Below are 59,679 nucleotides of genomic sequence, written 5' to 3'. Positions count from 1 at the left end.
CAGGGCAATATTCAGTTAATACAAGCTTTCTTGACTCTCTTAAATATTAAAATCATATCATTAACTGAACCTTCACATAAGAAATATTGGATTTAATGCCACTCTGATTAATTGGACTTGGATGATTTTATCAAGTTTTATCCTTACAATATACATGATTTATTTTGTTACTATGCTTCTTATAACAGGATATTTTGCATTTTCAGATTATTTTCAAGAATAAAAAAAATTAAAAAAAACACTTCCCAGACACATGAGAAAACCTGAATTTAGTTTATAAATCCCTTCCAAGATTATATCATACACTTCAGAAACAATGGTAAATCTCAGTGATGAACCAAAAAACACAAGCATGTCTTTAAGAATAATGTGAACTGTTTTATTCCTCATTCAAAACACACCAATAAAAAAACAAAAAACAAAAAAAAACAGTTCTACTGTCTCCTTTTTTCTGAATATCCATATAGTTATTGAGCATCTAAGGTGCTTGTATAAAATGGTTTCAGGGTTAAAACATTAAAAATATCACACTGACTGCAGAATCAGAGTGAAAAGTCACAGATAAAGTGGAAGACAATGTGGTTTTGAATTTTTGGTTTAAAGCAAGTTGACAGTCGCGTGCTTCACATTTTGACTGCATATTAAATGTGACATAAAAAAGCCTTAGAACCTGCATTTGAGATTCAACGCCAGTAACCGTGTGCCTTCTCAATCACAGTTGTGTGTTTTTCAAATGACTGAGATAGATTACATTCAGATATGCATAAATAACCAAAGTTACAGTAAATGCTAAAATCAGCAAAACAAGCATGATCAAGTCATTTGAGCAACAGACGAAAATGACCATTGTGCATTTCGTTGCTTGAGAAATTGGCTCTACCAGGAACCTAGGATTAGTTTGCTGAAAATACTGACTTATTTAACCGCATCTATGTCATTTGCACTATTCATGCTGCACAAGAACCTGAACCCTTAAAGCTGAAGTTACATTGTCTTGTATCACAGTGATGGTTGATTTTAAGTCAATAAAACAAATAAAAAGGTTATATTTCCTCACATTAACATATTCAAAATATGATCACATTGCATAAACTTAATTATTTCAGGGCAAGTTCATGGTGATTTGTATGGAAAACGACATTAATTCGCTGAAGCTGCTACAGAGCAGGCATTCAGCCCCCGACTGAAATTATATGGCTTAAGAAAAATATGTTCTTCAATCAAAATAGAACGTATTTAATGTTTGATTTCATTTGAAAATCATAACTTCTGAAATGAATTACAGTTTTGTGAGATTATCCCTTAAATGCACTAAAAGAAAACAAAAGTATTTATCTGACAAAAATTTAAATGTTGTCAAAAGGTCAATGCATAATTGAAATGGAGATTTAAAAACATAGGTGAAAAATATATATCTTTGATCACAAAAAAATTGCACAAAAGAAGTATTAATATATGTGACGTGTAGTGTCTAATGTAAAAGAGGTAGAGCTACAAACATATCTAGATTTCCCTAAATTGGGGAAGAGATAGCCGACCAGAGGGAAGAGGTCCTTATATTTGCATGGTAAAGTCATACTTAATATTTTGCAAAAAAGGAAAGACAAGAAATAGAGGGGAAAGTATTAGGTAACAAAAAACAGAAATAAGTATTGTTCCAGTTTACATGGCATTAAATAATTTCCTTCATACTAAGATATATTCTTACCACACCTTCTGGATTTGTTGAATGAGCGCGTCTTGATATCTTTACTCCACAATAACACATGCCCACTGATCCAAAACGCTTCTAGTTGAAAATGTATGTTCACAATCTTCTGTAGCCCTTTTGTTCGTGCCAGGCGTTGTGCACCTGCATTTGAAATTTAGACTACAAAATCAGCACTGACAGAATTGTTTCGATGTACTGAACTCCTGGAAGAACAACAACCATAATGGTGGTGAAATCCAGGCGTGTTTGAAGCCTTACATTAATTGGTTTGGACGGTCTGAATTCTCTACAGACCTGCAGGGCATGACTTGACATCCAACACAGGATGCTTCATAACATAAATAAATCAGCTTATATATTAATAAGATATCAATAGGCTATAAAAAATGCATTCCAATGACCTTTAGCAGACATGGTTAAGGACACTCCGCCACAGACCTATCGCAATTAAGATTCGGTGTTTCAAATATAATAAAAACATTTCCAACCATTATGATTGAAATCCTCACAAAAAAGGAATATTTAAAAGAGTGGTAACAAACAGTAGTAGAATATTAATCTATGTCACGTTGAGCTGGCTCTGTTGCATCTTTGGGTTATTCAGAGGTCGGTTTCAGAACCCTTCTTGGAGACAACACCATTGTCCTCAGAGTCACGCTTGATTCGAATCTGAGGCAAACCTTTTGTGTATGAACCTTTTTCAAGTCTGAAAGAAAAAGCAGAGACAAAAATGGGAAGAGCCAATGGATGTGAAGTCAACGTAAATAACCGGTGTATTCTTTTTGAATAAACAGAATTCGTGACGCCAGGTGGTACTCACTTACTCGGCCACAGTGGGAGAGTGAAAATAGTGCTCAGCACGGCGAATGTGGGTTAGGGAAAGTCGGGGATTGATGTCCTGGAGGGAAAGGGGGCAGATTAAGTACTTGGCAAAAATAGCAAAGTGAAGAAAACAGAGAAAGATGAACAAAAACTTTTTCATAGCTCAGAAAAGAAAAAAAATAATTTCATTTTTGGTGATTTCACTGCAGTTTGTCTTGGCGAATGTGCCTAAGCAAATACTAAGTGGGGGAAAGCCTAGCAAAATAAATAAATAATAAACTAGTGCTCAAGAGCACAATATATCAAAATTCAAAGATATGATGATTGATTGTGACGCTGATCGCAATAAACTGCAGGCCCGGGACATGGGGGGGGGGGCCAATAAACCTTTCAGTTTGGCTGTTGTTGACCCGAGTGGACCGCTGGTTTGCATTAGGGTGAGACTAATTTTGAATTTTGCTCTTTGAGCTAATCTGGAGTCTAAGAGTTAATCTGTGACCTGCCTTGTGAAGAACATGGGCTGTCGTTTGGCAGGAAAAAAAATGAAATAAAAGGAAATAGAAGAAAATGCAGAAAAATGTGCTTAAGTACAAAATGTCAAGCTCTATTCAAATGCCAACAGGACGGATTTATGCAAAGGACGAGACTGCAACTCTAAGATAGGTATTAAAAATAAGCCTGCAAGAGACAAAGCAAGAGGCAGGGGGTTAGCATGGAAGCCATGAAATAGAGCTATTTAAATTATTCTTAAAATTACTGTCAGGGTTAAAAGGTGGAAGAACCGGGAAACATACCCTTTACTGTTAATTTTGATAAAGGTCATGCAAAAGTGACTAGCGGGGCAGAGGAAAATGTCAGCATGGAGCCTGTAGAAGCAAAGTTTGAGCAGCCAACGTGTTGCCATTGGCGCAACTGCAAATCAAACCCTGTACTCACTATCCACAGATTTATCCCCCAACATTGGCTCCTTCTCCATCATATCCATGGAGATTTTAATATTCGGAACATTTTCATGGTAGGGACAGTCAGACTGTGGGAGGGAGGAGGGGAAAACATTTATACTTTAAATAAAATAAGTAACATCTAGAGGAGGACGATACAACCATAAAATAGAAAAAGGAAACAATTACACTTTTAAACGTACATATTCAATTTCACTGTCAATGCTGCCTTTTTTCTTGTTTTTCTTTTTCTTCTCATCCTCCTTTTTCTTCTTGTCCTTCTCTGGGATGACATCGTCCAGGTATCTGAGGTCATGTTGAGAGAACACGTAATCCATGGCCTTGCGGACGGCAACCAGCGCCAAAATCTAGAGACCAAGACATACTTTGTTTCACTTTCAATACAAGTTGATAATTTTGCACTCCTTTTAGTCATCGAAAGGGTCCTCACCATGACGGGGAAGATGATGGCGGCCACAGTGGACTTTAGGATCCAGAGGAGGGCCAGACACAGCCCCTGGATGAAGGTGAAGAGGTGGATACGCCTCTGGGGGACATGACGCAGGTAGATCAGGTCAGGCTGGTGCTTGGCCGGCATTAGGAGGAGCTGCAGACGATCCATGAACTGATGGTAACGGAGATAAACAAAATGGTGTTGGATGAGAAAGAAGATTCTGTGGACAGTGAGAGACAATTTTCATCTGGGTTCTTTATGTGAGAAGTGTCACATGCAATCTATCAGTGTGAGTTGTCTGTCACCACATTTGTTCAATCATGTCATGCTGAAAAAGTCCTGAAAAGCAGGACTATATATATATATATATATATATATATATATATATATATGAAATGTGATGTAAAGGTCATGGATAGATCTCTTAGAAGTATCATTTATGGCTGGGTCATTTTTGAAAGCAAATAAAAATACAGGAATAAGAGGATGGGTGAAGAGATATAGGAATGAGCTGCAAACGCTCAGCAAGTCATTTCTACTTGTAGAGCAGAGGCTTGTCAACACTTTGATTTTTAGTCAATTTTTCAGATTTCATACCAATGTGTGAACTAAATGTGTAAAAACCTTGCTTGTGCTCAAGGGCACAAGACCGTGTCTTCCTTTCCTCCTATAACTGCTGGACAGGCAGCGTCACTCACCTGAACACCATTGAGAGACGCGACCCCCATGTAGAGGAACACACCGTAAAGCACAGGCATGGGAATGAACTGTGGAGAACAAAGACATACAAAAGGACTTTAAAAAATGTGCTGAATTAACTGGAAAAGGGCAACATTATGATCTGTTTTATTTTATCATTTATCATTTGTTTTAGGTAATTTGATTATAATATAGCTCCCAAGCTACTTTTTTCACTGGACTGTTGTGTGGAATAGTTAATCATGATCATGTAGTCTGGCAGTAATCCAAAGTAAGCAAAGTAAATCCCCTCCAAACCTGGAAACCATGAGCAAAAAAAAAAAACAAGTCATATCGGCCATTAATTAAATGGTAATGAAAAGGCTTTAACAGAACCTCCCTTAGGAACTTTTTGCACAATAACTTGGCCTGAAGCAAGTTACGGGACAAGATTTTCTTGCAATTAATCTGGTGTTTGTCTTGGTGGGGGCACCTTTCCCTGAGCACTTAAACATCAGTTTAAGTGCTCAGTGCTCAGTTTAAACATCAGTCAATATAAAATGTGCAAACAAAACCATCTGCACAATGTCCACAAGAGGGAGTACCAGCTCTAGTAATCTCCACTCAATTACTTCACATATTTGTTGGCCAATTTAATGAGGGAATGGAAACTTGAGAAGGCCCTCAGCAGAAATCTGAGCTCAGGCTCTGATGAGCCTGCTTATTTCACATCAAATTACTTCAGCGATGGGAACTCCAAATCAGCTGAAGATGGGGGGAAAAAGGGGGATTCTTAATCATTTTTAAATTAGGAGGAGAGGTGACAGAGGTTTGTCCTAAAAGAAGGAGACAGTAATCCACAGTTCCGCGGAAGAATTAACCAAAGTAAATTTGGATTCTACCTTGAGGATGGGGGCCATGAACACAGAGAGCCCGGTCAGGATGAACACAAAGGTGCCTGTGACTCTTTGCTCCCTGGATTAAGGAGGGAAAAAAAAGAACATTAAGTCACTATATCAAACAGGGTAAGTAGAGTTTGTAGATTGAAGGTCACGCAATTCGTTTAACTTATCAACCTATAGCAATTTAAGTTTACAAGCAGATTTCTAATCACAAAGCTGCCATACTGGTATTTTACGTCGACCTTCTGATGTTGTTTCTGATGAACTTGCTTTGGATTAATTTTGTTCCCTTCTGCTGACAGGTGTGTAGGTACAGTTGTGTTCAAAATAATAGCAATCTCTCTTGAAATGTAAGCTCAAAATGCTTATTTTTTATTTTCATTCATTGGGAACACTGCACATTATATTTTACATCAAAACATGAATAAAAAGGTATGAATATTACAATTACTTGACAGAAAATGAAGGGAAAATTATTTTGGGCTTTTCAAAAAAAAGCTGTGTCTGCATTTTTTATTAAAAACTCAAATATTTACTCAAACTGAAAAACAATTTAGCATTCTTGAGCATCTAAGGTGACACGAACTAATATTTTGTTGTAAACCCTCTGTTTGAGAACTGCTTCACATCTGTACTACAAGGAGAGTTGACCAACTTTTGGCGACTGTAAACAGGTATTCCCGCCCAAGATGATTTGAAAACCTTCTACAATTCCTCTGTATTTCTTGGTCTTTCACAATTCCTCTGTATTTCTTGGTTTTACCACAGAAACAGCATTTTTTATGTCATCCCATAAGTTTTCTACTGGATTAAGGTCCGGGGTTGGCCACTATAACCTTTATTTTGTTGGTCTAGAACCAAGATGCTGCTCGCTTACTGGTGTGTTTGGGGCCCATTTCAAGGGAATTTCCTCTCTTGCATAAGGCAGCATGACCTCCTCAAGTATTTTGATATCAGCAAATGGATCCATGATCCCTGGTATGCGACAAATAGGCCTGAAACCATAGTAAGAGAAGCAGCCCCATATCATGATGCTTGCACCACCACGCTTCACGGTCTTCAGAGTGTACTGTGGCCTGAATTCAGTGTTTGGGGGTCATCTGACAAGCTGTCAGCGGCCCTTGGACCCAAAAAGAATAATCTTACTTTCATCAGTCCACAAAATGTTTCTCCAATTGCCTTTAGGCCAGTCGATATGTTCTTTAGCAAACTGTATCCTCTTCAGCACATGCCTTGTTTTTTTAACAGTGGGACTTTGCGACTGCTTCTTGCCAATAGATTAGCCTCACACAAGCCACAGCACTCATAGGTAACTTCAGACCATCTCTGATCTCCCTGGAGCTGATCATTGGCTAAGTCTTTGCCATTCGGGCTTTTGTTCAATCCGTTTGAATGGTAGTCTCCCGTTTTCTTCCACGTGTCTCTGGTTTGGCTTTCCGTTGGAGATCATTTTAGCTGAGCAGCCTATCATTTTCTACACTTCTTTATGTGTTTTCCCCTCTCCAATCAACGTTTTAATTAAAGCACACTGTTCTTCTGAACAATGTCTGGCATGACTCATCTTTCTCAGGTTTTCAGATAGAACTGCACGAACAAGATGTGCTGGCTTCATCCTCCAATAAAGGCCACCTGAATGACACCTATTTCTTCACATGATGAATGACCTCGCTGATTGAACTCCACACTATTATTTTGAACGCGCCCCTTTCACTTTATTATTCAATTACACACACTCAGGAGCATGCACATCATGAATGTTGGGTCTGGATGTCTTGACACACAACTGTATGTCTTGATCGGTTTCAGTTATTGATGTGGCAAGATTTACATGATTAAAAAAAAAAAAAGAGTGTGCAAATATTTAAGTAAAAAGTGGGAATAAAACTTGTTGAAAGACAAGCCATGGTATTAAGTTATGTAGGGGTCACAAGTGCGCACAACTATCTGCAAGTGTTTGTAAAGAGGTAGAATCAGAACTATGAAGGATTTTCAGTGCATTTTTCCAGGATATAAACATTTCAATCAAGTATATGGCAAAGTTTATTGACATAGTATACTAGACATGGGAGTTTTCTTTGTTGCACAATGGAATCTGAGTCAGGAAAGAATAAAGTTTCCAAACTTTGTTTGCGTTCATGTTTCCTTTCCTTTCATGTTTCTGTCATAATGAAAGTGGGATTGCGACTCGAGGTGGTGAATAAAGCTGGGGCTGGACGTTGCTAAAATAACTGTCTTGAATTTATCGTCATGCGACAGATTGAATGGGGGTCAGCATCACTGACATTAAGACCTACATGGTTAATCTCTAAATGTTTAATTTAGTTAAAAAAAGGGACTTTATAACAAGCAACACGGTATGGCTTATATAATAATATTTACCCCAGTGAGTGCAAGATAAAACCGTCTGATGTATAGCTACCTATTCAGAAAATCATTTTTGATTTGAAAAAGACTAGGTGGCCCCATTAGAAGTAGAGAACAAATTAGCACATTGGAACATTTTAACAGTCCAATTCCTTCAGATGGCAGACAACATGTAGCAGCCTTACTGACTCACCTGACACCCAGAAATTTGGGCTGCTCCCCAGGGGCTGATGTCTCAGTCTCCATTTTCAGAGAGTCAATATGGGCAATAGAGATGACTGTGGCAGCCACGTACCAAGGCAGGCCCATGAAAGAGCAGACCATCATGAGGATGGCCACCCAGAACAGGTCCAAGTGGTACCCGGCCCCTTTCTGAGGAAAAATAGCAGGGGAATGAGCGTATGAGGCTGTAACATGAGAAGTATCTCACACCGAACAAAAGTGTGATTAGTTATTTAACAGAAAGAGGCAGTTCTAAATTTAGGAGTTTTTAAGGTGGCCAAAACTGCACTGTAGTGATGCCAAGCATGCACACAGGGAGGTTTCAATTTCAGTAGTGTTTTCACACTTCAAAATCCTGCCATATCCCAAAATACACAAGCTTTAGAAAACTGTAATGCAGTAGAGTAGTATCAACATATCCACTTGTATGTACACAATAGGCTCCCATAGTAAAAAGACAGTGAATTATTCCAGATGAACTAAATACGTGAGGTTCTTGCGAGGAACAACAGCAAAACCGCATGCCATTTTTTTTTATTTTTCCAAGTAGAACAGTTAAGTCTGATCTCGGAATGATAATCCAAGGAACCAGCGTTTTGGAAAGATTCCACCATGCAGTGTGGACACAGGTTATCTGGTCCCAGTCATCAAACGAACGTCATAGCCGCATGGCTCAGGTAACATTTGGGACTGGCAAACACTTCTCTGCCCACAAGGCTACCAAGCCTCCAGGCTGGTACAAATCCAAGATTTGCCCTAATTTCATGCCGTTCTAGTACTCTCTCTTTGAAATTCTCCACACACACAACTAAACACTGATAAAGCAACAGGAGAATTTTTTTTTTTTAACAAACATGGTTGACGAATAAAGCAAATACCCAACAGATAAAGCAATACTTCTGGTTTTTCGGGTTTTTCGATTTTCTCCCGGAGCAGTTCATTGCTAGGAGCCCATTTATTGTATCTGGAAAATTTGCATGGTTGTGAAACAGTAATTTGCGTCACATAGTTCGAGCAAAAACTTTTAGTTCAAGAAACACAATCTAGTGGAATATCAAAAGGTAAAGTATGTTGCCGACAACGACACAGCTGTAACAGTCAGAGATAATGCAGTCTCTGTGTAAACAAGGTTAACTGCAAAAGCCGCTAAAGGCACACATCAGGACACAGATGCAGGTTACATGTACAAAGGAGTATGTGGAGAGATGATTAAGGAGGCATTAGACTGCTTCACAAAAATAAACCAAAAACCTTTTGCACCCTTTTAAGTTGATTTTCAAGCAAAGTTGTTATTCATACTGAATATTCAACTTGTTAAAGTCACTGAGGATTTACCCTTTAAACTCTGCAACATGCAGGAAACAGACAATGTGTTGCAAAACTTAGGTCAGGCCAGGTTCTTATTTACTATCAGCACATTTAACATTATAGTAACACCAATGTGTGTTTGTTTTAACAGCAAAACAATTCCTTTAACAGATGCACCAGATTCATTTGCAGAAATTGTTTTTTATTGATGATTGATAAAAGGAATAGGAGTCACACCCACCTTCAGTTTGTGCTCTTTTCGGTTTACAATCACAGCTGTGATCTGCTGATCCATGAAGATCAAGATGGTGACTAGCAGGGCAGGGAGCGCAGCTGCAAGATACACCCACCACGGATTACCTCCAAAGGGAGGAATAAACCATCCCCTCGCTGAATTTGTGGGCTACAGAACGGAAACACAAAAAGTGTGTGTCAAAAGAACCACCATAGGTGTGCAGACAAATGGCTTATCTCTGCCCACTCTCATATCCCTGAAACCATTGTGAAACCAAACAGGCTTTCAGTTGATGCCAAATTGGATCTTAAATAACAGCATTTTTGAGACAAATCTGAATTACAACATTAGCCTTTGTAGCAAAACAAAGCTTGTTCTGTGATTGTAATTATAAGAAGGCTGGTCTCCTTAGATCACCTCTCATGAAGAGGTTATTTGATGCAGCTCTTCTAGGCCATCACTCCCCTGAGAAACCTTTGAGGTTTCCCCATCTCAGAAAGCAACGCCGTCTTAATTTCAGGAAATATGGATGGTCTATTTGGTTAGCTACAAAGAAACCCTTATAGTGGGATTCTGAAGTATTACAAAGGGCTTTTAGCAAAGACATGGATCGTTGTCAGAGTAATCTGAGGGAATCTACACCTGGCATTCTACTGCCCATCGACCTCTGCTGAAATTCGAGGCACAGACCAAATTTGTACAAGACAGCCAAGACTTCTTCTGAGAGCGGCCTACCTTAAATTCACTTGGCACAATGAGCTTTGGAGTGTTCACACCAACGAAGGCATCCACACCACAGAAGAGAAGAATGGTCAAGATGATCGCAAAGTCACTGATGAGCTTCCGCACCTGGAGCAAGTTATTAACAGACATTCTAAGACTTTTTAGGGCAACAAGTATCTGTATGTGTTTGACAAAGAACTACACTGTCTTGCAGGAATTGTACTTGAAATTTTTTTTTTTTTCCTCTGCACTAATCATCAATCCATCCATCTTATCCTGCGCTCAGGGTCACAGGGCATTCTGGAGCCTATACCAGCTGTCATCAGGTGAGAGGCAGGGTACACCCTGGACTGGTCGCCAGTCAATCGCAGGGCCACATACAAAAACAGACTTACTCACTTGGGGTAATTTTCCCATTTTTTTCCAATTAACCTGTTTCATGTTTTTGGATTGTGGGAGGAAACCCACACAGACACAGGGAGAACATGCAAAATCAACAAAGAAAGGTTCCCTTGTTGGAACTGAACTAGGGTCCTTCCTGCTGTGAGACAGAAGCACTAACTACCATGCCGAAATTAAAAATAAATAAATGCTTTTTTTTTTCTTCTGTATTAATCAGTTGTTTCGAAAATAATCATCATTATCATCTTTAATGATGCCCACTTTTATCTAAAAATAGGTTTGGGACACAGAAGAAAATGTGCACTAGGCAGTGAGTGCTTAAAAAGTAGCAAAATAATGTCCTCATTTATTACTATATTAAATAATATTAGGTGCGAACTGTGAGTTTTATGGGACTCCGCGAGCGTCTTCGCCTGCACATGAGTTATTAATATTGTCAGATAGAGCAATGTGTCTTTTCAATGATGGGTGACTTATCTACAGACTCCATTTTTTTTTTTTTTTAACATTTCCAAGTTCCAAAACATAACCTGAAAATGCCCATGAAAACAAGGGACGTATTCTTGAGTAACGCCACTCACTCTAGTAGGAAAAAAGCGGCTGGTCTTGAACTTCTTCAGAGCCATGGAGCAGGTGTAGGTCCCAAAGAATAAGATGAAGGACATCAGGGTGATGTCAGGCACGTATCTACAAGCTTCCCCTACCAAATGTCCTCCATATTCCAGACACTGCTTCTTACTCAGGGTTGCCCAGGTGGTGTTTTCTGGCTGTGGTGACAAGGACAAAAATATTTTTTCTAGTGACCAAAATCTATTTGTGGTATAGAAGGCTGCCCAAAAGTCAGACATTTGAGAATACTACCTACCAGAACGGAACGGTTTGTCCAGTCAGAGCTGTCAAGGGGTTCAGATGAGTTGCCTTGTGAGAAAGAAAAAAAAAAAAAACACTATCTAAATCTGAAAAACTGTTTTTTTGGTTTTGGTATCACACGTGTCACTTTGGACCTATGTCAACTTCTCCCCAAACACTCCTGACAAATCACTTGCAACACAGAAACTGATACGGCTGTTGGGAAAGTAAACAAAAGATACTGGTATACTTGGGCCTGTAGATACCATAGTTATCACCACTGTAAACACACCATAATGGATTGAAATTTGTGTTTATTATGCAAGACAAAGATCAGTGGCCAGCATGACCAATCACTTTTCACAATGTAGAATATCTCTAACAGAGAATCATTATGTCGTAATAAAATGTGTTGATTTCAGGGAAAATTGCATATTTTCATCATTATCAGCGGTTTCGCTTGTAAACTACATACCTGGCATGCAGCGGCAGTCATAGAGAGTGATCCGGTCAGGGTCATAGTTAGAGTTAATGGGGTTCTTATGCTCCAGGTGTATCATCTTTTTGAAGGCGTCATAAATGAAGATGAAGCTGATGAGTGCAGAGAAGCCTTCCTCGGTGAAACGTGTGAAGTATTGCACCAAGAAGCTTGCATCTGTGGCAACCAGCAACAGACAGAATATACCTGACCACAGGCCGATCCAAAGCCGGAACTCCAGGTAGTCAAATTGATGTTCTCTGAGGAAGATTTATGCAGAGGAACTTGTTCATTGTATTCATGCACTTCAATGTACTACATATAGGATTTCAATTCCCCTTAATTCCCTTTTAGCCTGAAAAAGGTTACATTAAAACTCAAGTATCTGCCCATCATTAGATAAAAGCATTATAGAACATAATAGACCAAATGCTAGGGCAAATGCTGTTTCCCAGGCATTTTGGAGATGGTGGCAGTGGTTATTAGATGTATCCAGTCACAGGAGGCAGGCTCGCATTGCCACTGTATCAGCAACCAGTAGCTTAAAGCATGGAAACATTTGCAGAATACAAAGCCTTAACATTCTTTGTTCACTGCATAAAATCAAATGACTGTAAATTATTAATAATGGAATAGTGCTTGGTAATGCTAGACAGAGGAGAGGAGGGGCATAGAGAAGATGAAGTCAACACCCATCAACTATCAAGATGTTAATAACCCTGAGGGCGAACCATATGTGTAGGCAAGTCCGATAGATTGTGTGTCTCTTCCTGTCTCCCTTATATTCTATCATAAGGTTTGATCATGCACAGAGGGTGACCGGTGTATTTGTCAAATGACTATCAGCTAGTCATGGTCTTCAAAAGATTTTTTCTGCGAATACGCTGGCCAACATGCAGAAATATAAAAATGTACAGAATTTTCAAGGCATGAAATACTAAAGTTATCATTTGATACAGGAGTACTGTCCTATAGCTGCATTTCCAGCAGGCACTCAGCTCCACATCAGTGTTCTTAGACATTAATATTAGGTTAAACAGCAGGTGATAAAAATTCAATTTGATTAGGAATTAATACCAAAACAAATGTCTTGCAAATGTTAAACACACAAATATATGGGATGGCTCATCCCAAGGATAATCTAAGGAAGGAAGTTGTTGGGGAAGAAAAACAAACTAAAACAACCGGAAGTTCGAATCCATCCATCCATCCATCCATCTTCCCCCGCTTATCCGGAGTTGGGTCACAGGGGCAGCAGCCGGAGCAGCGAGGGCCCAGACCTTCCTCCCCCATCACATGGTCCAACTCCTCTGGGGGGACCCCAAAGCGTTCCCAGGCCAGCCCAGAGAAAATAGTCTCTCCAGCGTGCCCTGGTTCTTCCCCATGGTCTCCTCCCAGATGGATATGCTGGTAATACTTCCCTCGGGGGGCATCAAGGAGGCATCCTGACCAGATGCCCGAGCCACCTCACCTTACTCCTCTCCATGCGGAGGAGCGGTGGCTCTACTCAGAGCTCCTCCCAGATGACCTAACTTCTCACCCTATCTCTAAGGGAGAGTCTGGCCACCCTGCGGAGGAAACTCATTTCCGCTGCTTGTATCCGCACTCTCTTTCTTTTAGTTGCTACCCACAGCTCGTGACCATCGGTGAGGGTGGGAAATTGAAAATGTCGCCTTTTGGCTCATTTTCCTCTTAACCACAACAGGTCGGTACAGAGACTGCATTGCTGTAGACACCACACAGATCCCCCTGTCGATCTCCCGCTCCATCCTTCCCTCACTCGTGAAAAAGACCAGAGATACTTGAACTCCTTCACTTGGGGCACGACCTCTACCCTGAGTGGGCATTCCACCATGGTCTCGGCTTTGAGGTTGCTAATCCTCACCCCGGCCGCTTCACACTCCGCTGCAAACCGCTCCAGTGAGAGCTGGAGATCATGGCCTGATGAAGCCAACAGAACCACATCATCTGCAACAAGCAGAGACTCGATCCTGCAGCCACCAAACCGGATCACTTCGATGGCCTGGCTGCACTGAGAAATTCTGTCCATAAAAGTTATGAACAGAATCAGTGACAAAGGGCAGCCATGGCAGAGTCCAACTCTCACCGGAAATGGGTGCAACTTACAAAAGGCAATGCGGACGACACTGATCATAAAACTTGCTTAATGTGAATTATCAGTCTGGTCTTGTTGTCTGGGGTTTCTTAACTCTGCTTTTATTCCATACAAATAATTACTGTTGTTACAGTGGCTCTAACAGACCATTCATAATGATACATTAGAAATGCAATTTGTATGCAGGAGCCGAAGTGCTGCACATTAACCTAGATTACTGCCTTGCTCTGGCCCCCAAAGGCCATCACAGAGTTGGGTTTAAAAAGAAAAGACAAAAAAAATTACTCACTTGCTGAAGTTAAACAGGAGCCTTTCAAAGACGAGCACCGGGCCTGTGCTGCTAAGAATAGTCAAGGGCTGACCAGCCAGCATACAGAACACTGCACCAGTCAACGCTGTACCCAGGAAACTTTCCAACACTCCCTGAAACAGAGTACACACAAAGACATTATACACGACGCACAGAGCATGTTGTATACACAAAAATACGCCTCTCTATCAGAGCACAGACAATTACGTTCCAAAACCAGTCACGCAAAAGAGGAAGTGGTGTGCCACATACCCCCGAGGTTGCTCAGAAGTGACTCCGAAGCTGAAAAATTCAATGGAGCTAGTGATTTGGACTGAGATCGAGAGTTTGGTAAACTGGTTATGCTATGTTGTTCATGCTATAGTTATCTCGATAGGTGTTAATATGTTACATACTAGACACCTGTTAATCCTGTTGGTCTCTATTCTATTGTTATTCCTATTGTAATGACACGGTATTGATTCAAGGAACACACACACACCTTTGTGTGTGCATATATCTTGAAATGAAAGGGTGATCAGGTATTTTGCTGGTTTCACTGGGAGTTTTTCTTTTTTTGTATGTTTTCCTTTGTTTTGTGTACCCTAAGTCCAGCTGTAGAGGTGGTCCTTCAGGGTAGACCAGTTACAGTTCCAGGCAAGTAGGATGTTGTTGCAGAGAGTTTTTTGTATGAGTGCTGTTCTATTCAAATACAGCACTTTCAAAAGCGTCACACACAGATGAGTGAGTATGGGCAAACAGCCACTGCTGTCAATAAAGGTCTGATGAGGGCAGGGATTCCCACTGCAGGGTGGAAAGGGGAGGTATGAAGGATTGGTGAGCTGTGGAGGTAGGAGCGAGTGAAAACACAGCCATGACGAGGCTACAGTAGATGAGTAATCTGGATCTGTGGTTATTTACAGCCAGGGTAAATCCCCAAGTCTGCTTCTCTGCAGGTCGAGGAGGCAGCTCTTTGCCGAGACAGACGCCAAAAGAAGTCACAAGGGACCTTCAGTATTCTGCTGTCTGGGCCAACAGCGTGGATAAAGCAATATATGCCTGTACATCAATGTGTGTGTGTGAGTGATTCCTTGGTATGTAATCATACCAAGAGCAGGCCCAGCAGATGGATCTGTGGTATTCTTTTGTTCAGCAGAAAAGAAGCTGGGTGCATTGAGTGTCATGATATTTTCACAGCCATTTCAGTGGGACTTATCAGCACCAAATCAAAAAGGTTTCACTCAGTGTGACTAAAAACAACAAGAACGTTAGACCGGTGTACGGACCTGAGACTGGTGAAATGTGTCAGTTGTACCTCAACTTCATCTTTTAATTCAAAAGGAATTGCCAAAGAAAATATTGTTTGCAGCTCTTAATTCATTGAGTTGAAGAAAGGTCAAGTCTGGGAGAAAATAAACTGCTGGTGTCCCACAATCCACCGGTGCTGGTGGATGAGGGGAGTCGAGCTAAAAAGACACTCTGGTTGCTATGATGTGGTATTTGTTCAGAACTGACAAGGGCAGGAAAAACATTTGTGGCACGGCCCTGTTGATTTGCCTGTGTGCGAATTCTATAGCTTTGGTTGTTGCTGTGTATGTTTTTTGTTTCTCTTATCCATATAGGATGTGGAGGATAGTCTCTTTGGTATTTGTCACTGCTCTCTTACATTCATCGATATCTAGAGTATTTTAATCAGTTTAGTTTTAATTAATGCTGACCAGAAAAAAATAAAAAGAATGATTTGGCACAATAAAGGTCTCGTTCTAAGTTTTGTGCACAAATAGTTGCAAACTTACCACAATGTACTTTGTGAATAAGCATATAACTCTTCTGAAAAATTGTACTTTGATCAAAGGATTTAAAAAAAAAAAAGAAAGAAAAAGAAAAAATACCTGCATGTTTTCTGTGGCATCCCCAAGCAAGCCTCCAAATGTGATGGCATTGGTGACAGTGCCAAGATAGATGAACAAGATGGTCGACAAAGACTGGATATGTAGCGCATCATAAAAATCACTGCCAAAAAATGGCAGCTTCCTCTTGATGTCAAGAACAAGACCTCCACAGAATCTGCAAAAGCAAACTCTTCAGATTAGTTCATGCAACATACACAGGGTTGATATATGGCTTCTCTCCAGCTTGGTGAGAATTGCATGATGTATTTTTTGACACAAAAAGTGCAGTACCATAAAAACCAAAGCAATAATAAACAGGGGAGCATAATTCATAGATATTTTGAAATCATCATTCACATAAACAAATCAGTACCTCAAATTATGGCAGAGAGATCAGCTAAGTCATCTCAAAAATGTCTGTCTAGTACTATAGGTAACAAGTAGCAAGTTAGAAGCACTCATTTTATGCCATACCATGTAGCACTGCAGCCCTAACCTCCAGTGGCAGATAAAGACTAAATGGATAAATGGATAAATGGCAAATGGATAAGTAAACAAATAATTTTAAAAGTAAAAAAAAAAAAAATTACTGAATAAAAATTACTTTCTGGTTCGCTGGAGCTCCTCTCCAACCTGGTGTCCTCCACCTCCTCCGTGCCCAGGATCATGAGGGGTGTCACCATTCATCTGCAGTGGCTCCGATCCAGTATACATGTTCTTTCTTTGGAAAGAAGATAAATTGTACAAAAAGACTTTAGGCTTAAGCTCAAAGACATTAATTCTGTGTGAACAGAATTTCAACATCATGCATTTTATTTTCATTTGGGAAAAAGGAGCGGGAATATAGAAACAGAGGAAGTTTGTCTTCTGAGTAGTTTCATAACTTGAGTAACAAACATTTGTACAATAAGATATATTTTTTGCACGCTATACAAAGATTTTGATATGCTTTTTAGTTTCTTTTTTCCTCTAACTTTCCCTTTTTCACACTTCCAATGTTACTGAAAATTGAGTATATAGTTTAAAAAAAAAACAAAAAGACAAAGGTTGGAACATTTGCCTTGATTGTGCTGGACAAATAAACATTATTTTGGGATCTAGTATGACCAGCTCAGCAAGGGGATATCCTGGGGGTTTCATTCAAAATATGGAATGTGGATTTTGTAACCATAACGGTGACTATGAATGAATAATGAAAGTTGACATTAAATGAAAATTTTAAAAAGAGGGCACGCCGCATTGTTTAGCATCAATGAAATAGCACATATACCCCCAAAATTTAGCATTCTTCAAAAAAAAAAAAAAAACTTCATAGTTTAAGGAGATCGTTGACAGACCTCTTGTCTGAGGAGGGCAAAGACTTAGGAGGCTCTATCCTGATGTCAGGGTCCCACTCGCCAGGTGGCAAGACAATGACCTCATCAAGAAACTCCTCAATACCAGCAAGCAGGTCCTGCCCGTCCTTCGCTTTATAGGCAATTTCATGGAAAACCTGTCAGTAAACACACATGCGCACACACACACACACAACAACCCCATAGGTGATAAACAAGTCAATAATGTAAGATGGTCTTGAATTATTCACGTAGGGCTTGTAAGAAAAAAATAAAAAACTAAACAGAGGGGAGATCATTTCTCAATATTTTAATAGATTGTTAGCTCAGTTGATATTGACAAACTTTCATAAGTACATACAACAGTACAACAATGATTCACTCTGAGTCAGTGAGAGAAAAGCACATGGTGTAAAGTTGAAAAAATAACTGAGAAACCAGTGACGCCACTATGTTCAGCCTAGAGGGTAAAGTTTAACTTGAGGAAACCCTGGAAAAACACTTCCTACGTTGTCATGTTGACATATGAGGTATGCTGGGAAGAACTGAGGCACGTGGGAATTTGAGGGTCAGGTGCTTTCAGAGTGCAGAACTTTAGGAGTGCGTCTGTTAACATTCCTGACAACAGATGGACAGGATTCACTGAGACCGGAGCAGCCTCAAATATGAAGAGACATTTCATCCACATAGAAACAATATGACAGGCTTAATGTCATCATAAATTCACAATTGAGTGTCCTAAAAACTCTGTGAAAAGGCAGACCAGTCAAACTGGCCACAAATCCTGGTTTGATAAGTAAACCTAAATGTTGTTAATCCACAGGAATTATAACTATTGGTTACCTGGTGCTTTTTATTCATGCTTATGATGTGACTCAAGGGCTATTAGTGTTGGCTGGTCCAGATGGACGTGAATCACTGGTTACTATGAAAATTACTATGCCCTGCTTTTTTTCCTTCAGTTTCAAAAAGCGGATGTTTCTTAATAAATACCAAATGTGCAAATTTTTCCCCTCTGTGCCCTGACAGGGTGTGTTCTTCATGCTTCTCTTTGAAAATCAAATCAAACAGGAGATAATGGGAACACTGCACCATTGCTTACTATAGATTTGCTATAACTGTATTGTACACGGTTATCTTCATTGTGTTTCAAGACAATCTATTTGCCTCTGTTGCGCCAGTTAATTTCTAGTCATTCAGAACACTGCCATAATCAGCTGACCTAAGAGCTATAAAAACTGTATGGATACAAAGATTCAATGCGGTTTTATGTTGTATATGGAAATAGCAAATTATATTATACCATAAATTGTAAATGGAAACTGAAGAGGTTCATAAAAACGAAAACAAGGAAAAAGCAATGAAATACTGCTGACTTATATTCAAATGTGGAAATGTTGTGAATAAAAAGCCCTGCATTGATGATAGTCCAAGACCAGAAGTTTGGTTCATGTCCATTTACCTGAAAATGGTATTTTCATCAGCCTCAGTTGTAAATAACAACCCACCAGATTGCAATGGTTAAAAACATACATTCTAAACATTACTGAAGCCAATGAGCAACAGATGAAAAATATCCTGGCATGGGCAATGAAAGGAGGGGACTTCGAACTGCAGAGGTTTTTGTAGATGATTCGATATGTTGCACAGGCCTCACCACTGTACCACAAATGTGTTCTCTAAAGGATGAGATTACTTTTTGCTTTATTTTGGCAAACTTTTGGTAAATCTAATTAATCTTTATTGTTGTAGAGCCTGCTGTTGGTTGTACTGCAGTGGTCAGAAAAATATACAGGAGGGGCTTTTGAGAAGAGACATGATGTATATACTTTTTGTGAATCTACCAATGATACACAGTATTGTCTCAAGAATGAACGATACAGTAAAACATACCTCATCTGACATCAGAGTGGCAATCGCTCTTCCGATCTCATGGTATGACTTTGCTTTACCTTTGGGACCCAGCAGCACGAAGAGAAATCTGATGAGCAAGTAAATCATAGGTTAGAAAACCACTTGCAGGAATGCATTTGGTCAAGGAAAAACATTTCAAGGGTCTGGAAATCTCTATTCTAGAATCTACTGACAAACACTCATCATTCTCATTGCTGCAAGCCTAAAAATGACAGTTTTGGTAATAAATTTACTGTATCTTTTCTTTTATTTAATGAAATCTGACTTCAAACCTGACAACCATTACAGTCTTTATACAACACGCTACCTTGTAGGAACGGGGACCTCAGTGAGAGCTCCCAGCATGACTGCTTGCTGCAGACGCACGAATGCCACAAATGGACTGTCCAGGAAATCGACTTCTCCGACCAACACGTTTGATGCCTCTGCATCACGGGGCAGCTTCTTCATGAACTTATTCTTCAGCTAGCATGTGGACAGAAAACACAGAATGCGTAAAAGGAAAAAACAAAAAGTCAGAAAATGACTGCGTAGTGCAAGATTTTAACACCTTATACACTATATCAGTAACGGTGACCAAGCACAGTCAGTCAGTGACAGTGGAGTGACTAAAACAAGTAACTGAATGCTCCAAAAAGAAGGCAGTGCCCATCCTTTTTGAATTATGTGCCAAACAGCAGCTTAACTCTCAACCACCTAATAAACACACTTTATACAAGTTTGAAACTGACAGTACACTATCAAAGAACAAGATTTAGCACAAGAATAACTCAAGATAAGCGGCAAATGAGAGTACAAAGTATGCAAGGAGATTATTAACTAAAATGATGGTGAGACAAGGACCTTTTGACAATACTTCTCCTGTACCATTATTCATGTGGTTACAGTTTAACTTGTCAGAGCTCCTATTTACATCTGTAGTGTTAGCTGGATGCTTTATAGTCAAACGGAGTCTAGACAGGAGAACCTGCACATAAATAAAATATTAAATAAAAATGCACAAAAAAACACAAGAAAATGATGAAGACAAGGCGTTTTTGTTGTACAGCGCAGATAGAGCCCAGGGTCTAATTTATTAGTGTGTGAGACTCACAAGCTCATGCATTCACACAGTCCAACTCATGACCCTGCATAGTGTTTGCTCTGTGACGGATTACCTTCGGGGGCTTTTGTAGTAATTTTCACAATTTTATGCATGTACAAATTGTTAAAATTCTAGATTATTTCATAATTTTCCATTATGGCAATGAAAAGGCTCGGAATGCGTATTTACAGAAGATATGATTTTTTTTTTTTTAATTATGAGTTATATTTAATGAGTAACACCGCCCGTGCCTTCACCACCACCAAAGAAAGCATTTATAGGAAGTTATTATGGTTTATTTTACTACTGACACTGTTCATTTTGTGTATTTGAAATGTCTGTGGAGGTTCTTGGTCGTGGTTAATTATTGCCAAAATTGTCTTGTGGTAAAGTGGACTTGATTTTCTTCATGAAATGAAGAAGCCTCTCGGATGAGAGGTAAAACATCGTCGAGGGATGAAAATCAAGTCCACTTGCCACAAGAAGATTTTGACAATTACCTGAAATGTGGTTGTTAAGACTTTGGATATAAAACATGGAAAACTGAGCCTCTCAGGATGATACCACTTTTCATACGACTTAGATCTAAGTTAAATCTATTACCTGATCCTTCTCTGGTTTGTCAGAGAAGTCACTCAGGCTGTTGGAGGTAAGCGTTCGGTGGGCAGTAGTTGGGCTACCTGAAAAGAGGTGAGGTACCGTTAGGAAACAAGTTCAGAGGCACAGACATTTTTAGCACAGAAAGAAAAATAAATCCCAGCAAAGAAAAAGGAAAGAACCGTCACATCAGGACCAAGCTAAAAGTGGCAGGGCTTAAGCTTTAGGACTAATGCCAGATGGTCATTCATTCAGTAGCTCTGCCGAGACAAGAGCAGGGACACATGGCCGTCTTAACTTTGCTGCTCACACGTCAGCAGAATCATGCTGAGCCAACTTCAAGCAAATGAGGGGAACGTAAACATTGGAACTTTAAACTGAACCCATTTAGCAGACGATCACAACACACACAATTTTTCAACTTTTAAATCAAAAGTAAATATGATTCTTATAGCATTCCAAACAAGGCTGCTCTATGTTCTGCAGTGATTCCAGTATATGAGATTCCTATACACAGTGTTTCCATTCATAGGGCACCTATACATTCAAATGCAACAATATAGGGCAATTGACTTTGGGCTTTGCAACAGAACTAATCAGTCAAATTATGAACATTATTGACTAAAACATTTTAAATCATGGGGACGTAAACTATTTTTTAACAGTTGGGATGAGTGTAGAAATTCCATTTGTGTTTAAATATGCTGCAGAGATCTCCTGGCAGACACATCTATGCAAGCTGAAGGAAATGTGGATATCGTACCCTGCAAAAGTCTTGTCGATCATATTTCTTTTGTTTTCTTCTATGTTGAAAATAATGTAACATCTGCTGAAAATTATCAACAGTTGACATTTTTTCCTCAAGGATCATGCTTTCCTATTAGTCCTCCAGCAAAGTTATTACTTTTAAGCCAGTAATACACATAATCTCCATTCAGATGTACGTAATACATCCGTACGTTCATGATGTAATTTCCAGTCATCTCAAAAATAGGATTATGATCATTTTGTTTTAATACCAGCAATATGCGGGTAAGACTATTTTAAATGGAAGCTAAAATAGTCAATTAACAATGAACACTAACTGCTTTCAAGATTTCATACAACATTGCTAATAAGCAAATGTATAGATAAAAAAAGAAGCTACTACTAGCTTTTAGATGTAAAGAGATGCATCTGCATTGTGCATTTGAAATTCTAATGCATTATGGTGGCTTATACACACTTGTCAGGATGATATAAGAAGTGTTAATACACAGCTAATTGTAGCTAATAGCCGCTAATTTTCGGCTAACAGTAAGCTGACACAGAAGCTTATACTGAACAAATTATAGCTGAATTTAAATCCTAGTTATAACATGGTTACATGGTAGAAAGGTGTCGAACAGATGACAGATATTAACTGGAAAGTCTTTTCTTAAAGAGATATTGCTTTAAGAGCTTTATACAAAAGAGCCTAGCAAATACATTTATGATGCCTAAAGCAGCAAACAAATGGCAAACTGATATTAGCAATGATTAACATTTATCAAGGAGGCCAGAATATGCCTTTAGGTGACTGAGTAACCAAGAACTGCTAAACACTTGGCAAACAGAAGCAGGTAGTATTAATACATGTTAAATTATGCAAATGTAATGAAACTTGAAATGCTTCAACAACTTTAAACAGATAAGCTGTCCTTTATTGCTGTACATCTAGCACCCTGCAACACACTTCCCAGGTGTCTAACATTCCGCCACGACTTCAACATTTGACAAACTACATTGCCTTTTAACAATGCAGAGTTAAACCACATTCATATCTTTAGTACTATCCATGGTTGCAGCGTCCTCACTTACAGAGGAATCCCATGCTGGAGCTCCTCATGACCTCACATGGTTCCTCTGAGTCTTGAGGGTTTAAACAAGGCACAGGGTGCTCAAGGGGACTGCGTGCTACGACACCCCAGGGGCAGGAAGTCAGCAAAGGCCGAACGAGTTGGGAAAAGAATGGAAAAGTGGACACCAGAGCAGAAAAGAGATGAGTGGTTGGATTGGGAAAATGAAAATATCAGAGTTAGTGGTACAAGAGGAAGTTAGATGAGAAAATACGGAACTGTCAGGGTCAGATAGATAGGAGTCAAGGTTACACTTAACATGCTTAAGCATTACCATTCTCCTGGTTGGAAAACAGCCTACTTGCACTGGATACACTCTTGCCAATGTCTGCAAGGGAGCGCAAGTTGGACTTCTTGGTTTGGTGGCGATGTTTCCGTAGCAGCGTGTACATAACCTTCTCTTTTAATTCTGGCTTCAACAGGCCGGAGTCAGTTTGACTGTCTGTGATCATCTCTGTTAGGGAGAAGCATCAGTAGATCTCTATTTTAATGGTTAAATCCCCTACTCCCAAAGTTGTCTGACAACGAGGTATCGAAATTTCTTAGTGACATTTAAAAAATCTTCACTTTTTACTTGCATATGGAATGAGATACAGGCGATCATTGAACACACTCACCAACAATCTGCGGCAGTGTGGTTGCCTCCAGGTCCAGCATGATTGTGCCCTTTTCAATGCACATTTTAAGCTCCATCAAGCTGTGCAAGGACAGTGTGGCAACATGAGGCTTACTCCACCGTTCACCTCCTCTCTCCACCTTCTCTTCAAACTTGATCCACCTTGAAACAGAAAGCAAACATTTTTACCGCACCTAAAACTTTGTTTCCTTCTTACTAAGTGAGTATATGTCTCTATTTTCCTCCTGCAAACATATTCCTTAAAACTAAGAAGGGTTCCAGCGAAACCTAAACAAAAGCACAACTAGCAAACGTGGGTTCATGACAAACACAGGTGACAAATAAAAGGCGACAAGAGAAACTCATGCCTTTGCACAACAGTCTAGCAATGTTTTGTATAAGTCACAGTTCACCGTGCCAAAATAGGGGATGCAGGATGACGTTCAACCAAAAAATATAAATCACTAGATGAGAAAATACAAGACACGATGGAGTGGCAACACTCGGACCACACACAGCCACAGGTACGAAGGCATCCCCGGAGTACAACGATCCCGCTTATTAATCATGTCTTGAATGTCACCGCAACAAAAGAGTCATTATGCTGCAGGCTGCGGATGGGGTTTCCTCTGGGGATAGTGTGTCCCTGGCCCTGTACTGCATGTCTGTGACCAGCCATCGAGGAGAGCAGCCCAGCCAAAGAGGTACCATTTAGCTCAAGGACCTCATTTAACATCCATTTCTTGAACCCCCCATGACTTGCGGGGGCACTTTAAGTAATTCTGACACCTTCAACACGGTTGTGGATCAATAATGCAAAAGGCCTGAAGATTTGGTTTGAGAAATTTTGAAAAATCTTTTTTTTTTACCTTTCTATATTACATACATATACATATTTACACACACACACATACACACACAATTTATATTAATTTCTGTAAATGAGAACTTTTTTTTTTAATTCTAAGAATTATTCCATGCTTTCAATGAGTATGTAAGCCTCACATACAGCTGCTCCACTGAAATATTAACCACGTTTCCTACAACCACATGTTTGAGAGCTTGTTATAACCTTTAAGTCTTGTTCTGACCATGTGAGACTTTCTGCCTCTTCCTGGTCTCACAAAGCAGGTACTACAGATACCAATCTGATAAGAGCAGTGTGGGAGTTCACTGGAGTATGACCTGTTTCCCTACACAAACAAAACACAATCATTCATAAGGGATTGAGTTCCGCTAACTGCACAAGGATTGTGAAGCAGGAAATTTTGTTTTTATCCGTAAATAAACATGCTTCCTGTGACTTTTGATGTCACACTTGTAGTACATGTACCTAAGATACAGTAATCATGAGAGCAATACCTGATTTGAGCACAATCTCATTCACTGTGAGCCCAGTGATGAGAGTTGGGGTCGAAGTACATGCAGGAGTGACTTTGAAGGCTACGAGAGTCTCACCTGGCAGTCTCCTTCCACTCCATCTCCTGTCCGTCTACGGACAGCAACTCATCTAGCTCAGTGAAGAGCTGAGGAGGTGGAGGGCCATCATCTTCCTCACCCAGAATAAATTGAATCCTCTCAGCTGGGGAAACTACAAACAGAAAGGATGTACAACTTTAATAAACCCTTACACCATTCAGAAGTTAGAAAAAGCTCATTCACGGCCCATAATGATTATGGATTAATCATGTAAAAATTCTTGAATTATAACTTCATTTTATAATTATTGAATTGACCATTTCAATTTCTGTTGGGTTGTTTTTGGCCAGCTTTCCCTAAAGGGCCAATACAACCGGCTTTAAAAAAAATAAAACTGAAGCATGTTTCACAGAGATTGACATCTCATACGCAACTGAGGAGGAAACACTTTGACAACACACCCTTATTCGGATAATGATACACTCAGACTTTCACTTCCTTCTGAGAATCTATGTAATGGAGGCTGTGAGAACCTGTATTTACCAGTGTATTTATTTACACACATAAATAAAATTATATTTTGTGTCAGTGATAACCATTAAAAATTTTGTGTTTAAAGTAATATGAAAAGCTCAGGAATGTTATTGTGTATCAGGACTGTGAACTTCTATACCTCAGAAAGATATCAGTTCAAGAGAAAATATGAATAAAAGAATTCTAAATATCATCATTTGATAGACAAAGTTTTTAGACAATTGGGTGGAATCATTCTGCTGGTTGGGAGGAACATGCATGCAGCCCTGACCAATAAGCCCTAGTTTTGTACTGTAAATAATGCATTATTCAGTAAAATACGACCAGATATCTATTTTTGCCTCAACTTCTAGGAAAGTTGTGCAACTCCAAAGAGTTAAAACATGGTAGGGGTTAAGTAGTAAGTTAGAAAGGCTATTTCTGTAGCCCGGTCTTAATGACCTGTACCTGCCAATGTCGCACAGGCCATCCTAGCACAACGTAACTGCTTTTAATCCTGACACAGCACCAAAGCTTTACTTAGGAGTGTGTCTTTAAAATGAGTACAAGTAGCAACGTTCAATTGTACCAAGAAAAAAAAAATCCATGTGAAGAACATGAAGTACAGCAAAGGTAAGTGTCAATAATGAGCATCTGTATGGGACTCCATGCATCTTCCCCTGTTGTGTGTCGTTTGTTTACAGTAGAAATGAGCACTACTCACTGATGTGCCGAAATAAAAACACTGTCGACGCCCTTTACCTAACTGTCGGATGTGTGGATCCTGACGTAAAAAGGGCCTCATGGTGTATACAACACTATGCGCCTCTTGAGACCCACAAGTAGTGTTATCAACAAATCCAGGCTTGTGTCCTGGTTACATCTTGTAAGTGGTTAGTTCCACAAGGCATTCATTTCCAAGGTCTAGGATTGTGTTTTGGGTTGGGACATTGCAGTCTGCTCTGTCTCTGGCTGAAGAACATACATGGTGTAACGGTCATCTTGCCAGGGTTGACATTCTGCTGGTGCTTGCACTGCTTAGTAAAAAGTGCTGTCATGACAAAACAAATAGGAGCAGCTCCGTCCTCGAAATACAGCAGCCTTTCACTCAACCGTACAAGACTATTTATCATTCAGATCTTTCGTAAAGATAAAGCAGGATGAGAACGGAGGTGGGGGAGTCCATGTGAGTTCTAATGGGTTATACTCAAAGTTAACCAGTTTGTTTAAAAAAAAAAAACAGCTTCCGAATTTAATTTGGTTAGACGAGTGAATGCAAAATACTCAAAAAAAAAAGTATCCCCAGTAGGACTTCTCTAAAAAGGATTGGTCTATTCTACTCTGCAACATACTTTAATCATACAATAAAGCAAAAATGTTATAAAACTTCAAGACAAAATCTGCAGAATTGGCTAGATTCAACAAATCTCAGTTTTAGTCTTAATTTATATAACCTGCATGTGTCAAGAGAGTTTCCAATCACGTCAATAATCTCTTCATAGGTTTGTCTTGCTTAACATATAACTTCTGTACAAAAAGCAATGTTGCATAAGGCCGATATAAAGTCAGAGATTGAATGAACGATTAAAAGATTATGAATTTCCCAGTCACTGTTTAACATTTGATATTCATATATAAAACATAAAAGTGAGGATTACTGAGGCAGTAAGTTTCATGACAGTTTCATCACAAATATTTGAAGTACTTATGTTAGAGCAAACTCATCAGTATAGGCTCAAAAAAGAAAAAGACAAAACAAAAAAAAAAAAAAACACACAAGTCTCAGTCTGGATGAAAGTGCTGATTATTTGGGAAACAGCAAGTGGCCCACACACTTCCCCACTCTGATCTTCCCTTCTGAACCAATTGCCCCACCAGTATGTCTGCCTGCTTTGCTGATTTTCTCAGTCTGTAATTTTCAGCCATGCGTCCAAATTTCACATTTTCTAGTCTAAATAAATAGTTTTTTTTGACCCCCCTCACTTGATCCTATAACTTTGCTTCACCAGAGAAGCTTTCGGGAACACGTCCGTGTGATATATTGTCCACGCCAGCAGCCCCGAAGCGGTATTTAGACTCAATGCCTGCTAATTCGAGCAAGGTTGTCTGTGCAATGGCTTGAACAGCTGTTCTCCCTATATCTAAGCTGTCTCTTAAAGCGTCTACAAATAATGTCACTGTTCCTGCTGAAGAGGGAGAGTTTGATTTGCACGGGTTAATCCCAATCCCACAAGCCTTGAATTGTGGATGATGCTGTCGTCATCCACACTTTCACTGATGAGAGCCAAATGTCTTCCTTCACCTCCCACCTCCAGCCCACTCTGATACCTTAATGGTTACCTCCAGCACCACTGAAGTGGAGAGTAAATACCCTCTCATTATGTCAGGCTGAGAGATTCTTAGGTGAATTCCAGTTCTGTTAATGGTAACTGTATGTCTTGCAAACAGCTTTTATCCGCATTGTAATGTGTGTCTAACGTGAGCCACCCAAGCGTTCAGGAGGGTAGAACAGAGCCCTCAGTATAATCACACCTCAGCCACAATGGTGTTCATGCCGTGTTCCATTTTGAATGTTGTACAATGAACGATTAATTCGTTATTAATTCATATGAATAAAAAGATGGAATTCAAATCAAAATGCAAGAAACTGAAGGAGTATTTTTTGACTTGAGCTTGATTAACTGGCTGATATATTTGTTCATTTATGTTCCAACAAAGCATGTCCTGCTGAGGAGAACGGCTAAAATGTTGTGTGAAGCAACACCCTTAAAAAAGCCTACCATTTCTAATGTCATTTTTTTATATGATCAATTATTTTAATTCACAAGTCTTCTCATTAATAAACAAATGCAAAAATGAGCACCAGACGTCATCATCAGTTTTATGTGTACATTTAAAAAAAATCAGAAAATTTAATTAAACTAATTTGCAATATGATCCACTGTTAACAGTGACGCCACATGAAAATTGAGAGGCCAAATTGGCTACAGTTTAAGTTTTAATAAACTCTGTTGTGCAACATTGATCCCAGTAAAAATCCCAATCTTCAGAATTGTAATGCATCTTTGTTTGGTAAACATCCTGCATAATTAACACGAGTCTGTGCTCCTGGATTAAACTGACCTACAAATATCTAAAGACTCCGGCAAGGACTTGAAATATATCTCAGGATTAATGTCTCTTCCATACCACTTTTCTAAGCCTCTATCTAAAAGGGGACATCTGGTGCGCTTTCTTAAAGCAGATAGGTTTATCCTGATGTTTATCTCAATGTTAACTTTTCATTTCCCATATATGTAACGGATTAACATTTATGCACTCCCACTGGTGGATCATGCTCTTAAAACTTGGGATGGTCTTCCTGGAGGTCTTTCAAATGAACTTTATCCATCCTTAGATTACATACTCTTGTCTTGCTCGTTTGTTTTTATGCACACCATAACCCAGCTGACCTTGCTATTTATTCTGATCCTCACAAACCCCATCACAGAAGTGATAGTAAATGCCCTTCTTGTAGTCAAAGCATTCCCCTTCAGCCCATCAATCATTCATTCATTCATTTGTAGCTTAGAAACCAATCAATTCCCAATCCCTTTCTCTATCAATTCTGTTGAACATAAGGTTCTACTTATTTTTTTTTTTTTAACTTTCTTTGGCTGCCATCCCACCAAACACCACCCACATCCTTCACTACAGAAGCACTGATATCCTGTAAGCTTGGATTTTTTACCTTCCTGTTGGACATCATCCAGCCTCACATTAAAAGTGATATGTACACCATCAAACATGTGTCTCATAAATCACCAGTGCTCCACCTGCTTTTACTGACTGTCTTTTGTTTTTTTTACTCACTGAGAGGTTTGAGAACATTTGAGGAGGACTCGTCTGCGTTCTCCCAGTCAGTCTTGGACCCCTCCGTACTCTGTTCAGCCCGTTCCCGCTTCTCCTTATGGCTGGACTTGCGTTTGTGGCGTCTCCTTCGCTGGTAGCTCTTGGGTACGTGCACACCGATGTACACGGTATGGTGACCTGCCACAACAAAATACAAGGAACGCCAGTTTGAGAATACTTGCAGCTGGGGAGGAATCACAAGTATGCAGTCTTTTAATCTGTATAACCTCTGCAGGGTCTTCAAGGTGTTACCAAAGCATTTTTTAGAATGTTGAAATTTCCCCATTGTGGGACGATAAATACACTCTGGATAAAAAAGGGGAGATTTAGTGAGATAAGGTGACTACGATTGTGTTTAGATGAACTTTGACTTGAAGTGAAAACCACATCCACCCCTCTGTGAGCTGCCACCTTTCCGCGGCGGAGGGGAGCTATGTTGTCGGGGGCTTTATGCCCCTGGAAGGCTCACCCAAGGCAAACAAGTCCCAGGTGAGGGACCAGACAAAGCACAGCTCAGAAGACCCTCATGAAGAATACAAAATTTTAAGTCAAGTCCGGGGGCGGGGCTCAATGGTGAGCGCCTGGTGGCCAGGCCTTCACCCATGGGGCTCGGTCAGGCACAGCCCAAAGGACTGACATGGGTTCACCATCCACAGGAAGGGCCAAGGGGGTCGCGTGCAGTGTGAGCCGGGCGGTGGCTGGAGCATGGGGCCTTGGTGGTCCGATCTTCGGCTAAACAAGCTGGCTCCTGGGACATGGAATCCTCTCTGGCAGGAGAGGAGCCTTAGCTGGTGAGCAAGGCTGAGAGATTCTGACTGAATATAGTCGGACTCTACGCACAGCTTTGTCTCTGGGACAAGGCCTCTTTTTTTTTTTTTTTTTTTGACTCTGAAGTTGTCCCCGGTGAGAGGCACCAGTCAGGTGTGAGCATATTGATTGGGTCCACAGGAAAGACACAGGACAGGCGATGTCTCTTGGCTGGCCTGGAAACACCTTGGGGTCCTCCTAGAGCAGCTGGACCATGTCGAGGGAGAGAGAGGTCTGGGCCTCACTGCTCCGGCTGCTGCCCCCGCAAAGCGACTCCGGATAAGCAGGGGAAGATGGATGGATGGATGAAAACCAGGTTCCTCATTTTGTCTGTTTTTGTTATGTTTTTTGTGCAATCACATTGAGCCACAATACCTCGAGTGAAAGCAGAGCCTAAAATAATTTCTGTTAAACAGTTAACAGGAATGATGAAAACAGGCCAGCAGATAAACTGATTTTCAAAAAAGTTTTAAAATTACTTCAGAGATATACTGACGATGATAAATCTCAGTAAACCTTGAGCTGACAGTGAGAACTTAAACAACACGATAATGATCAGAGGTATTAAGAATTCAGAATGAGATAAAACAGTAAGATAATTTTACATCAAGTCTTGAATCCCCCAGGAATATTCTCTTCAAGTCAATGCCATTAGGATCGGCAAAAATTCTAAATTTTACAGCGATCGAAAAAAAAGTTTAAATCACAGCAAAAATAAGACAAAATTAAACAATACTGGACAAAATACAATTAATGTCAAGTACAGTGAGTGCACCCAAATCACACTGAAAATTCATGATAAAAAAAGTGTGTGACGATAAAGGGCATCAACACGTGTAATAATAAAGATGAAAATGAAGAACTGAAAGAACAAAGAAAGGCCTGTGTATGTAAAGACATTGCGAGTTAAATGTAATATGATCCCACAGGCTCTGAGATAATGGCGTGCCACAGCCTTAGTTGAAACAGATGAAGGTCTAGTATACTCTATGTTAAAAAAAAAAATAGATGAAGGACAAGCTATCTTACGCAAATGTCTAGGTTTGTTGAGAAAGAGCACATATGCACATTAATCTGCCCGTGGAACAGGGTACATTAGCTTGTTCAGATCTTTTTAGGAGGTGACGACCTGATGGTACTTGACAAGACTTTGTGCAGAGGGACTGGTTGATCAAGTACGATGAGTTGCTTCATACACTGTTGCTTTGGAGAGAACAGTCAACTTTATTGTATTATAAAAAGAGGGAGCAATGACAGTCTGTCTGTCAGACTGAAATTCAAGTACTTCCTACACAGCGGCATTTGACGGAAATGATGACTAAATGTCTCCAGGAAGTAATCAGACAGATAAGAAGAGAAAGAAAAGCAACTGTGCAGCGAGGCAAATCTGTATTTTCCATTCAACCAAGTTGCGCTTATGTGTGTCCTGTGGGTTTTCATCATATCTTTCATACTTCGCCGTTGGGGAATTGAGGTGAAAACTAAATTGTACACTTAAACCACATTCCCGTGCAGGCAAGAAGCAACTGCTAAACATACAAACAGAGATTTTGCCTGAACTTCAAGCTCACGTGCTTCCCCATGTGTATGCTCATGAGTGTTGTACTGTGAAACGTAAATGTTTCAGTAGAGTTATGTGGGCGTTTGCAGAGGAATTCTTTTGTGGTTGTTGGTGACAGACAGCCATGGACAGCAACCCAGGTTTAGTAACCCCCGCTAAGGTTCTCGGGTGTGTTGAAAGATGAAGAAAAGTTAAAGCATTGAGAAATAACCCACAATTAGTCACATCCATCAGATAATGTACTAGGTGTTTATCGTTCATCCTACCTTCAACCTCCTCTTCGTCACAGACATGTTTTACAAATGACGCTCCTCTGTCCAACACTGCCTCATCCTCCATCCTGTAAAGTGAGAAAGCAAGTGAGTACCACAACGTCACCACTGTGACTATCTATGCAATTTTTGATTCATGTCAAAACACTGCAGAAAAAGAAAGGAAAGTAACTAATAAAAAATAATTTTAAAAAATGTAATTTTCTCTAAATAATGTCTGTTTTTCAAATACAATTACATTTTTAAAGTATGGGGTGTTTTGCATATGTCATCTAATGAGTTGACAAAAAACACCATTTAAAAAAAAAAAGTTAAATCTTAAGTGAAAAAGTCAATTTATTTAGCTTTGTTTCTTTCTCTTTAGAAATTAAGGGATATGATTCACTGGACTTGTAGAGCAAGTGTGTGTGTGTGTGGTCCTCTGCTCACACAGCATTATTCAAATCTCCAATCAAATCAAATTTTCAGAAGTATTAAAAAAAACAAACAAAAAAGTTCTTTTCCTCAACACTCATTTTTCCACACACACACTTTTAAGACGGTCTAAAACCAAAGTACAACTACTAAAATACAAATAAGCTAAAGGGCCTCACATCCCTTTTTCATCAACCTATAGATATCTTGACTTGGTTACTGAAGTAGAAACTCCCAGGCTATACACAAGGAACCTAATATGAGTAAAAATTAACAGAAAAGTGATACCAAAGAAATCAATACCTTTTTTTTCCCAAGACCTGTTGCACTTGTTTGAATGGGAAAGTGTCATCAGGTCTTCAACCCAAAAAATGATATACATTCAGAGAAGCCTTTGGTAGTAAAGGTTCTGATTGGCTGAATTGTTACTCTAACAGCTGCACCTGATAACAAGTTAATGTCGGGAAGACGTCAGGTTCACGTTCAAGAGAACTGAAGTATGGGTGGTTTAAACAATCTGTCGGTGTCAAAGCTTCTCATTAAACATCCTGACTCTGACATGAGGAACCAACATTCCACAGGAGGAAAAAAAAAACACACACCAAAAAAGGGATTGTTCTACACATGGAGCAATTTTACCTTGACACTAAAAGTACAGTGTTCTTACAGTACCTGTAAATCAAGAATTTAAAAAGGGGAATCTGTCATGTTTGGGGAAAATAGTTGTACTTTTTTTCAGCATTTAGTCATCTGCAAAAAAAAAAAGTATACAGTAGGGATATTCTGAACTCGTGTCAGGATCAAATTAGGAGTTTATCTAAAATGGCTAATCTGAACAACCGGTGATGGAAAATTATTTTCTTTAAACATCAAAAATATAAATATTTAATGTGGGATGCATATCAAGAATGTCAAACATGAGAATGGTTCCCAGTTGCCACTGGACAACTGGGGGATGACCCTGTACACAAAAATTAGGGGATGTGAGCAGTAAACACAAATGGTGAGTAAACAAAGTCAGGAAGGATGTTCCTCTGATTGCACAGCCGGCTCATCTGAATTTCCCCAGTGGAGATCATATCTGCTCTTAAGAGAGATCCAGATGTAACGCTGATAGAGGAGCAGTAAAGTTGAGCCACCAGCAACAAGATCAAACAAGTGATGGCCGGAGATGGGGTTCAATGCAAAGTTTACACGCAATACCAATGCAGTCATTAGCCTCCGCAGCCTCCTTTTGTTGCATTCAGAGAAAGAGGTCAAGTTCCCATACAACACACGGTGGAGGATGCCAGATTTCAGTGGTTTGATCAATTCTGCTTGTACAGCTTTACTTCTAGGACAACATGTGTGGAACAGTGCTACTGTCTCAGCTCTCCTTCGTATTCTGAAGCAATTAAACACTATAAAATGAAGATGGGTGAGCCTGTTTTAACTGATTCTTGTGCAGATATTGAAACACTGGTGATTTTCAAATACAATGACTAAGTGTGGAATATTGTACAATATCATTTCTACTCCTTTCTACTATTATCTATTACTGTTATGTTTTTTACTTGAAACTCTGGCACAACAATTTCCTTCGGGATTAATAAAGTTGTTCTCATCTCATCTCATCAACAATAATTTGGAATAAAAGATCATATATAACACTATATGCTATAAGGTATTTTTGTAGCAAAGTGTGGATTTTTGATTGGCATCAGACCCTTTGTATTTTGTACTTACTATTAAGTATTCACTTACGAAATAAAATACAAATCTGCAATTGTATGTCATTAGACAACTGTTGTGATCTGGCAGTATATAAATAAAATTTGACTTGACATGATTATCAATTTTATTTTCCAGATGTAATGGCCCTTTACCTAATATTTTACTGAAAAGTTGGTTTGAAAGCTTTGAAATAAAAATGGAAAATAATTCTGAATGCTTCTCAACTCTTTTATACTGACTTTCATAAATAGGCAAAAATCAGCATTTACATCAACTGCTGTTGCCACAAATCAGACAATGATGTGTGTGTGTAAGAGAGTGTATGTATACACACACTCACCCTCTCCCACACACACCCGCACGCACGCACGCAAGCGCTTGAAACTCTTGTTCACATCTAAATTTACAAAGCCCTATACCAGAGGTTTCACATTTACGGCCCACAGGCTGGATTAAAACGATTTGGGGGGCCTGATCAGTCCTGCGGGATTACTTTGCAAAGCATAAAAGTGAGCTGCCTTTTTTTAATGAAAAAAACTGTTGTTATTATGCCAAGATTTTAACCATCCTGCCCACTTTAGAATAGTTTCCTTCATTTTCCTTTGCGCTAAAATGAGTTTGACACCCCTGCTCTACACCAATAGGCCTTCCTTTTTCAAAAAGATTCAATTCAATCAGCGCATAATGCAATTGGGTTGTAGGATTGCGGATGATGTAGTTTTTCGTGGCAAAAAAAATAAACAAGTTTTTACTTAAAAGCTGATAGATGCCATACAGATGTTTGCTTCACAGAACACCAAATTGTTGCATAATCCTGCCTTGCGGGGAATCTCCCTAACTTGGTTAGGATTTGAAGGGTCTTCACCAAAAGCGTGGTCCACAAAAATGAAAAACTATTTTCTATCTGGAATTTCACTCTATCATTCTGATTGGTAGACCACAATGCAATACGTTCTACCATATAAGTAAGATTTCAGCCAATGAAAATTCCACCAAGTCAAAGTTTCTTTGCAAATCGATTAACTTTATATTGTAAGTCTACTAAGGCATTTGTTTTAGCACAAATTAAATCTTGGTATTGTCCAAGCCTGTTTCAAAGCAAGGTGCATCTTTGCTCCGTGCATCTCTAATCAGTGAATAGATCATTTAAATAGGAATTCTAATCTTATTTTAAGCTGTACCCATTTTTATGCGCAGGTACCAGTAGGTGTGATCGTGCATGTGGAATGAGATTCACAGCACGGCGATGATCTTCTAGAGAGCTATGTGCCACACACGAGCAAAGAAAGCTCGTGTTGCATGGTTATTGCAGGCTCTTGGCGATCCACAGAGACATGTTAAGCTGAACCCTTTAGACGGAAACACCATAATGATAAGCAGCACACCACAGTTGGTGTGTTGACGGTTTCTATTCTGCATGAATACTTTGTCATAAGGAAGGGACTGATATGTTAAGTGAAAGGTAGGAGAAAGGACAAAGTGAGGAAAAAGTCCCAATGTACTTCAAACAAGCCCATAATATAGAGAAATAAGTAAATCCAGTCCTGTTTTGTATCATGAATGTATAATCACAGAGATTTGCTCTGTTGGGTGGGCTACAACAAGACTGACCGGCAGAGCTGCTAGTCATATTGTTCAATATCCAGTCAGCAACAATGACTGATTAGAATACATTTGTTTTTGTAATCAACGTATGTTATCTTCTGAACTACAATAATATTTCTGCTCCGTAATCTCTTTCTAAAAACTTCTTAAATGTGAGGGCACAACACACAGACACAAATATCTCTACATCAAATCAAAAAAAAAAACACCAAAATGAGTATTTATTTTTTTGACTAAGTACAATGAAATTAAGAGATCCAGCAAACTCAACATTCACATCATTATAAAACAGGAAATCTACTCGCTCTCCTTTTTTCATTTGCCATATCGGTCTTCCTCTGCATAAATAAATAAATACATACATAAATAATAGGAGCCCAGCGACACTGTGCAACCAGCTGCTGCTCTGGCCACCTTCTCACTTCCCTTCGGTTTGCTTGGTGACCTCGTGAGACTGGATAAACCTGCGGGTGCGTGAGGAGCCGGGATCAGCAGCTCAGGATCAGGGATCAGCCCCATCTCTTTACAGAATGACGCACCCAATCCCTACATGCAGGTTCACCATGGGGATAGGTCCCCCTACACAGTCAGGGCTTTACACTGATGATTTGTTGGTTTTTAAAACTTTTTTTTTTATTGTGTTTAGCATCCTTTTTTTAGCGAGACACAGGAGGGTCATCACACCTACAGTTTGGTAGCAACGATTATTCATAGCAATCATTCAGTGGATGAGGATTTCCACTACTGTACAGAACTGAAAGAATGACAACTTTAGTGGAGGTTTAAAGTTACTAAGATCCACAAGTAAAGATTGGAAGGGATTTTGTCTATATTTTTAGCAGAGTGCTGTTCATGGAGCTAAAAACAGAACTCAGCGACCTAAAAATAACAATCCCTACAGCAGGAGCTAGAAGTTGTTCTGATTAGCCATTGGTCAATTTTTTGAAGGTATATGGTTACCTAACACCTTAACCTTCTGAGAAATGGGATGCGGGTTAAGAAAAAAAAAGCAAATCCTCAATGGAAGATCAATAAACTGTGAATATTTTTTTCTTTTTTTAGGGTGGAGTACGTTATCTATCCAGTTTCTATGTTAATGCAGGAGAAGGCAGCAGCAGCAGACTAAAATAAACAGACAAAGGCTAAATGAGATGCATCACCCTCATTGCAATTGATTGGTCAAGCCCTGGAATTTGATTTAAAAGAAAAAAGGTGCCAGTTACACCAAAAGAACGCATTGATTTTCAAGGTGTGCAGTTGGTTTACTGATCATTCCTTGGGTTTGGAAAAATGCAATGCTAGATGGTGTGCGTTCATGCAATATACAAAATAAAAATATAACAATAGATTGAAAAAAAAGATATCACTTAAATTAATGTTTTAATGCTAATTTTGAAAATAATAAAAGGGCAGTTTGCAAGATTTTAAGATCAGATGTGTTTTATGCACAGGAAAGCTTTCCTCGGTCAGGAATCCGATCAGTCTATCGTAGTTAGTTTTGATGATCACATTACTAAAATGAATGCAATGGTTAGAGCTGAATTATAAAGTGAAGGGCGGAACAGAGGCTCTAGATCTGTGGTGCTGACTCAGAATGAAAATTGCAGCAGGAGACGTCAGAGTCTTGAGACGTCCCCACTATCACATTCTCCTCCATTCATTGAATTCGGCAAACTTAATGCCTGATTTGCACCCATGCATTACCCTCTTCACTCCATATTGCAGTGTAGTCTGGGATTTATGGAACATCTCGATTGCAAAACAGCTGTAGGAAAAATGCATTGCTGGAGCAATATGCAAGATTTTAATCCAGAACAACAAAAGTTACTGTTTTCTTTATACGGAAAACTTTACCCGCTGGCAATTCTGGTAATAAATGTGGACAGGTGTGACCATCACCATCAGGAAGGGAATCACTGTGACTAGAGACAGAGGCTAGTTTGTGTAAACCATTTAAAGTTTTATATAATTTAAATGCTTCAACTTGTTTTAAGGATTGGATCCAAACCAGTGCTGGATTAAGTCAGTATAAATACTCTTGAGGCCTCCAGCTGCACACTGGCATCATCCGGATGGTGATATTTAGTTAAATGTGTTCTTCTTAAGGTCCTGATGTCACCTGACATCTTTCAAACATGCCCATATTGATAACCACCTCAAATTTTGTCAACCCCCCCCCCCCCCAAAAAAAAAGATATATCTGATTTAAAGTCAAACTACTTATTCTGTCTGGGATTAAACTGATAGAATTACTATTTTAAAGGGAGATCCGATCCAGCAGGTTGATGCAGACTATCTAACAGAGGCAAATCAGTTCTGGTATGACAAAGGTTTCAAACACTGCTGGTGTGTCAATATTGGCCCCCATGGTTTACTGATTGGCCAGTCTGGCCTCTTTCTCTCCTCCCCTTCTTTTGACTTAATTTGTTTCAGATGTCTTGCTAAATTTCCTTGGCCCTGAGCAGAATGAGGTCCTTTATTGAGGAAATACATTTAAGCGGGGAGGAATTAAAAAATGACACGTCTGCTCGGAGTCTTATCAACTGCAAGACAATCGATGGGCAGATTAAAAGGTGAGAAACTCAGGTCAGTCTCGTCTTGTGGAATTCCTGTCACAGTGCAGACGAGGAAATAGACTTCACTGAGCGGATGAGAGCGGAGAAAATTCCATTTTCGAAATACGAGAAAGACCCACGTAGTTGAGACAAGACAAAAAAAGGAGTGACGTGAAAAATTGTAGACAGTTCCCTGTTGACGAAAACAGATTTCACAATGACAGAGACAAAAGAGGGAGGGCTTTTCTGTTTTCACCCCGGCGACGCACCGCACGAAAACAGAACCCGCGGGGACCCTGAAGGAGTGGGGCTGCAGACGGGGGTCGCCATGCAGCACATAGTTTACGGGGGTGGGGAGGAGACTTGGATTTCCGCGTCTGTTCCGTCACCGTGAAATCTGATTTGCTGCGGATGTGGCGTCCGGGGCGCACACGCTGGCACACACTCCTCGGGCCCTCGGTAGGAGGGGGGGGGGGTCGGTGGACCCACTCACCGCGTGGCGTGGGGAAAACGGCACCGGGAGAGAGAGATTCACCGGTAGCTTTAGTCACAAAGTGGAGAAGATCCCCGCCACTCAGCCAAAGATCCGCGCGTCTCGCTAATGGACACTGACAGGTTCTCAGAAACCAGATTACCGGGCGCTCAGAGCCGCACCGGCGCGACGGCAGCACAGGCTTAGAAAGCAGCCGGTGGTGTTTTCGTAGAGAAATGAGCGTTTTCAGAAAGGCAGTCTTTGAGTTAAAATGGTAGGGAAAAAAGTTCCTCCACCAATGTGATCCAATAAACGCACAAACGCACCGCTGACATTAGAATTACGCACCGAAAGTGTCCGAACTCAAGTGTCTGCGTGCGGGACTGTCAGCGCGCAAAGTAGAACCGCACAGTCTTTCGGGGACACGAAGTTTCACACTTTCCCAGCGAGAGAAAGAGAGTAAGAGAGACGTATTTACTTGGTTTTGTCGGAACTCATAGCGTCTGCCTTCGTCCGCCGAGATGAACCGTGTGTCTCCAGCTGTCCTCCGGCTCGTCTCCGGCGACTTCGCGAAGTCGATGTGGCAGAATCCGTCCAGCCACCGAGCCCGGTTCGACGGTGGGAGAGGAGCGGCGCGCTCTTGGTCCGGGTTCTGGGTCTCCTTCGGTTCTACGCGGCGAGCTGAAGCGGACACAAGCGATCCTCATGCCGCGCCGGACGCCTTCAGGTGAGACGGGCAGTCAGAGGGAGAGGAAGGGCAGAGCCGCCTTGTGTTTCCGTCTGGAAGCGTGTGAACGCAGCGCGTCTTTTCCCATATTTAAAGTGTCATCCCTCCTCTTGAGTGACGCCACCGCGGGGGAGGAGGAGGGTCAAAAAGTTACTCCCCACCTTGACGAGCACCTTTTTTTCTACTGTTCGTTACGCGCTGAAAACACCCTCGTCGGATCAGATCAGTCGCGTGGGTAAACTTAACTGTCGATCTTTATTGATCAAATTCCCAATTTCACCACTTTGTGTTTTTATTCGGTTTAAGCGCCTAATCTCTTCTTAGCAGCCCGACTGCGGTCTACGCTGCCTGTCTCTTCTGTAAGGCGTAACACGATAAAGGTAACTTTCCACAAAAACCAATAGGAGCAAACAGGTAGACCACGAAGGGGGGCGACCTCTTCCGGGAAGGGGGGCGAAACCGAACTGGTGTGGAGAAAAATATCTTTGTTTGAACCAAGCATCCTCTCGACAACTCACCCACGTGGCTCATTTTAAAACCACGATCACGCAATAAAACAGTGAAAAGTATACAACTTTTATACAAGTTGATTTTTATTAGTGAAACACAATTTGCATTAAAATACATAAATACTTGAATTAGTGCTTCCACGTGAATACAAATTAAAACTATTCATATTTAAATGAGTTTAAAAAAACGGTAAAGCCACCGCTGTTCCATTTCATGTTTTACGCTGCATTCATTCCGTGGATTTCCGTCAGGCCGTCGTTACAACGTGCTCAAGAACTCTTTCACCTGAAGGAAGAGCAGTGACACACAAAATGGGGAATTAGCGTCACAAGTAATGAGCCTTTTAAATTCCTTTGTGAGATTCCATCGGATGAGGTCACTGATAGACAGCACTGTTTTTACTGTCAACATGAAACTACTACATAAGCATCTTCTGATGCTTCATTTCCATCTGCAGGTGACACTCACAGGTGAATGTCTGAGTAACAAGAGACCCCAGTAGTTGCAGAACTTAGTCCAACCTAACACACTTGAACCCAGGCGTATCTCTTTTAAAAGCTCCAAAGCCTGATGGTCGCACATGCTGGATAATAATTCTATGACCACCGAGATCAGTGACCAAGGTCGTCTTCAAATCGTCTTGAATTTAGGCATCCAAGTCCTCAACATAGAGAATGGTGAAGTAAGAATGACAGCAGAACAGTTGTCAGGAAATGTGACGGAGAAAACAAAACAAAAAAAGATCACGTAAAATAAATGGGACTGAAGACATTTTAAACTCAACCATTATGTTTATTGAAGGTCCTTTGGATTGGAATTAAAAAAGAAAAAGAAAAATTTAAAGAGCTTTGGTAAAATCCAAACAATATAATGACCCTATGAAATTAAATGCGTAGAGCTTTAATCATGAATTCTCTTGTTCTGTGTAAAATACATTAAAAGTCCTGTGAACAAGTTTGTAACCGTAACCAAGGGCTGTCACTCCACGTACCAAAAGTTTCAGTTATTTGATGACTGATCTTCACATTTAAGAATTCCATGTCCCTTAAAGTAGTTTTAGATTTTACCATCACCAGACAAAAATTGTCAGAACACACCTATGACAAATGTTTATTTTAGGGCGAGGCCACTAACCAGGTGAGGTCTGATTAGCATTTGGATTCCAAACATTATCAATTATCTGATTTCAGATCACTATTTTGAAAATCAATTGGTTAGCAGAAGGTTTATTACAGCAAAGCACTTACTTGTTGATTGAATGATGTAGTGAAAATTTACAAACCCAGGATAATGGATACAATTATGGCTTTTAGGCTGACTCTCTAGTGTTCAGCAGCCTCAGGAGAGAATCATGTCCACATCAAGGATGTAGCATTTTTTGTTTGGATTTTAACTGCCCAGGTTGGTCAGCTCAGTGTTTGCGCTCATTTCATCTGCACACCAACTTTGTGTGAATGCAGACTAATGATAGTTGGACAAAGCGTAGGCATGTGACCGTGTCATTTGGGATGACCGTTCATGAACACAAGCATTGAGGAAAGTATGATCCTAATTAACAGACATAAGCAAGGTTAAGTCGGGATATCCAAAATGTCGGTTTTAATAAATGGTCAGCTAATTGCCCCACAATATAGTTACAGCCCACTGGAAACAAAACTTTAATGCCATTAAAAAAAAATAAAAATCTTGAAATGTATACACAAAGTAAAGCTTAAACTGAAGACCGACTTAATGCAGTATTAGAACCTCTTCTATTTCTGCTTTTAACTTGGTTGAATCAGTAAATTCATTACTATCTCAGACTGCACACTGTGGGAAACCACAAAAAAAAGCTAAAAGTAATCAGTTTCATAATCACATAGATCTTGAGTAATGAAACCATAGACTGCAATATGCTGAAATCAAATGTGTCAGCACTATGAAGTGCAGTATGAACACAAAAGCGCAGCCATTAATAGTCACTTGTGCGACGCTGAATTGGGCAGCTATTTTTGATAGGGATTTTTTACTCCAGGGCATGAAAGAGAAGAAGTCAGACCCTCTAGTGGACATTTCAGGCTGCACAGTCAGTTACTGAAACTAGTCTTGAGTATCAGTCCTACTCCAAGAACTTGTGGTTACTGTTGTGGAAATTAGATTCATTTCCATCCTTGTAGCTTGAAAGCAAGTCACTTTGAAAAGAACATGATTTAAGTTGAAAGAGAGTCACTTTGACTGTGGCCATGGAAGAAAAAAGACCACATAAGGAGACCTGCCCATCTGCTTGAGCAAGATGGATATTGGCCCAGAGATTTGAATCCAATTCTTGACCCTTTTTCTTCCATACCTACAGTGTAAATGACCCTACACCCAAATGAGCTGTATTAATTTTTACGACCCCTCCCCCCCATCACCATTTTTACTACTTGACATTGTAGTTAATTTGCAAGGTGTCTTTTGGGTAATGATTCTAGCATTGTTAAATATAATGCACTGTGCTGATGCTTAAAATAGGAATAGATTGAAAAAGTAAATGATGGTATTTTTCTAAAATTCTGAAAAAAATGGGAATATCTTTGGTAAAGGAAAGGAGTTGTGAACGGAGAAAATACAAGAATCAATATATGAACCACAGCTTGACCATTACTCACCTTGTCAATCAGGTCAATGTAGTTGGATGAATTTTCTTGAAAGTCTTCACTGACATCTAAGGTCAAAACTGGCACGTCATTGAGATAGCTATGTTCCATTCTGGGGACAACAGGGAAACAGGAGATGTGGTTAGTAGCACTTAACTTCAACCAATGTTTTTGAATCATATCCATAAGGAAACATTTTCAGGTTTACAATCATTGGGTCTAAAGGGCCATGTCTACTCTGGCTCGTTTATGCACCAAAAGGACAGCTCCAGATCACATGTATAAGAACGTCATTGCTCCAGGGTTTTGATAAATAGGGTCCTTTTTTTTGAAAAGTCTGTCCTTAGAGAAATGTGTAGTTTGGAGTGCAAATATTTTAGGATCCAGAGTGCACGTGCATGCATTTCCTCACGTCATGGTTCTGTGCTGCAGCCAACTCTCATGCTTTAAGTGGAGCTTCTCCAGATACTCCAGAGGGATGTCTTGCTCCTCCGCTCTGCCTCTGAGGTGAAGCCTCTGTAAGCATCGCTGAAGCCACGCAAGAGGATGATCAGCATTTGTGTTAATAGATCTTTAATCAGTGGAGAGCTGGAGGTTACCATAGAAAAAGCAATGTACATTGTCATAGAAAACAATTTAAATCACAGTATCTCATTAAGTGGTAAGTTTGTCCCCAGGCAAACGAACCAATTTTAAATGCTTGCAAAAGTTATTTAATATATTCGATTTATAATAACAATAATAATGATTTTATGATTGATTAATGGACCATTTAAAGATTCAAAGTGTTTGTCATGTGCACAGGTAAAAAAAAACAAAAACTTTTCTCTGTACATCAAAAGCCTTTCACTAGACAATCAGTAATTTTTACATTTTTGAAAACCCAATCTAAGAATTGGAACAGTTTCCCCACATACAGTGATGTTTTCCCCCAGGCATTGCCCAATGTGACATCAAATGTTAATGTGAATGAAGAAACTGGAAGACCAACCTCTGGTGGAGCTCTGAGGTAGATGATACCATCCAGCTCAAGGTTCTTGCCAAACTGGCTGTGCAACCAGCCGTGTAGGTCCTGGTAAATACCCCACTCAGTCTCACTGAGGCACTCACTTTCATAAAGGTTGGCTGCAAAGATGTACCTAGAACAGGAGCAAAAACACCAAGATTAACAAAACATCTGCCTGTCTTCAAGAACTACTACTTGAATGAGCTGTATTTTTGCCATGTGGTCCTTTTGATATCCCAAAACACAAGACTTTCAGATGAAAAATCACTTCAAAGATGAATGACGTTTTAAAATGAACAAAGTGACTTTCATGATTATCTTGCTCAACTTTGAGCAGCCTTAGAAATACCAATTGATAAAGCTGCTTCTTTTCATTTGTACCTGTCACTGTAGATGGATCGCTCAAAGAACTGCACCGGGTTTTCCGCCTCTCGGAGCTTCCCATTGGCTGACCTGATCTGGGCTCGCACCCTGCTGATACAGGCATAGCTCTGGAAAGTGTATGCCCACCGCTCTGGTTTCTCATACATCATCTGCAGGACATTTCCTCCGGTCTTCTGAGATGTTGTCAAGTCCTGTGACGTGAGATCAGATCAAGTCCAACTGAGTTTTGTAATGTCATTGTGTTTATGACCTGTTACCATTCCTGAATTTGATGCCTCATTAATAAACATGATGTCCACAGTATTCAGTGTTTACATGAGCAGACTGAACAGCAGCTAGGAAGAGGTGGTAATCAGTTAGCACATTAGCCTATCTGCTTGCAAAATCAACAGGAGTAATCAAAATCCTTTAAAACAAGCAATTTAAGTTAATTTCAAATGCTTATCTTGTATCTAGTAAAAATGGACAGAGAAGGTTCCTTCATGAGGCAGAGCTTGTGTCTCCCTGTGATCCTGAAGGTGTTGGTCTAGTTGCCAGGCCTGGGCAACCGGTGGCTCCCGAGCCGCATGCGGCTCCTAAGTTCATGTTGAATTTTGTGTTTTTATTTGTGCAATCACGTGCCACTTCGGCGTTGTACGCGCACAGCCAAAAAAAAAAAAAAGACACACACACAAATTGACATGAATGTAATAGCCTAAGTCTGGTCTAGTTCATTAGCCCATGGAAGGGTCTCCCAATGTAAAGTCAAATGTTTTCAAACATTGATATTTGAAACTGCAAGGCATCTAACATGGCAAAGGAAGACAATTACCCTCCTGAACCCACAACTAAGAGGGAAGCTCAAAGGCAACCACCTGGAGGCCAGACCATGGCTAGTTGTTCCAAGTACTGCATACCGGTTTGTGGTCTTTATGGACTGGATTTTAAATTGTGGCTGGATAAACCGGTGATCCAGGAAGGGAGAATAATGGGCAGCATCTGATGGGAATGTTGCTATAGATGCACACAGTTGATGAGCATTCAACCAAATGAAGAACGGTTAAAGGAAAAAAAAAAAGAAGCTCGAGACTTTCAACTGTAACTTTAAGCTTGTGCTACTTAGCAGACATGAATGAAAACCAAAACCATACTGACATCAGCAAAAACATTTATCAACAGATGACTGAAGTAGAACCTGGACTTCTGGTCAAGACACTATGACACACAACCTTGCGAGAAGCAGCAGTATCAAAAGTAACTGAATACTGATTTCAAACACAGACCCACAGAAAGCATTAAGATGTGTGTGTACATGCGTGGGATGGTGAAATGTTTGTCCTGATAATGGCATGTTCATCTGTCCGGAGTGTGACCATCTGTTTCCCCTGGTGTGTGCTGATAGTGGGACAGTGCTGATATATGAACAGCTGCACTCTAAATACAGTGTAAGACTCTCCCAGTTTTCTTAACAGCGCCACTGAATCATGTGTCAATGAACCAGTTGAACCAGTGAGGGTGAGACGCCAGAGGATTGGATGATCACATTCCACCGAAGCAGAAAACATTCTGATTCAAATGTATCCTTTTTTTTCAGTAGAGTTCCAAGCCTCAATATGTTTTTTTTTTTTTTTACCACGAGTGCTGTTATAACTGCAACTCATACTTTTAACTATTTCTATAGGAACCTCAAAGCACAGGTTAACCATAAGGCCAATGTGATCAATGGTGAACCTATAGTATTCCTTTAATGCTGGCCTTACACTGTCCATTTAAATGTATTAGTCTATTGTTACCTAAAAAAAAAGGTAGTTCAAAATCACTTTATTTTATTAGGCCTCTGAAAGCAGCAGCAGACATCTAAGCCTAAGCAGAGCCACTGATCAGAACTTTTGTTATGTCCTTATAATAATTTAAAAAGTTGTCAATAGATTCTTTTGACCTTAATTTGTGTTCATGACATTTCTTGCACATTACTAATGTTGCTTATTGTAAAGATTATGGTTTGCTTCCTTTGGGCATCCGCCTGCCAATCCATTCCCTTAATATTTTGATTTGCGAGTACTTTCTTTCGTATTTTCATTTGTCTTTATCGCAAAATTTTCACACCTAGCGTACAGTGGTCAGGTTAGAAAAACCTGCGGAATTGTTTGGAAAACGCGGCACAGCGCTTGTCTACCTCGAAGTCACTTTCGTTGGTTTGCACGTTGCACCACCTGGCGATGGGTTCTGGTACCACCTCCCAGTCCGAGCTCTCCCGCTCCAACAGGCGAACCAAGGTTGATTTACCCGCCGCTGGAAAGACAAGAGGAAGTACGGCTACAAGCTAACTTGTTTCCCGGTCGGGACAGGCTGAAACATGCGTGCTAGCTTCCATGTTGTCTAACCGTTAAAAGATAAATGAAGACACAATGGAGACAGAGAACCGAATGAAATCGCCTTTTGTAGTTTTCGCCTCTACGCGCCTAGGAAAACGAGTTAAATCCGCTCACCTATGTTTCCCTCAACCGATATCCGCTTTATCCGTTTCTCCATTGAGTCGTTCATCTGATCAGGGCAATGTCTTTTTGAAGTAAGAGACATTTTTAGGCAAATTTATGAATTCCGTGTGGAAAGTTGACAGGTGCAGCTGAGGGAGCTTGATTGTTTGAAGGTTTCGGCGGCAACAACGGCAGGAAGAGGCTGGTTGCAGCAGAGATGGTACAAGGGGAAGAGTACATGTTTCGGTTACACACTTGTAACCGAGGTAGCGTGACTGTATTTCTCACCAGTCTACCTCTGGCTGCCAGTAACATGGTTTTTGAAGAAATACACAGTACGAAACCTTCTGCTAAAATACAACAAACTCGTTTTTATGTCTGGCTCGTGATGGGGATAATTCAACACACAGTGTCCATTTGTCACGACCCATTGTTTACACGTTTGTCTACTGAGAACAAAAGAAACAAGTTAGAGAAATTAAACTTAGTTTTCATAAATCATAAACAGCAGGAGCCATAAATGAAGACCATAGAAATTTATGGATCGAGTGAAAAAGGACAGAAACTTAAAAGGTGAGAAAGAGGAGGGGGCGAAGATGTCGACTTATCCTGTGTGATATTACATGTTCTCTTCATATCGTCATAATCTTTTGTGTCTGCAGAAAAAGACATTTATACGTTTCTGGAAAAAATGTACGTGATACTCTAAGGAAAATCCTGTACTAAGAGTAAACATACATAAAACTGAGGACTACGGGGTTTATTTAGTTTTTTAAATTTACACCATGTCTTTGGGACAAATGCTCGAGCCATTGATCCCGGAAGAGAAAAAGGAGCAATGTGAAGTTGAGCTTTCATTGGCTGACGGTAAGACATGTGACCTGGTCATGTAGTACTAAGACATGACATCTACCCATCTAGAGTGTCTCTGGTTGTGTATCCGCCCAGGAAGCAGCTGCTGCTTATCCGATGGCTTTGGCGCCACTGTTACTTCTTTAATATCTTGAGTTAGCGTTAGTGATGGAGGCTGGAAACAAAAACCATTCTAAGAGTCAACACCACCTTTATTTGCCTTGTAAAACAGCAGAAATCAATTCAGTAGCATTGAAACCCCCTACCAAGCCATTATTTACAAACATTTCCTCAATGAATACAGTCAAGGAGAAAAACTAGGCAACAGGCTATCTTGTGGGAATTTCATATAGATGAGATGCTTTCAGGATGGCAGATTTTCTACGACTTTTTCAGATTTCATGGTGAGCAGTAACATTCATAATAGTAAGCAAAAAAGATGGGTAAAGGCTAAACAATGAAAGCAAACAATTTTATCCAAACCGGGGCGGAGAAAGCTGCCTCTAAAAAGCATTGAAAAACATTGCAAACTGTTCACTGAATAGAGTCTTTAAGACAAATCTCAGTGTTTCATGTTTTGTAGTGAAGTACAACCCCACTTTTAAACGTTTAAAAAATAAATCTGAAAGAGAGGCAATTTTATTTGCCATAAACCAGAGTATATGCACTGAATTAGGAAAATAATATCAAGTGTCAATGAGCAGGCTGGTAACCCTTTTTAATGTGTCAATTGTTGCATAGTATGTAACACGCAATCAGAGAATCAATTCATGCATCTGCTCTTTAAAGCATAGCAACTCATAACTGAGGCTGTTGAGAGGGGGGCAGGGAGAAAAATGTCAATTCTGCCCTTTAGCCAATTTTAGAGGTTAAGCAACTCAACATTCATTTGGGGGAAATACGGGAGCGGAAAGAAACTATGATCAGTCACATGATACAGCTTCTCACAAAGCACAGTCTATGAAGAATAAACATTCAGGCAAAAGAGGTCAGGAAAATTGTTCAAAGTGCTTAATGGCTAGTGACACAATAAGAGCAGAAGCATTATCCAATTGAAAATGCTTTTACTTTTTTTTAGTCATCATGACTGAACAGTTTTTCTATTTAATCAACCTATATATACACCATTTGAAGCAGCTGTTTTTGTTTTTGTTTTGTTTTAGTTCATCATTACAAAGTAAATGTTTGTTCATTTTTTGAGCGTAACAGATTATGAGGATCAGAGAGATCAGACCGAGACTTCCCATGTGTTTGGTCATTGGCTGCTTCCTTTAATGTAAGAGCACTCAAAGAGATTGGAAAAACCGTGTTTTACTCAGTCAGCCAGAAACGACCCTTGCAATGCTGCTTATTACTTCTCCAAGGTTTCAGTGTTATAGCTTCATTGCCCGTTTGCCTGCAGGGCCAATGGTCACAGACAGGAAGAGACATTGAGTAGGGAGATGCTTCCTTTTGCAAAAAGCAGAAAATACACTGTACCTGTGTCACAGATCAAATTTATAACCGGAGGCACGCTGGTTATCATGCAAGAAAAACAATAAATTCAATTACTGTGAAGGTCAAATTTTGCTTGGAAATGGGTAAATGGTTACATTTTTCACTGATGACGAAAAGTCACAAATAATCAAGCAGTTATGAAACAGAAACATGGAATGAAACCATTTTTTCTTAAACTAACTTTTTTGTTCCCTCGTTTGATATGATTCCATCTTGATATATTTGTGGGTGTTTAAAAATCTGATCACATTGTAAAAAAGGCTGGTGAAGAAAGAGGGCCGGATGGTCTGGCTCTATTGAATATGCTTTGTGAGACAATCTTGTTTTTGGTGAGTTTTTATAGCTCCTCTAATTTTTTTTCTGTATCCTAGCAGTTGTTATAGTTAATGTTGCATTTAAGAACAGGCTGTAACTCAAATCTTCCTGCCAAGACTTGTGAAGTTAAACAAGGGCTTAAAATCTGAGCCCGAATGACCACATTATTCTACAGCCATTATAAGACTGTGCAAAATCACTATTTCATAGTAAGTTAAAGCAAAATAAAGTCCAATGTTGATGTAGTTTTCTCTACTTTGAGTCTACATAAAGTTATCGGGGAAAACTAGGACTATAATACAATAAAACTTCATTTTAACTCCCAGCTACATCATGACTAAAATCTATTCTTAACACATTCATGTATTAGAACCTGCACAGAACACTTGGCAAAGGATTCCTACCAATGTTCAGGAAAAGTAAGGACTTAAGAACCAAAGTAACTTAAAAGGAGATGGGGTGAAACCTTTAATTTTCTGTAGGTATTATATGGCCTTTATCATCTTACAGTACTCACTGTTGATACAGGGCGATTTTGAGCCATGCCAGGCACTTAGGATTCATTTGTAACACAGGATGTGGGACATTACCAAAGAAGAGTAGCAAACTATGACCCAGCTCCTTCTAATTCAGAAGATTGAATAATATAACAAGCTACTGCTCTTCGATTGGCTTGAATGCTGGCTTAAATTTGTGTCGTAACACCAACACACCTCCCTATAACTATAAAGCCACTTTGCTCACACACTCTTCCCTGCAGGCAGGTTGTAAATGCTATTCTGGTGCCTTAAATCCAAGTAGAAAACATATCTGTGCAGACAAATATTGAGCTATTGAACATAAGTTTATATTAAGCTAAATATAAGCCATGACTGAATACTGGGGATTTTTCCATACAAATAAAATAATTTCCTCTAACATGTTAATCTGTGGTTTGTTCAATTAACTGTGTAATCCCTGATAGCATTAGTCCTGGTGCCTTAAACCTATCAAGACCCTTCCATCTTCCTGGCCTTAATAAAACATTTCCCCAAATGGAAATATAGTATATACTGCATACGTACAGCCAGGGTGGGGTGGGTATCTGTGCAAAACTAGAAGACCATTAAAATAAAGAGTTAATTTGCTGTTTATCTGTCTTTAGTTGTCAGCTTTTCAATCAGTTCCTGTAGAGGGACCAGCTCTTTTCTGTCGATGAGGTTGAACTCCTGTTTTTGGGGAAAAAAGGCACAGGTAACAAACCAGATCTCACTCTCCACTTGGAATGTCAACATCAATGTGTCTTTGACGGCTCTTTACCTGAACAAAAAAGATGAAGTGTTTGAATGATGTGTTAAGGTGTGCCTCCTCTTGCAGCTGCATGACTGAGTCAAAGTGCTGGTGGTAGATGTGGGCGTAGACCCGGAACAGACGCTTCAGTATGGTCTTTGCCACGGACATGAAGTTTCGCTTGAATGGGACGCCTTGGGCATGAAGGAAAACAAGGGGAGCGGTTCAAGATTGTCTCTGAACATCATCACCATTAACAAGCATCTAATCTAGAATGAATCACTGAATTTTCTATGGAAATTTCAAAAGCAGAGGATTACTTCTGCACATTTATGTATCATTTAGGTCAGAGATCCACAAAGTGGGTACTGGGACATCCAAGAGGTTCATGTGACAAAGAGGAAGTGAAATTAAAAATGGAAAACTCAGGAAAATTAAAAGTAGAAATCGCATATCTGACTTGCATGGATGCTATGAGAAATTACTGTGTATTATGAATAAAATGTTACATATTATAGTATTATTTTTATAATATACAGTACTCAAATGTTGTTTTACTGTTTCTTGGGATTTAGAATTAAAATTAGTTATCAATTGGGCAAAAATAAGAAACTATGTAAAATATTTTAAAAAGTTTTGTACTGCAAAATCTAGGGACAAGTTGTGATTATCTCCTGAAAGAAACAGACATTTCAGGCAGCAAATGGACTTTCTGTTCTTTTTGCAGTTTATATGGTTTATTGTCAAGTAATTGGGTATATAGTTTCATAGACAATAGTAAGTACAGACAAAGCTGAGTGATTATGTTTCAGCTAATGAAAATAAAAGTGTTTTCGCTCCACACTGACACTGTTAACCTGCAGAGAGCTAAAAAGATGCTCTTAGCCCATGTGACTTCAAACTAGTGCAGAGGCATGGTTTATTTTAATGTCCATGACATATCATTTGAAGACCTCCCTATAATAAGACTTGTCCAAGTAATAAATATTCTTACATTTCAGCTTGTTCCGATTAAAGATATAGTGGTACATACATTCTTGCTGTACACAGTGTTTGAATCATCAAAACCACACACAAAACACTGAACTGTTCTATGTTGGTATTTTTTTTGTTTTGTTTTTTTTTCAAAACCTTGGTTTACTAGAGACTTTGACAGTTTTTTTTAGCACACCTCAATCTTACCTCATCAGTTTGTAAAAGCCCTAGTGCACCATTTGCAAAAGTATTACATTCAAAATAAAACTAATTGGGGAGATTTAAATCATTTTAAAACTCCCCCCGCCACCCTAGATGTGATTACAGTCCTTTCTCCCGGTCTTCATTTTTATTTTTTGAATTATTTTTTAACACACTTGATTTCAATTCTTTGGATTTGGACAAAACTATGTATTGCAGTGACTGAAGCATGACTTTCCTTCTATGTCAGCTGTTATTTTAATAAGCTCTGAAATCGAAAGAGCAATGAAAGCATCTGCAAAAGACAGTGTTGGCCAGGGACGGGCTGTGGCACGATTTTGGAGAAGTGCAACCAAAACGTAGTCATTGTAACAGTGTTTCAAGTTCCCCACTGCAGTTAGGAAATAGATGTTTGTTGCAGCAGACTGTCTCCTTCTCACCCAGATGTCTTGTGTTGTTCCTATCAGTTTGCACTCAGTATTTACACCAACTTGTTTTTTCTAGTGAAGCCAATGACTGACTGGTATGAATTTGAGGAGTCTGAGAATCCTCCCCCACAACATTTAGAAATTACAGATATTCAACTGCGATATTAACCAGGCTAAACTGGTACAAAAACTGGTGTTTTTGGGCAAACTGAAGAGTTGGGGCAGCTGTTTGCCTTTTCATGTCAATGAACAATCAACATGAACACACTGATACATTCTTGGGCTTGTCCGAGCAAACTCTCTAAGCAACTGGGTCTCTGATGAAACAATGACTCAAAAAAATTGTGGTAGGGAAAATATAGGGAGGTATTAACCCTACTGTTGTATTTGTTTAGGAATCTGTGATACTTCCATTTTCCATGCAGTTTACAGCCACAGTGCACTCCTGGTTAGAAGTTAGAGAGTACTTTCACATTACTGCTCACATTCAATAAGTAAAAGGGTTTTTAGTTTTGAACAATAAGGAAAATGTTGTCCTTTGGGGGAAGAACCTTTACATCTTGGTCAATTTCCAAGGAGATACACTAATAGATGGTAGACATATTTGTGCTGGCTGCCATCCACCTCTATTAGGGCTCCACCCTAAATAGCACATGCCTCAGCTAGTTCATGAGGTGAGAACAGTGTTTGGGTAATACGTTAGGGTATTGTAAAGTCCATACAGGCTTTTCAGTGGGTGACCAATGAACTGGTTTATCAGTTAAAGTGGCTTTTCCCTCAAGCTGGGCACAGAAAAAACTATTTAACAGCAACGACAAAATAAATGAATTAAAACGTACCGATCTTTGATGGGAATAGTGTCTCATCATCAAGCTGGTCTTGCACCCAGGTCATGAGGTAATCAATGTACTTGGGAGCCGAGCATTTGATTGGCTTCTTGATGTTCGTTCCGTCTGCCCAGTGATATTCATACCTGAAGAAAAGATTAAACCAAAATTGGGTGGTTGGTTTATTACAAAACAGAACAAAAAAATTTTGTCAGGCATAAAGCGGTATGCATTGCATCCAAAATGACATCCCCAACATCTCAGGTCCCCAGAGGTGGGTAAATAATAAAAATACTAACAGGCCAGTCCAACCCAGTCAAATAATATACAACACAACAAAATATTATCAATGATTCTCATGAATGACCTATTTTTCCTCATTATAGAATTGTATTTTCTCGCAAACATTTTTGCCCCAGTTTTGGAATGCCTGGGATGCATAACATTTTTAATCTTTGAAAAAGAACAGACACATATATCCACGCACACAGTCAAAATGAGAGTGGTCATTAGGTAATTACCCTGGCTTTAGTACTGGCCCTTTTACAAATTCACTGCAGTTATCCAACCATCGTAACACTTTATTTAACCACACAGAACGAAGCTGGTGCTCCAGCATCGCCCACCTGAATTAGCTATTCTGACTCTCTTCCTGTCCTTTTACATGGACATAAACACTATTTATACTCTCAGTGACTCGTCCTTATTGTACGCTCAGAACCCCATCAATTCTCAACCCATTTTGTCTCATAAACTTTGATAGGCATGGCAAGATAACAGAGAATATCTCAGATTCAAGCAAATATGGGTATTATTTACATGGACTAATAGTATTGTAGTATGATTTAGAGGGACTTATAATTGCTGCTTTGGTTAGCCAGTTAGGGCAAACCTAAGTGAAAGAAAAAAACCAAAGGCAATAGCTAGAAAACTTAACTACATTCAGTTCAAGTAACGTTACTTCCTATGTGTGCTGCTGGTTTTCAAACTGGGGAAGAGATGAGCCAATGGACAAAAGCAACCAGCTTTGAGGCCGAAGAGGAACACTCCTGAGGGGATGACTGCAACAAGTGATGGAGCTAAACTGGAGCATTTTATGTAGACTGGAAAGTGGAGCTCTGTGTGTCATGGGATGATATGGATAGCTAACCCATGGGGATTTACTTAATCAAAAGTACAGACAGCTACATTGTACTCCGAACGAAAACCCATGCTCATAAAAAGCACAGTATTTGTACCAGACAGCTATGTACTTGGCATGGTGTATTTTATTTCGATCGGATTCAAAAGTCCAATTCATCTGTTTCTTTCCTTCTAGGCTGGTCTCATAATAAACAATAACATTTTCAGACTCATGATGTACTTACTTAGGCCCAGCAGACATTACCGGACAACTCTCCTCTGTGCAGAAGTCAGTGATGGTGCCATACAACATGTTGATCTGGTTGAAGAAATCCACAGCTGAAAAATAAATGTGTAAAATGCAAGATCAAATCCCCGAATGCCAAACTCAAACAGTGGGAATCAAATTCCCCTGCAGCTGCTTACCCATCCACGTCACTGCCCAGACTACACTATAGACCGCTGCATACTAAGATTATCTTACGAACATTTTTTTGCTGCTCATCCTAGGTCTATGGATTTTCAGACAATTCAGACAGGCCATCAACCAATATGCTTCCAGTCTTGACATAGATGTAGGAACACTGTTTATTAATCTCACACCAACAAATGTATATTAAATAACTGAAGCAACTGTTTTGCCAGAGATCTTGTTGGAAACATTAGATTTCTTATCTCATAGATCTAGCTTGTCTCACTCAACATGACATACATTTCAATGTTGTCCACAATTTTTACAATTCATATGGCGGTGACAGATTAGAATAATAAAGCATAGCAACCACCAGCATCACTATACAGTGCTTGCACCCCTGTAATGCAACTGTTCCTGAGAAGCATGTTATACTTGGTTACGCCAAAGTAGTGAAAGAGGAATAGGACAAATCGAGCTCACAATTATTAATTTCATAAATGATTTTGCTGATTTTATAACCAATATCAGTGGCATTGGTAGTGTTATCATTTATGATTGTTGTTTCCAACTGTCTCTGGTGAAGGTCTCAAGAGCCTAGCTACTTTATCCAGGGAGTGGGGAGGGGCTAAATGGGTGGTCAGCCCCTGAAATCTTTTTTCAGGTGTTTCCTGAACGGATGATGACTGGGTTGCAGACAATTGATAATAGATGTGTTGTTTTTGTAAGGCTGCCTCACTGGTCAGCGTGTCCACTTTGGAATGACAGGTGCCAACGTCCCTGGATTTCCTTTACAGACTTTTCATGCTTGATGCGGAGCTGTAGGTTTCACAACTATTACAAGTACTGATCCACAGATCATTTTTGGCTTTTTGAAAATGTTCTCATTAACATCACAAGGAAAGTCATTCATACTTGTGACACACACATTATTCTAACTTCCTTTTATTGTACTGACCACTACTCTCTTTAATCCATTCTGTTAAAGCTAATAACTTTAATTGTTAGCTGCAAAGCAGGATTAGAAATCATATCAGTGATAATAAATGAATGAATAGGCAATCCGACTCACATAAATTATCATTAGGGCAGGACCATTAAATTTAGCAAAATAATGAAGATAATGTGTTTTGCAACAGTTCATCTAAATAGCACAACAGTGGGTTTGACATTTAAGTTCTGATATGTGATGAAAGTGTAGGCTCTCAGCTTTCATTGAAAAAGTTACTGCTGTTTTTAAAAATTAAGTAGCTGGATATTTTTCAGACAAGTGGCTTGAAGTTGTGCCCTTTTCCCTTTTTAGACCATGACAAATCAAATGCTTTTCTGCTACTTGTGATAGTGTGCAGAGGCATAATCACAAAATTTCTGTTGGTCTCAAAATACCTGTGGCATGTACACCAAAACATGGGGATGGTAGTTTCTAAAATCCAAATAGCCAGCCCCATTCTAGTGCTTAAATGAAAATAGACAAACTCCAGCTCAGTGAAAACAAAACTAGTCTTAATCTTATTTTAGACTTTATATTATAATTAAAAGCTTAGTCTAAATACGTTACATGAGAGGTGACACGGTAAAAAGCTTCAAGCCCACTGGCATTCTAACTGGGAGAAAAACCCACTGAGCTATTACAACTATTACTTTCAATTTAGAGCAAAGTAAACAGGTCCCCCACAGCACTGACAATCAGGTCTATTTTATATTCATAGTGATCTTTTCCAACATGAATGTGCAGTTTTTTGAGAGAATGGCAAGATCTTACATCCTGATAAATCACTTTGAACCAATTCCTGATTTGGATAAATTTGGAGTCTGCAGCAAAATGAATGGGAAACATGTTCAAAATTGACAAATACAACAATAAAGATATTCAGAAAGAATATTACCGGGAGGCTCAAAAACCGTAATGACACATTGTTTTCCTCTGTCCACATACTATTATCGGTATACGTTACCTCTCTAATTTCACGTTCTTACCCTGATTTTTATAAAAACCTTTGTTAAATTTTAACACATTAAGGAAAACGTATTAATTTTCTACACTTTGACCTAATTATTTTGTTTTTATCTCAACTTTTTCATGAGTTTTCCTAATGGAAAAGTTGGGCAATTCTTGTCTAGGATTTTGGGGGTTTTCTAGTGAAGGCATGAGCCCTGCAGAAGGGATGTATTGGGGAAAAAAAAAGGCAAAGCCAGTGCTTACTGTTGACCGCAACCCACTCATTTAAGTCTTCGCCCTCGGGCAACATTACTGCCATGCGCAAGTTTCCACTTCCAAGTGTAGCCTCGGCATGTTTCAACAGCTCGTACTGATGAGAACCCTCCGGGATGTTCTTCTTGGGCTTGAATGTCTTAGATGAACGGTTTCCACTGTGAGTCACATTCCATAAAGAAAGACAAGAAGAGTGATAAATGGGAAGGCGCTCAGACATTAGAACAAAAGTTGATGTCACAGAGCTCCCCTCAGGTGAGCGGACAATAAGTTTAAATCTTAAACAGAAATTATAACAAAAAATGCTGATGACAGGAGTTGAGCTTCAGTTGACCCATGGGTTTGGCAGAAAGAGAATGGGGGGTAGAACAGTGTGTCTCTGTTTATAGTGTGTAATGAGGCCATTTGGAGAGGCCCTGTATTCAATCTCTCACACTGCCCCATTAAACAAGAATTCATGTGAGTCATCATAACATTTGTAGGTTACACACTAAAACATTATCTCTTGAAAAGACTTTTAATGGTGCCTAATCTTAGTTCTATTAAACAAAACATGCCATCTTAGGAGTTTCAGGTCATTCTAATTTATATTATTAACATTGATCAGTTATAGCAAAGAAAGATATATATTCCCTTAATCATCAGACACAAATAAATTGAGTATCTAGCATAATGACAAGTGCTTTGATTTTACCTCTATTTCAATTCTAGTAAAATACTGTCGTTACGATGTCCTTTTAACTATTGACTAATTTCATACAGACTTTTAGGCAATTTCTTGCAAATTTCCATTTATTTCTCCTTAACTTTACGAGTTGAACTTTCATTCTCCTGTTATTCTGAGAGTGGCGACAGTGCTATGTAGATTTCCTGCTATCATGTAGATGCTAAAGATGTGCATTAAAATTTAAAAACAGAAAACATATTCCTAAAAACAAGCATGCATAATTCACTAAAACATAACATTTCATGTCCTTCAAACGAAATGCTGTTTGAGTAGCTTGATTTCAAAACACCACGACTCTACAGGGCTACTTAAATGAATCCAGTTTGCCTAAATTTAGTGTCAGTATATTTCACTCACAATCACTTTTCTTGACAGTTTACGTAACTTAGATCAAGTGGTTACCGGTTCTGTAACTTGCGTGTTGCGTTTCAAAGGTTTAAAGGAAGATTCTTTTTCCAGATAAAATCACGCATCCTCACCAGAGGGCGCACTCAACAGATCTTTTCCGCCCTTTCATTTAAAACATTCACAAAACGTATTTACACGGTCGAATATATTTCAGTGATACTTTAGATAATGTCTTACACAAAGAAATAAAAATCAATGTCATGAATAAGCGAGTCCTTCGAAAGGGACTGGATTAGCAAAAGACAACAAACAAAGTGATCAAACCAGCAACTATCCAGGCCATAATACATTCATTAGCGAAACGTATATCCTACATGTGAGTGCAAGCGAATCATTCACATTATTGTCATCCGTTACTAACTATTGATGTGATTTTGCACAATAATATTGTAGTAACAGTACGCAGGAACAGTTATGTTGCATTGACAAGTAGGACGTTAGTTTCAGGAAATAGTCCAAACCCGTAACATGCTATCGCTAGCACAGCTAGCCTTCGGGCAGAAATTCTTTAAACAGCTACATTGCCAGAACAAATCGTTAATCAAAAATGCATTATAACTTACAAAAGAAAGCTCATGTTTCCTCAGACCGCAGAGAATGGCTCTTAGCAAATAACAACCTGAGGGGACGTAGACCAGAAGGGTTGTCTGACTAAGTCTCGCAGATCCTCGTTATTTCTCGAGGTTTCTGGTAGTTTTGATAAATCCGACAGAACTATTTCAACAACAGAAATAAATCCACATCGGCGTAAAATAATACGGTACAATTTCAAAGTCGAGAAGAACAACTGACTGCTACGCTGTACGCTGAGAGGCAGCAGCGTACTGAAAGCGATGCTCGACTTCTTCATCTGTTTGTTAAGGCAGATTAGAAGGAGTTTCCTTGTCTGCTGCCACCTGGTGGTGGAATCATAGACAACAACGTTTTCAGGATTAACACTCAATGGCATTTAAAACACACAGGCAAATGTTCCACACTGTAATGTTATTCAACCTAAGCCCCCACACAAAATTGAGGAATAAATAAGCGTAAATACTATAAAAACAATTGAAGGCTAGTATTACTTTTCCCAAAAGACATGATTTCCAATTTTTATATCCTTGAAATGCTAGTTATCCCAGCTACCCAATTGCAATTACAGAAATTTTGCAAATCATTTAAAATGTCATAGTTTTAACAGCTGAAGACGAGATGTCTGCTGTCCCTCTATCAGATCAAATCTGACGTGTGTTTGACCCGTAGGCACAAGTGGGAGGAACAGGACGTCGTAAATTAAAAAAAAAAAAAAAAAAAGTGATGACACAACTAGAGCTCAAAGGCCGAATATCTGAATCAGACTGTAGATTGAGTGCAGCTCAAAATTTATACTTTCTGTCATTGAAAGTAAAATATTCTCCAAAGTCAAAATGAGCACATTCTACATTGTTCTCATGAGTGAAGCCAGGCAGAGTTTGTTCAGCTTCAGGGGAGACCAAAAGACAATTGGCATAAAGTGTATCCTTATCCAGAACACTTTACTTGAACACATTACAGTTTAAAAAGATAGCATTTATTGAACAACGTATTGTATGAGGTGTGTGTGTGTGTGTGTGTGTGTGTGTGTGTGTGTGTGTGTGCGTGTATACAAATTCTATATATATATATGCATTTCATAAAGAGACAGGGGGAGGGCTTCAAGCAACTGATTTAAACGATACACTTGA

General features: G+C 39.5%; 3 protein-coding genes across 8 annotated transcripts; all 3 read right to left on the bottom strand.

Moving 5' to 3' along the window:
• Window positions 1-357: 357 nt before the first annotated feature.
• Window positions 358-39,823, bottom strand: LOC147231130 (electrogenic sodium bicarbonate cotransporter 1-like). 6 transcript variants are annotated; one of them, XM_086152298.1, is made up of 27 exons: window positions 39,509-39,822; window positions 32,266-32,339; window positions 29,593-29,769; window positions 25,267-25,399; window positions 23,810-23,970; window positions 23,467-23,646; window positions 23,155-23,250; window positions 21,322-21,398; window positions 19,942-20,099; window positions 19,614-19,701; window positions 17,724-17,878; window positions 16,991-17,107; window positions 16,387-16,561; window positions 14,495-14,628; window positions 12,087-12,349; window positions 11,628-11,680; window positions 11,344-11,529; window positions 10,373-10,486; window positions 9,644-9,805; window positions 8,066-8,244; window positions 5,509-5,581; window positions 4,627-4,695; window positions 3,926-4,099; window positions 3,678-3,842; window positions 3,470-3,563; window positions 2,532-2,609; window positions 358-2,417 (listed from the first exon to the last, which is right to left on the bottom strand). In XM_086152298.1, the coding sequence occupies exons 1-26, from the start codon at window positions 39,526-39,528 to the stop codon at window positions 2,566-2,568; spliced, it is 3,321 nt and encodes a 1,106-aa protein (XP_086008424.1). In that variant the 5' UTR covers window positions 39,529-39,822; the 3' UTR covers window positions 358-2,417; window positions 2,532-2,565. The 6 variants fall into 6 exon arrangements, with proteins under 6 accessions (XP_086008424.1, XP_086008423.1, XP_086008427.1 ...); XM_086152297.1 differs by having other exon boundaries at window positions 2,536-2,609; XM_086152301.1 differs by lacking the exon at window positions 23,155-23,250 and having other exon boundaries at window positions 2,536-2,609; window positions 39,509-39,823.
• A 529-nt stretch (window positions 39,824-40,352) lies between these two features.
• Window positions 40,353-46,943, bottom strand: dck (deoxycytidine kinase). The gene is made up of 7 exons (XM_086152302.1): window positions 46,744-46,943; window positions 46,431-46,546; window positions 44,273-44,466; window positions 43,877-44,024; window positions 43,298-43,413; window positions 42,898-42,997; window positions 40,353-40,552 (listed from the first exon to the last, which is right to left on the bottom strand). The coding sequence occupies exons 1-7, from the start codon at window positions 46,832-46,834 to the stop codon at window positions 40,526-40,528; spliced, it is 792 nt and encodes a 263-aa protein (XP_086008428.1). The 5' UTR covers window positions 46,835-46,943; the 3' UTR covers window positions 40,353-40,525.
• A 1,687-nt stretch (window positions 46,944-48,630) lies between these two features.
• On the bottom strand, window positions 48,631-58,827 carry LOC147231128 (MOB kinase activator 1B). Its single transcript, XM_086152295.1, has 6 exons — window positions 58,540-58,827; window positions 56,833-56,999; window positions 54,463-54,556; window positions 53,108-53,241; window positions 50,695-50,858; window positions 48,631-50,603 (listed from the first exon to the last, which is right to left on the bottom strand). Exons 1-6 carry the CDS (start codon window positions 58,551-58,553, stop codon window positions 50,526-50,528), a joined length of 651 nt encoding a protein of 216 aa, XP_086008421.1. The 5' UTR covers window positions 58,554-58,827; the 3' UTR covers window positions 48,631-50,525.
• Between the last annotated feature and the right edge of the window lie 852 nt (window positions 58,828-59,679).

Source organism: Fistularia commersonii, chromosome 9 (assembly GCF_037954325.1).
Source record: "Fistularia commersonii isolate RoL2024-O1a breed Wild chromosome 9, RoL_Fcom_v1.0, whole genome shotgun sequence".
Lineage (NCBI taxonomy): Eukaryota > Metazoa > Chordata > Actinopteri > Syngnathiformes > Fistulariidae > Fistularia > Fistularia commersonii.
The sequence above is the reverse complement of the archived record's forward strand: the minus strand, read 5'-3'. Positions and strand labels throughout refer to the sequence as shown.

What these genes read in the sequence shown, in the direction of transcription:
- dck (XM_086152302.1), bottom strand. Translation starts at nt 46,834, where the DNA reads ATGTCTCTTACTTCAAAAAGACATTGCCCTGATCAGATGAACGACTCA. An exon ending in CCAACGAAAGTGACTTCGAG is followed by an intron (nt 44,467 to 46,430) that starts GTAGACAAGCGC and finishes CTCACGTCACAG; the next exon opens with GACTTGACAACATCTCAGAA. An exon ending in ACCTCAGAGCTCCACCAGAG is followed by an intron (nt 43,414 to 43,876) that starts GTTGGTCTTCCA and finishes GCGTGGCTTCAG; the next exon opens with CGATGCTTACAGAGGCTTCA.
- LOC147231128 (XM_086152295.1), bottom strand. An exon ending in GTAATGTCTGCTGGGCCTAA is followed by an intron (nt 53,242 to 54,462) that starts GTAAGTACATCA and finishes TCTTTTCTTCAG; the next exon opens with GTATGAATATCACTGGGCAG. An exon ending in ACTTCATCTTTTTTGTTCAG is followed by an intron (nt 50,604 to 50,694) that starts GTAAAGAGCCGT and finishes CCCCAAAAACAG; the next exon opens with GAGTTCAACCTCATCGACAG.
- LOC147231130 (XM_086152296.1), bottom strand. Translation starts at nt 39,528, where the DNA reads ATGAGTTCCGACAAAACCAA. An exon ending in GGACAAACCGTTCCGTTCTG is followed by an intron (nt 11,530 to 11,627) that starts GTAGGTAGTATT and finishes TTGTCACCACAG; the next exon opens with CCAGAAAACACCACCTGGGC. An exon ending in CACTCTCCCACTGTGGCCGA is followed by an intron (nt 2,418 to 2,535) that starts GTAAGTGAGTAC and finishes TTTTTCTTTCAG; the next exon opens with ACTTGAAAAAGGTTCATACA.